We start from the raw sequence: 72089 nt of genomic DNA, 5'->3' as shown, positions 1-72089 counted from the left end.
CTCAAAGAAGCATCATCAAGTCTTTTAGAAGAGAGGGCGAGTGTGGAGTTCAGTACGTTTCTGACAGTTCTTATCTGCCCCTCCCACACTCCGCCGGCATGACTTGTATGAGGTGCATTGAAGACAAAATCACATTGTTTTTCAGCAAGGAAAGTTGTTAGTTTCTCAGTGTCAACTTCTGTCAGAGCTGCGTTCAACTCGTTTTTGGCACCAACAAAATTAGTGCCTTGGTCACAGTTAATTTGCCTTACTGAACCTCTCAAGGCAATAAAGCAGCGCAGACCATTTATAAAGGCATCTGTGGATAGATCATCTAACATTTCCACATGAACTGCATGACAGCTGAAAGCATGTGAAGAGTAGTCCATACCTTTTGTTCTCCTTTCGTCCATGTTTTGTCAAAAAAGGGCCAAAGCAATCCATGCCACAGTATGTGAATGAGGGAGAGGGCTCTGTTCGTTCTGTAGGAAGATCACTCATTTTCTGTCCTTCTGCATGTCTCCTCAGTCGTCGACAGATTACACACTGACGAATGTATGATGCAACAGACTGACTCAGGCCAGGGATCCAGTACCCACTGGAACGAATTTCATTGACTGTAAAGTTCTTGCCCTGATGTTTAACCCTTTCATGGAAATGTAAAATTATCCATTTTGTGACATGATGTTGTCTGGGAATGACTGCTGGATGTTTGAATGAGTTAGGAAGGGTTGACCTCTGTAGTCTTCCTCCCACCCCAAGCACACCATCACTGTCTAAAAAGACATCCAAATGAAACAGCTTGTTGTTATCTGGAAGAGGATCTCCTTTACTCAGTTTCCTTATTTCTTCCTGATATGTCTTTGCTTGAAGATCTTTGATGATCAGGAGCTCTGCCTTTTGACGTTCATTTACAGTAGAGTGCATGTTCGATTTGTTCTTTAGGAGCCGTCGCTGAAGACGTGCAGTAGCACTGATGGCTCGGGACCAAGATGAAAACTTTGCCAAGCGGTCTGTGAGGTTTACCTGTTCGGCAGCATTAGTCTGGAATGACTGAATCCTTTTAACTTCAGGGTCTCCGACTGGGAGTTCCAGATTTTCATTCACTGGAGGACAGATTTCCTTTTCCCACAAGAAACGGGGGCCTGTAAACCAGTTGGACGACAGCAGTTCATTTACTGTTGCTCCTCTCGGTGCAGTGTCGGCAGGGTTTTCTTCTGTGGATACATAAAGCCACTGCCAGGGTTTTGTGCTATTGCGTATCTTCTGCACCCTATTTGCCACAAAGGTGTGAAAACGCTTTGCTTCATTATTTATGTATCCTAAAACAATTTTAGAGTCTGTCCAGAAAAACTCTTCCACATTGTCATAGGTTAGCTCTTCTTTGAGCATGTTACTTACTGCAACTGAGACTGTTGCTGCTGTCAGCTCCAGCCTCGGAATAGTGGTGACCTTTGTAGGAGACACACGTGATTTGCCCATAATTAGAGCACAATTAATGTCTCCATTTTCACTCATGAGTCTCAGATAAGAGCATTGTCCATATCCAGCAGTGCTAGCATCTGAAAAATGGTGTATTTCTCGTTTCACCACCTTTCCAAAGTTGGCAGGCACATAACATTTGCTTATCTGTATTTTCTCCAGACTGAGAAGATCTCCTTTCCATTGCTCCCACTGTGGTCTCAGATGTTGGGGCAGCTGGTCATCCCAGCCTGAGCCTTGACGGCACGTTTCTTGAAGGATTCCCTTTCCCTTGAGGAGAAAGGGGGCGATGAATCCCAGGGGATCGTACATAGATGCAACGGTGGATAATATCCCGCGCCGTGTGAAAGGTTGCTCTTTCAGAGAGGTGTTAAAGGTGAAACAATCTCTTTCTATGCACCAGTGGATCCCTAACGCTCGTTCTGTCTGCATTTCACTTAGAGCAATGTCCTTTTTTTGACGTCCTTTGCATGTTCTGATGCTGGTATGCTGCTTAGAACAGCAGGGCTGTTTGATACAAACTTGTGCAGTCTCAGACCACCTTTTGCACATAATGCACGTGCTTCCTGTACCACTTGTATGCCCTTTTCTACTGTCTCAACACTTGTAACTCCATCATCCACATAAAAGTCTCTGGAGATAAACTGTGCACCTAGTGGATATGCAAGACTGTTCTCATTGGCGAGATGTTTTAACCCATAATTGGCACATCCTGGTGAAGACACAGCACCAAAGAGATGTACTGTCATCCTGTAGTCTTGTGGTTGTTTGTACAGGTCTCCATTTTTCCACCATAAGAAGCGGAGGTAGTCACGATCATTTTCTTTCACTTGAAACTGGTGGAACATTTTTTCTACGTCGCACATTAAGGCAATTTCATGTTGCCTGAAGCGTGTTAGAACACCTACCAGATTGTTTGTCATATCTGGTCCAGACAGGAGGTGCTCGTTAAGACTGGTTCTTTTGTGCTTTGCTGAACAGTCAAAGACAACACAAAGTTTTTCTGGTTTCTTTGGGTGATAGATGCCGTGATGTGGTATATACCATATTTCACCAGAAAGAGCATCATCTTGAGCTTCCTCTGCCTCGCCGCTTTCAATGATATCATTCATGTACCTGATATAATCTTCCTTGTATTTCTCATCTCTTGAGAATTTTCCTTTGAGATGGTTTAGCCTGACCTCTGCAAGCTTTCTGTTATCAGGTAAGCATGGCCTTTTTTTAAAGGGCAATGGCAGTTCATAATGTCCATAGTCATTCTTTTTTATGGTTTCTTTAAGTTTTTCAAGGAAAATTATATCTTCTTGAGACACTGTTTTTTCAGTTACACTGAGGTCTTTAAAGTCTCTCTCTAATGCACGAACTGCATCAAAGGGTGTCACTGGAGGGATCTCTTTTACGGAGACACGATGAGAAAGCGTGCTCAACATACCTGTTTCTGGATGAGGTTCTGAGGTGCCAACTATGCTCCAGCCTAAAATGGTCTGGACAGCATAAGGTTCATCTTCTTTACCTAGGATCACCTGTCTAGGTGCCAAAGCTCTTGAACAGTTGTAACCTATCAGGAGGCCCACTTCACAATTAAGAAGTGGGGGAACTTCATTTACAATTGGTGACAGGTGACTCCAGCATTTTGCAGTTTCACAGGTTGGTATATGTTCACAATATGCAGGTATGTGGTCCTTTGTGTATGCAGGAGGTAGGTGGATGTGTGTTGCAGAGTTGTAACCTCTCACCAGAAGACCAGATACTCTGTTGCTATTAACAACTGCATTGTCTCCTATCATGGTGGTCAGTCTCAGTTTTACTGGACAAACTTCCGTTTGTAGTTCACGACTCACATCCTGATCTATGAAGGCAGTGTCACTTTGAGTGTCTAATAGGGCATAGACAAGTTTTTCTCTGTGTGGGTTTGAAACAGATGACAACCACACTGGAACAATCATTGAAGTAGCACAATGCCCTTCTCTGGTAACATTAAGTGACACAGCATTTGTTGTCTCTGGTGTGACACTCTGTACTGCATTTTCAATACTAACAGGTCTTTCAGCTGTCACATCTCGGTTGTAGTTGTAATCATGGAGGCAAGTTGGATGTTTTTTCTAGCAAATCTCACAAGTGAGACGGCGTCGACAGTTCTTTGACCTTCTTTCAGACAGCCATAACACAGTCTGTTTTCCTTAATATATGTCCTTCTATCCTCTAGTGACCCTTTCATGAGTTGTGGACACTTGTGGAGCTGGTGTGTGTTTTGGCACAGCAAGCATGAAGCTCCTACATTTGTTTTGGTGGAAGTTTTCTCACACTGCACAACTGTCTTTGTACTAAAGACGCTCGCCTTATTTCTCTTGTTGTCTTTTGGATTTCTCTTATCATCTGATATCTCTGAAGAACGAAGAGCATGGATGGATGTGACTGGGTTGCAAGAAACTTCAGCCTCCAATGACAGAAATGAAGCAAAATCACTGAAGTTGGGAAAATCCTCTCCTTCCATCAGGGCCTTCGTAACACGACGGTTCCACCTAGCAGCTGCCCAGTCAGGCAGTTTCTGCGTCAGCTTTTGATTTTCTTGACAATCATTAAGTATTTCTAGACCTTTTACATGAGGCATAGCTTGCAAGCAAGCATTTATGAAATCAGCAAAGTTCCTTAAGCCTTCAGCATCCTTTGACTGTATTTTGGGCCAGTTTGATAGCTTCTCCCTAAATGCTCTTTGAATTACAAATGCCTGACCGTATCACTGATTAAGTTTGTTCCAGGCATCCTTGTAAGCTTCTTCATCGTTTCTAAAGAACGTGCCTTCTAGACATTTGCGTGCTGGACCACTAATATACCTTTTTAAATAATGAAGCTTGTCAGCAGGAGAAATGCCCTTTCGATCTATCAGTGACATAAAGGATGCTTTCCATTCGATGAAATGTATTGGTTCACCACTGAACACTGATGGTTCTGATGTAGGGAGTCTGTTCATAGTTATGCTGTCTTGCATAGCTCGTGCAAGTTCAGCAACAGCAAGGGGGGTAGCTAATGTAGCTGTGCAAAATGGCAGTGCACCATGGGCTGATTGTGCTGCATGAGCCTGAGAGGTGTGATTTTGGCTCACCTGTGCACTCCTGAATGGCTGGATGTCACTAATCTGTGTGATCTCTTTGTCATAAGCTTGTAGTCTGGCATGAGCTGTCTCCACTTCCTTTTCAGCCTGCAGACGTTCTAACTCAGATCTTTGAATTTCAAGTTCTTTCTTTTGTTTCTCTTCAAGAGCCTTTATTATTTCCCTTTGTTTCCTTTCTTCTCGGACAATCCTATATGCAGCTTCCTTTGCTGCCAGTTCAGCTGCTGCATCAGCTCGTTTTGATGTGAGGTATGAAGATGAAGAGCGATGGGTCGCATTTGACTGAGCAGCAGTAGAGCCATATATTGAGAGTGCATAATCACGATCTAGCAACTCACGAAGACGACTTTGTTCATGTTCTGCATCAAAATCTCCATCAATGCCCGTTAGTCTTTGGTATATGATTTTGACAATGTCACCAGTTACAGCTTCACAAGCATCAACCTTTCGTCTTAGATCAGCTGATGGGGCTGTGTGACTTCTTATATCTGTGTAGAGCTTCATAATGTCATTCTTTACTTTTTCCAAAAGATCTGCAAGTGATGACATCTGTGTTTCAGGAATATCTGACTTAAGTTCTTGTCTTGCCTTACGGGCTTGAGACTTCCACAAATTAGCCTTTTTTCTTTCCTGTTTACTTCTTCTTTATGATAAGCAAGCATTTTTTCTGTTGGAACTTTGTTACGTTCAGAGCGGCGAGGTTCCTCCGCTGTACTCAGGTGCTTGTGCTGCGTATCAGCCAGCTCCTTTTCTTTATGTATAACAGAGTCTGATACATCTTTTGCAGTATTTTCACTCATACTCTGATGTGACGCCTTATCATCTTGATTTTCCTTATGTAGATTAGCAGCCTCTTCATCAATGCTCTCCAAGTTTTTATGCACTTGTGGTTCCTCCATTTTCAAGAGATTCCTTGTTTTCCTTTTCTGACTAACCTTGGCCGTCTGCTGTCCATTGTGGGTTTGCACGATGAAGCCTTGAGACCACGTTGTGACGCATGGCGGCGGATGCTAGCCAAGCTCTTACTGTAGCGTCCCAGTCGAAAAAACAGTCTTAACTGATGGTCTGTAGTGGTTTTTATTCCATCCAAACTTTCTTGAACCAATAATAAACCAACGTAAGAGCTAAACAAAATAAAGAACACAAAAGGGTACATTACATTTCAGTATGCCGTTACTTCCAATACCTCAATTAGCTTACAGCATCAGTTTAGCAATGTTTACACAAAAAACAACTGGTTTTTTACATGCCTTAATGTAGTCATTAAATTTACCTTGTTGCCACTTTCGACTGGCGCTAAGGCTGGTACTGTGCTTTTTACTGCATCTCATTACCGTATTAGCTCCGTGAAATACGTTTACGTTTCGTTTGCCGTCATTTTTTACACCATCAATTGCTGTTGTTAACCTGCGATACGACCCTTTCAAAATAAGACTGTTCCGAGTTTACAGGAAGTTGCAGAATAAAATATATGAATGCTATAACCACAATTTAGGATTAAATTCTTTAAATTATGAACTCATGTTAGCCACCTTTACACTCCCACCAAATTATTTGTGTTAACATTTAAACAAACTTAAGAACACTAATAATTTCTTCAAGTAGACCTTTAAACAGAACACTAGGTTATGTCAAACCTCCTCGTGCTTAAGAGGCCTCTAACAACAGAACTAATTTATGAACTGGCCGTTCCACTTCAGTGGTTTTTGTTCTGCGTTCAGAGTTTTTGATCAGAGGCCTTTCTGACAGAACAACTTTTACTCTTCTCACAAGTCCATCCTTGTCTGGCACAGCCTCTGAGACTCGTCCAAGTCTCCATACAGATCTTGGCTGTGTTTCATCTTTGTCCATCACAATGTCACCCACTTGAATATTTCTCTTTGGTGAATGCCATCGCTGTCTGATCATAATGTTATGAAGGTATTCCTTTTTCCAGCGGCTCCAAAATGGATACTATGAAAAAAAAGTGTTCATTTGTCGCTAGAAAAGCTATCAAAACGAGGCGAAAGCCACAATCGATCTTAAAATATAGCATTTTCCTACAAAATTAGAAGGGATGTCCGCCATGTTTTTAGTTCACGCCGGGTAGAAACTCGGCAGTCACGTGACCCAAAGTACGCCTATAGAAATGACTAAGAAAATGAAACGTAACCATGCTACAATTTCAGAGCCCTTTTTGTGAAATGGCTACGTTTTGCCCTGTGGACAAACGTAGGTATTACACGATTTAGAGTGAGACTGGGTTGTGAATGGTAGCAATATTATACTGTGTAATATTTATGCACCAACTATTGGCCACCCCAATTTCTTTCATTAGGTAAATAAAATACTGGGGGACATGGAGGGGGATATTATCCTTGCAGGAGACTTTAATCAGGTCTGGGACGCCTTTATTGATCGAAGCGTGTTTACCAGCCCATTAGTGCCTAAAGACAGGGCTGCAATCCATATGTTAAGTGAGGATAACGGTCTTGTAGATATCTGGCGGCTAACAAATCCACGCGAAAGAGAGTATACTTTTTTCTCACACTGTCATAAATCCTACTCGAGAATTGACATGTTCTTGATATCAAACAACATTACTAAACAAGTTGCGTATTGCAAAATTAATGCAATAGCTCTGTCTGACCATGCCGCTATAGAGCTGGGGATCGATATAAATAACGACACAGAGAAGAGAGGGAGATGGAGACTAAACACGTCATTGTTGCATGATGAGACATTTACAGCATCTAGAAAAGAAGATCTTTTGTCCTTTTTTAGACATAAATACGGGCAGTGTCGACAGAAGGTCGACTGAATGGGAAGCGTCAAAAGCATACATTAGGGGAAAAATCATATGCATCTAAAAAGAAGAAGGAGGATATAGGCAAAATCAAAGAATTAGAGACTCAAATTAGAGTGCGCGAAAGGGAACTGGCACAACATTTTTCGGATCAGTCATATCAGAACATTTGTGAACTCAAATTTGAACTTCAGGAAAAATATAACAAGAAGGTAGAATACGATGGGGACATCCTTTTATGAAGAAGGGGAAAAAACGGGCAAACTGCTGGCCAGGCAATTAAAACAACAGAATTCCAGCAACTTCATCGCAGCCATTAGAAAAGGGTGACGACAACCAAAGAAATTAATTAAGTTTTACAACAATATTATGAGGCATTGTACACCTCAGACATAAATCCCAAACAGGAAGAAATGACAGTTTTTTTTTTTTACCAATTTGAATCTACCTAAATTGACTCCTGAACAGGCGGACCTATTAGGTGGTCCTATGACAGAGACTGAAATTAGGAAATCCATATCTAGTATGAAAAATTGGAAATTGCCCAGGTTAGACGGGCTTCCCGTTGAGTATTATAAGCAATTCTTGGACATCCTGGTTCCAGTGCTAAAGGAGGTATATAATGAAGTGTATACTTTACAGTCCCTACCCCCTACTTTTGGCGAAGCCCTGATATCTGTTCTGCCAAAGAAGGATAAGGACCCTTTGCAACCCTCTAATTACAGACCCATTAGCTTACTCAATGTAGACTGCAAGATTTTAACTAAGATCTTAGCAACTCGCTTAGAGAAAGTATTACCGGTTATCACACACCCAGACCAAGTGGGCTTTATGAAAAATAGATCATGGACAGACAACATGAGGAGATTGATACACCTAATTAGCATTAACAGGGAAAAAAATGGTCCAATGGTTGCTCTTTCCCTCGATGCGGAGAAGGCTTTTGACCGTGTTCAGTGGGATTTTCTTTTTGCGGCACTGTCAAATTTTGGGTTTAATAACCACTTTATTACATGGGTTAAAACACTATATAACAGCCCCAGGGCGTCAGTCATAACCAACGGTGTAATATCGCCCTTCTTCAGTCTTAAAAGGGGCACGAGGCAGGGTTGCCCTCTTTCGCCTCTGCTTTTTAACATCTCGCTGGAACCGCTGGCTGTTGCTATAAGGGCGAACGCAGACATAAGGGGCGTAGAGGGGGGTGGCAAACAACATAAATTGCTACTGTATGCGGATGACATATTGGTCCTGTTAAAAGACCCAGATTACTCAACACCACATTTAATGGAAACAATACAATCATACTCAAATGTTTCAGGTTACAAAATTAACTGGACGAAATCTGAGGCCATGCCAATCACAGGCTTTTGTAATGGAAATACAATGACAAAATTCGGCTTTAAATGGATTCCTCGGGGAATGAAATATTTAGGAATTTCAATAAGCAGGGAAATAGAAGAAATGCCTGTGTTAAATTTTGAACCGATTCTACAAAAAATAAAGACTAACCTGGACAAGTGGGAAAAGATCAAACTTACACTGTGGGGGAAGGTGAATGTAATTAAAATTGTTGTGTCTCCACAGTTCTATTATACCTTAATGACGCTACCTGTCATTGTTCCCCCTGCAATATTTAGTCAATATGACACATTGATTAAGGAGTTTCTGTGGGAAAGGAAAAGACCCGGCTTTATTCTGGGTCTTTTCCTTTCCCACATAACATAGGAACATGTTATGTGGGAAAGGAATCTTAACATCAGGATGTTAGCATTAGCATGTTAGCATTAGCATGTTAGCATTAGCATAGCATTAGCATGTTAGCATTAGCATGTTAGCATTAATATGTTAGCATAGCATTAGCATGTTAGCATAGCATTAGCATAGCATTAGCATGTTAGCATAAGCATGTTAGCATAGCATAGCATTAGCATGTTAGCATTAGCATGTTAGCATTAATATGTTAGCATAGCATTAGCATGTTAGCATAGCATTAGCATAGCATAAGCATGTTAGCATAGCATAGCATTAGCATGTTAGCATTAGCATGTTAGCATTAATGTTAGCATAGCATTAGCATGTTAGCATAGCATTAGCATAGCATTAGCATGTTAGCATTAGCATGTTAGCATAAGCATGTTAGCATAGCATAGCATTAGCATGTTAGCATTAGTATGTTAGCATTAGCATGTTAGCATTAGCATAGCATTAGCATGTTAGCATAGCATTAGCATAGCATTAGCATTAGCATTCCTTCTAGAATGCGCCGCTAGGTGGCAGCAGCAATTGTAGTAGCTCTGTTTTTAACTTGTGATTTTTTGCAATATAGCCGTCTTTTTTAAGACATCAGCTGTCAATCTGTGTCTGTTCGGGTAGATTTTTTCGCGCTGGTCAGAGGCTGTGCTATACGGGAGATTTTTCTGAATATTTTTTCTTTTTTGCAAGACTTGTTATTGTGAGTCTCCATGGCAACGAGACTTGTTTACCATCGGGATCAACTGATAAAACTCTCCAAACTCAAGATTATCAGTGAAACAACACTTCAAATCCCAACGGAGTTGAAAAGAAAGAGAAGAGGATGCAGGGCAGGAGCGAGGCAGAGAGAAAAACGGTGGCGATTCAAACCGTTTCTTCCAACGGTTGTTATGGGAAACGTGAGATTGCTAGTTAACAAAATTGATGAACTTCAGGTGCTAACCAGGTCTCTTAAAGAATACAGAGAGTGCAGTATTATGTGCTTCACCGAGACATGGCTGCATGAACACATCCCAGACTGTAATGCGTCTGTACACGGCTTCAGGACGGTCCGTGCAGACCGCAATAAACAACTCAGCGGGAAGCTGAAGGGAGGTGGAATTGCGGTGCTGGTAAACCAGCGCTGGTGTCATCCTGAACATGTCACTGTTAAAGAGAAGATCTGCAAAAGAGACATTGAACTGCTAGCTGTGAGTCTCCGCCCATATTATTTACCCAGAGAGTTCACATGCGTTATTCTGGTAGCGGTATATATATTACCTGGTACCGCTCCAGACGCAGCCTGTGATGTCATTAACTCTGTAGTGGCCAGGCTTCAAACACAACATCCAAACGCATTTGTGGCGATCTCTGGAGATTTTAACAACATCTCCCTCTCTGCAACTCTACCAACTTTCCAACAGTTTGTCAGCTGCTCCACCAGAGAAAACAAAACGTTGGACTTATTTTATGCAAATATTAAAAATGCATACAGCTCCTTTGCCCTGCCACCTTTAGGAAGATCAGACCATAACCTAGTTCTTCTCTCCTCCTCCTACAAGCCCATCGTTCAGCAACAACCAGTCATTAGAAAGGCTATTAGAACCTGGTCTAATGAAGCTGAAGATGCTCTGAGAGGATGCTTCGAGGCTACAGACTGGAACGTCCTTTGTGAACCTCATGGAGATGACATCAATGCCTTGACTGAGTGTGTGACAGATTATATTAACTTCTGTGTGGACAGCACCGTTCCAACAAGAACAGTGAGGTGCTTCCCCAATAACAAACCCTGGATCACCAGTGACCTGAAAAAGCTGCTGAACATCAAAAAGAAAGCTTTTAGGGATGGAGACAGGGAGTTATTGAAGTCCACACAAAAACAACTTAAAACACAAATGAAGAAGTGCAAGGAGGACTACAGGAAGAAGTTGGAAAGTAAGCTTCAGAAAAACAATGTGAGGGATGTGTGGTCAGGAATGAAGAAGATCACTGGCTTCGGGATAAAGGAGGATCAGACTGATGGAGGTCTGGACAGAGCGAATGAACTGAACATGTTCTTCAATAGGTTTAGCTCACCTCCTGCTCTAACCCCAACTAGCCACACACCCTCCATGAGCCCACAGCTTTCCTGTCACACCTCCACTCTGTCACCCTGCAGCTCAGTCAAGGACCTGGACACAACCTCATCTCCCTCCACATCAGGACTTCCTGAAACCTCCTCTGCCTCCACCTCCACTCTGTCTGTCTCCTGTAACCAAGTCATGCAACAACTGGTGAAACTGAACCAGAACAAGGCTGCAGGTCCAGATGGTGTCAGTCCCAGAGTTCTCAAGACCTGCTCAAAACAGCTATGTCCGATTCTCCAGCACCTGTTCAACACCAGCCTGAGCCAGAAAAGAATCCCGGTGCTGTGGAAAACATCCTGCCTTGTTCCAGTGCCTAAAAAACCACAACCAGCTGAACCAAAAGACTACAGACCAGTCGCCCTGACATCTCACGTCATGAAAGTCCTGGAGAGACTCTTACTGGCTCACCTCAGCAAGCAGGTGAACACCTTTCAGGACCCATTACAGTTTGCATACCGTAATGGGCTTGGGGTTGAAGATGCCATCATATACCTGCTTCAGAGAGCCCACTCTCATCTGGACCAGTCAGGCAGCACTTTGAGGGTCATGTTCTTTGATTTCTCAAGTGCTTTTAATACGATTCAGCCTGCTCTGCTGTGTGAGAAGCTGCAGAAATTCCAGGTGGATCCCTCCACAACCACCTGGATTTACGACTACCTCACAAACAGACCACAGTTTGTGAGACTGAAAGGTTGTGTGTCTGAGATGGTGGTCAGCTGCACTGGAACACCACAAGGGACTGTACTTTCACCATTTCTATTCACGCTGTACACCTCAGACTTCCAGTACAACTCTGAGTTCTGTCATCTGCAGAAATACTCTGATGACTCAGCAGTTGTTGGGTGTATCAGTGATGGACAAGAAGCAGAGTACAGAGAACTGGTCGGTCAGTTTGTGAAATGGTGCGGTGACAATCATCTCATCTTGAATACCAAGAAAACAAAGGAGATGATTGTTGACTTCAGGAGGAACAAGAACACACATAGAAGTGTTTCCATCATGGGAGAGGAGGTGGAGGTGGTGGAGGAATACAAGTACCTTGGAGTTCAGCTGGACAACAGACTTGAGTGGAAAAGCAACACTGAGTACATTTACAAGAAAGGTCAGAGCAGACTCTACTTCTTAAGGAAGCTGAGATCTTTTAACGTCTTCACCAAAATGTTGCAAATGTTCTACAGGTCTGTTGTTGAAAGTGCAATCAGCTTTGCAGCAATCTGCTGGGGCAGCGGCATCAGAACCAGAGACTTGAAAAGAATTAACAAACTGATCAAGAAAGCCGGTTCTGTGCTTGGAGTAACTCTGGAGCCGCTGGAGTTGATCATCAAAAAAAGAATTCTGTACAAGCTGACGAGGATAATGGAAGATCCTTCACACCCTCTACACAACGCCGTGACGAAACAACAGAGTGTGTTCAGTGGGAGGCTTGTTCAAGTCCGATGCAAGACAGAGAGATACAGAAGATCCTTCCTTCCAGCAGCTATCAGGCTGAAGAACAAAGCCCTTAATTAATTAATGTGATTGTTTTACTAAAAAATTACTACTACTACAATATTGAATTTCCCTTTGGGATTAATAAAGTATTTTTCATTTCATTCATTTCATTTCATTCATTTCATTCATTTCATTCATTTCATTTCATTCATTCATTTCATTTCATTCATGTTAGCATTAGCATGTTAGCATAGCATTAACATAGCATTAGCATGTTAACATTAGCATGTTAGCATGTTAGCATTAGCACGTTAGCATTAGCATGTTAGCATTAATGTTAGCATAGCATTAGCATGTTAGCATAGCATTAGCATAGCATTAGCATGTTAGCATTAGCATGTTAGCATTAGCATGTTAGCATTAGCATGTTAGCATTAATGTTAGCATAGCATTAGCATGTTAGCATAGCATTAGCATAGCATTAGCATGTTAGCATTAGCATGTTAGCATAAGCATGTTAGCATAGCATAGCATTAGCATGTTAGCATAAGTATGTTAGCATAGCATAGCATTAACATGTTAGCATTAGCATGTTAGCATTAGCATGTTAGCATAGCATTAGCATAGCATTAGCATGTTAGCATTAGCAGTAACATAGCATTAGCATGTTAACATTAGCATGTTAGCATTGGCATGTTAGCATTAGCATGTTAGCATAGCATTAGCATGTTAGCATTAGCATGTTAGCATAGCATTAGCATGTTAGCATTAGCTTGTTAGCATATTAGCATTAGCATGTTAGCATAGCATGTTAGCATTAAAATGTTAGCATAGCATGAGCATGTTAGCATTAGCATGTTAGCATAGCATTAGCATATTGTTAGCATAGCATTAGCATTTTAGCATGTTATTAGCATAGCATTAGCATATTAGCATGTTATTAACATAGAATTAGTATGTAATTAGCATAGCTTTAGCATATTAGCATGTAATTAGCATAGCATTAGCATATTAGCATGTTATTAGCATAGCATTAGCATGTAATTAGCATAGCATTAGCATATTAGCATGTAATTAGTATAGCATTAGCATATTAGAATGTAATTAGCATTGCATTAGCATATAAGCATTTAATTAGCATAGCATTAGCATATTAGCATGTTATTAGCATAGCATTATGAAGTTTTAAAATATTATTTGTTGGTTTTAAAAGATTTGTTCACCACCTGTAAATATAAATCATCAGAAGGAAGAGTGTTCAGAAAATCCACATTTTTAAAAGAAGGCAAAAACACCAGAGATTGAGTACAATTGACAATTCTTTGTTGAGCCAGTAATAAGAAGCAATACATATCTCTGTCAGAGGAGGCCTGTTAGCTTAGCTTCTGGTCCACTAATACATGAAGTGTCGGGACCCTTCGGTTCAGCCAAAAGACCCGCCTACCTAAGTTATCCTTCTCATTTATAGTGATACAATGCATTGTGGCGATGTGCGTGCATGTAGTGCGCATTCATGTGAATGTGTATTTTGCAAGGTGGTCCCTCTTTCTTCCGTCACTTTTTCTTCCCAGGCTGTTTTCTTCTTTCCCACAGTCAGTTGGGTGAGATCTGCAAAACAAGTTTTATCCTCCCTATTTCTGCTTATTTGTTATCTTCTCAGTAGCTTTCTCTTGCTGGGCACCAGAACAATTTTCAAGGTCCCTTGCCACTTTCCTAGCATTGTAAATGCCGGACTCAGTAGCCCTGTCTCCTGTTAATGTGAATACACTATTTGTAACCTGCAAAGCAATGATAACAATTAAGCTGTAGTTCTATTAATTAAAAGGAGAGCCTAATGCATGTTACTAAAATCTAAGTATAAAATGTAAATGAATAAATGACTAAGAATGCGTATAACATATTAGCAACACATAAGCATATTAGCATGTTATTAGCATAGCATTAGCATGTAATTAGCATAGCATTAGCAAATTAGTATGTTATTAGCATAGAATTAGCATGTTATTAGCATAGCATTAGCATATTGTCATAGCATTTGCATATTAGCATGTAATTAGCATAGCATTAGCATATTAGCATGTTATTAGCATGGCATTGGCATGTTAATAGCATTGCATTGGCATATTAGCATTTAATTACTATAGCATTAGCATATTAGCATGTAATTAGCATAGCATTAGCATGTAATTAGCATAGCATTAGCAAATTAGCATGTTATTAGCATAGAATTAGCATGTTATTAGCATAGCATTAGCATGTTATTAGCATAGCATTAGCATATTGTCATAGCATTTGCATATTAGCATGTAATTAGCATAGCATTAGCATATTAGCATGTAAACAGCATAACATTAGCATATTAGCATGTAATTAGCATAGCATTAGCAAATTAGCATGTTATTAGCATAGAATTAGCATGTTATTAGTATAGCATTAGCATGTTATTAGCATAGCATTAGCATATTGTCATAGCATTTGCATATTAGCATGTAATTAGCATAGCATTAGCATATTAGCATGTAAACAGCATAACATTAGTATATTAGCATGTTATTAGCATGGCATTAGCATGTTATTAGCATGGCATTAGCATGTTAGTATGTAATTAGCATAGCATTAGCATGTTAATAGCATTGCATTGGCATATTAGCATTTAATTACTATAGTATTGCCATATTAGCATGTAATTAGCATAGCATTAGCATATTAGCATGTCATTAGCATATAGTTAGCATATTAGCATATAATTAGGATATCATTAGTTGCCGTTCGTGCCGCTGTCCTACATTCAGGGACTGTCCCATCGCAACCTGCTGGGGGAGGACTACACCGACTGCTCCTTCATCTTCCTCTACATCCTCTGCCCCATGTCTATCCGACAGGTAACCTCTAAACACCTTTCTGACGTGAGGGGAGGCTGGAAACCATAGGTCCAACTTATTCTGGTTCAGGGTCCTTATTCACATCAATCTGCTGGAAGGAGGGAGGGAAGGAGGGATGGATGGATGGACGCCGGTGGACAGAGAAATATAAACGCTACTAAGTTATTTTCATTTACACTATATTTTATTTATTCTTACTTGATTTAATTTTACTAGGGGTGGGACTTGATTAATGATAATTACCAGCTTTGTAATTAATTAATCTTGATTAATCTAATTTTAATAATAATCTTTGTCTCAAAAAGCAACATTTTTTTATTTAAATGTATTTTAGTGGACGACTGAATCAAATGACAGACGCAGACATTAATATTGTAAACTCAGCTCTAGTCATGTCTGATTAAATGCAATTAATTAATTTCAATTCCAAACAGTAGAAACAGAAATAAAAAATATTCCTGGACCAAATGGAACAGATCTGAAGTTAAAGAGTCATTTTAAATCCTTTAACCAGCAGCTCCAGCTGTTCTCTGATTAAGAGTCTGCAACATGTTACAGAACTTTAACTTTCCAAATTTTTCCTCCACCCTCTTTATTAATTGCCATTATTATGTGACGGTAAGCCTGGACGGGATCAACCAGCAGCAGCTTCCAGCCTGGTCCTGGAGCAGAGGGAACGTCTGCCGGATCTGGGGCCTTATTTCTAAAGCTGGCGTAGGTACAAAAACTGGCGTACACCGATTCTAGTCAACTTTTGGAATTTATAAAAGCCAGACTTGGTGGGAGAATGTTCCTACTTCACAGCAACTCTGACCATGGTGATCACACAAAATCTTTGAAAACTGGAAACTGCGAAACCAACGGTCCAGAGTAAAATCAAGGAGATGATGAGGTGGAGAGTCTGCTGCCAACATTTATGGCAGGGTTGGGTCTGGTGGTCTGTTCGAAGTTAGGGTTCATGAGTTTCATCCGCTCAGATCTGCATCTTTCAAGCCGAGCTGCAGATCTGAGCAGCAGTGTTCCTCACTCGTCTCGAACTGCCTTTAGACACAAGGAACATGTGAGTTGATGTGGCTGGTTTCATCTGTAGATGGAACGGAAGCTCTGTAACCTCTCAGAGGATGCCGGCAGCTGAAACTGATTTACGGTTGTGAATTAAATGAATTTTGAGATGAATGTCTTCTTCTACCAGAACATCCAGAAGATGCTTGGCTTGGCGCCCTCCAGAGCTGCAACCAAACAGGCTGGAGGCTTCCTGGGACCTCCTCCTCAGACGGCCAAGTTTTCCTGATCGGCCAGAGGTCACGGCCCCCTCTGCACGGCGCAGACAAGACCTACATGCTGGAGCAAACATCAAGTGCAGCTGCTGCACTGCTCATTCACGTCCTCTAACTTAACCCTGGTCTTCATTAGAAATTAGGAGAAGTTCTTAAAATTCTGTTAATTATCAAAAGTAATAAACATCTAGAGTGTGGAAAACAATGATTGTGGAAGCGTTTCTGGGTCCTTTGTAGTCATCTCACAAGGTTCTCTCTCCATCCTTCTGGTGCAGACTTCGTTTTTACTTAACGTAGGACTGAAAAACTTTATAAGGGCAAATAGCCTAAAAAAATTATCAGTCACTCTCCAGAGTGATTATCAGACTTTTTAAAAGCCATTTATTTTTACCTGGCAAAAAGATTTTTAAAGAAGACCAACTCGGTCTTCATCAGGGTTGGTGTCTGCCATGACTCACACTTCTGTGATAAATCCCACAAATGAGCCAACCTACACCCACATGCATGCTTACCAGCCGACAAACAAGTACGTGTGTGTGCCATTGATTGGCTGAAGCGCAATGATGAGATATCATTGTCAGGAATGCTGACAGGAGGGGTAGTTGGCATCTGGTGAATCATATATTCCAGAAGACACCTGAATGATAAACACTACTATTCCCCCATTACAAATAATCCACTGTAGAGCTGATGGAAATGCCAGATGAAGCCAGCAGTAGATTGCAGAGACAGAAAATTATTTCTTATTGAGCAAAAATCCATAAAACCCTGTCAAATCCACCAGGCAGGCCCATCATCGGTGGTAACAGTTTAGTCCTAGCATCCTGGAACCACTTTCAAAACTTACTGACCACCAAATTTTCCTCTGTGACAAATGTGCAGTCCTACATCCAGGGCACCACTGAAGTGTTAAATTGTAGCTCCACCCCCTACTTTCCGCGTAACTCCACCATTTTGACAAATGCCTGATACTGCAAGGCTTGTGGTGGGAGGTGCCGGGTGATTAGGGGGCGGAGAGTGGGTGGGTCAGGATGTACAGGAAGAAATGATTGACAGACAGCAGTTCAGCTCACTGGCAAAATGGAAAACCAGATTCACAAAGCAGCGTCTTTGAGATGGAAGACTCCAAGTTAAGAAGGTGAGTATTCAGTCATATTGCAGCGTGGTATACGCTTCCCAGGAAGGACGGTAAAACTAAGCCGACCGTTATTGTTGATTCCTGTGATTAACTCTCTAGGTGCTTCTCCTCCTGTTAGGTGGTAACCTCCTCCAGCCAATCAATGCCTGGGAGTGTCTTATAAAAAGGACTGAGGATCGAACATTCCACCTTGTTTGCAGGGCCAGCTCGTGTCCTAGACGCTGTCTGTGTCTCCGGGTGGCTGGAAGGACATGAGGGAATTTTAATAACTAAACCACTTTGTTCTACAACATGCTTTGAAAGTTTAATTTGATTGCTTGATTTTTTGTTTTACACAGTAGCTTATTTTGTTTTAATTATTATAATTGTAGCAGTTTTTATAGTTTAATGTGTTTTGATTGCATCATTTTACATTGTTTCAGGATTTGCACTTGTGCCATTTCTTGCTCTGGACTTTCGCACTAAACATTATGTATTTTTAACTAAATGTTATTTATTTTGTGCTATTTGTCATTTTTGTAGCAATTTGTCTAGTTTAGAGTGTTTCAGTGTGACTTTGTTTTGATTGTTAGTAAAGAGAAAAGAATTTGTACATTTGTTACAAAATGTGTGCGACTGAGTTATGTAACTTCCGCTTAGGTAAGCATTTTGCCTTGAAGGGTGGGGAGCAAAACTTGCATTGCCTAGGGCTCCTACTGGCTTAGAGCCGGCCCTGGGCTTTGGTCATGTCTGGTTGCAGGTCTAGGTTTGATTACATTTTTATTTTATTATTTATGTTTACATTGAACTTTCAAAGGCTTGGTACATGGCAAATTTAATATATTTCACCATCCAGTGTTGTGAACATGTGTGTGGGGGGGAAGCAGCAAATACAAAAGAAAGTGGATATTGTACCAACTAATATACACATCTATATACACACACAACTGTACACGCACATGTGCTTGCATACACGTAACTAACTTGCTTCCTCATACCTCACGTAGGGGTGTTGCTGGTTATTTCCAGGGGCAGACTTATGATTAGGCAAAACTAGGTGGTTGCCTAGGGCCCCAAGTTCCTGAGGGCCCCATTAAACTCCTCATACACTTATGGTTAATAAAGTTATTACTTATTTGCCCACATTATTTATGTTTTTGAATAAAATCCTTTCGCTAAAATGGCAGCAGAATGCTAATTGTATTATGTGCGTCTCTGGCCCCAGTCTGTCACCACTACATTGGTTCAGTTCATTTTACTGCACATGTGCAGAAAGGATCCAGGAAGACAGCGGCAAAACATATAAAAGCAAATGGCGGGAAGAGAAGAGAAGAGGAAAAAAATGAGGATGAAGAGAAGATACCCCAGTGGTGCTGGAAAAGAGGAGAAGGAATGAGGAAAGCAGAAAGCTGCTCTCAAAGTAAGCTAAAGCAACTTTCTTCACTGCGGCATTGGCTAGCAGCAGCAGCAGCAACGACTTCGACACCTGTCGAGGAAGGTCATACGTGTGCAGATGAACAGCTAGTGAGTATCAAAACTGTCAAAGGGGTGACCCCCCATATTGATAAGTATTTCTTTATCCCATTGAAGACAGGAAAGCTTATGGGTCATTTAGAAGTAAGCTTTGAATTTCGTTTCTATTTGCTACAGAGGGTGAGGAATCAGTTATTTAGTAGGCGGTTTTTTTTTTGTGTGTTATATTTTCCAGGAAAACTTCAGGCTTTGGGGTGGGTGGGGTCTTTCTAAAAATCACTCATAGGTTTTACAGGTAATTCTGGCATATGTTTTTAGTCCTTAATGTGTTAAGTTATGCATTCAAAACAATATAAACTATGTAATATGGAAGTTATTAACAACTACTCACTCTGTATTAAAATGATTCCGGTCAGTGTTGTATTAATATTGCTTTAATGTGTGTTATCATTTACTGCTGCAGATGTTTAAGGTTGAGCTAATTTTAAATTAATTAATTTACTGTTGGGCAGTTTAAGCAATTGTCATATATTTGTAGCATTGCTAGTCTTTCCTGTGACATGCAGCCTGTTTTCAGCCTTATCATGATGCATTTTCCAGCTGGCCCAAGATGATTTTTAAAGTTTTGGCTTAAGAAGTCACCCCTCAAAGGAAGACAAAATCAGATAAATTAATATTATAATATAAAATTAGCATTAAATCATCATTTTTGGGGTATATGGTTTCCACTGAGCAGGAAGGATTTGAAATATGTAACTAATGTAAATAATCTACAGTAGTGGATTAGTGGGATATTTGCTCCTAAGATAAAGAAAAGATTGAGAAAAGGGGACAAAAGAACACATGGAGAGGAAGACAACAAGAAAAAAAAGAGAGAAAGAAAAAAGACAAGGACAAAAAAGAGAAATACAAAAGCTACAAGAAAAAGGCAGGAAGAGAAAATAAAGAAGAAAGAAAAAAGGGAGAGAAAGGGACAGAAGTAAAAAGGGAGAGGGACAACATTAAAAAGGGACAGGAAAAGAGGGATCAAAGGTAAACCCCTTTCCTCCCGTTTCGACATTTATTCATAAAACTAAAATGAGGGGGTGCTGTTTCATTAAGAACTGTAGCACTTGTGTCTTCTGTTAACCATGTTTCTGTCAGAAAAAGAAAATCTAAACTGTGAGAAATGATGAAGTCATTAGCTAACAGTGATTGTTGGACAGAGATCTAACATTTAGTACAGCTAGTTTTATGAAGTTTACACTAGTCTCTGTTGTATTCTGAGTTATACAAGGTACAGTTAACAGATTAGATCAATTCACCCCACAAGCTGACCGTGTTTGATTCCTTATTTTACTAACACAGGAATCCTACTGGGTCCAGGCTTGATCTCTGAACAGCTGTCAGTAGTAGCAAAACTACAGCAAGGACCCTGAACGCATCATGGCATGTTATCTTTGTTGTGAATTCTGCTGCTGCTTTGTGAACCTCCTGCACATCCTCCAGTTCCCTGCTCTGCCAGGACAGATGATCTAAGAGGAGGATGAGGAGGGGGAGCCCTGTATTTCTTGGTAGATGGTGGTCGCTGGGGTTCAGACCTGGATAGAGACATCCTTTTAAGACCTTGGGTGATGTGGAGAAGAGGGTCTGGTGAGGGGGGAGAGCTGGGAGTTGATCTCCTCTCTGCTGTGTCCTTCGCTCTTATCTGTACACTCATGTTTGGGTTTGCCGTCTCAACAGCATGACGCAAGTGTGCACCAAGTAATCTGCATCCAGTTAGATTTGGATGCACACCATCAGGTCTGAATCGCTCCTTACAGTTCCAAAAGATATTGAAGTTATCAATGAACTTTATCCCATGGGTGATACATGCGTTTGATAACCATGTGTTCAGGCCAAGAAGCCTACTGAAAAGTTCAGTTCCTTTACCCGCTGTAGGAATGGGTCCTGAAATGTAAACATGGTGCTCCAAACTGACACAGTCTCTCCAACAGCAGAGAAAAGTCTTTCTTCAGGATCTCAGAGCCAGTTTTCCTCCTCAGAATATCAAAAGACCCTGTGTGGACAATAATCTTCATACCATCTGGATGTGTAGACAGAATGGTCTAAAGATCTCTGTCAGTTCCCTGACTGATGTATCAAAAAGTGTTAGATTTTCCGTCTTCGCCATCCTCACATGCTGTTATAGAGTCTCCAATTAGAATTGTGTCTATTTGTTTTTGTGTGGAGGCGCCAAGAGATCAGTCTGATGGTCCGGTTTGGGATTTTCCTCAGCTATTCCAGTGTCATTTGAACACATCCAGGGAAGTGTATCAGCCAGGTCTGTAGCAGGAAGCTCCACATTCGACACGCCTTCTCGTATGAAGATTTGACTCAATCTATTTGACAACTCAGTAGCTTGTACAGAAGCTACAACAGTCAAGAAATTCTTCATTCACACGAATGTCTAGCAGTGTTTCAATCCTCCTCTCCAGCTGTGTTATCCTCAAAGAAAGTTGCTCACACTCAGTGCAGCTTACTGATACTGCAGGGTTAGGAGACATTATTCCACTAGTTCTCCGATGGCAATCAACTAAATTTATCAAAAAATATATTCGTCCCAGTGATTTATAAGTGACCAGGAGTTCTTGTTCCTAAGTTTCTTGCTGGTAAAGATAAGAAAAAAGAAGAAAAAAAAGAAGAAAAATGCAAGCAGAAAGGAGAGCAAAGCAGGAAGTAAAAGCAGAGGCTGCTCTCTATGTTGTGGTGCTGAAATGAGAAAACAACACACAAAACAACAGGTCTATTATACAGATATGGACGTTTTAACAGAATACACATGCATTATTTGTTTTACCTTTGATCCCTCTTTTCCTGTCCCTTTTTAATGTTGTCCCTCTCCCTTTTTACTTCTGTCCCTTTCTCTCCCTTTTTTCTTTCTTCTTTATTTTCTCTTCCTGCCTTTTTCTTGTAGCTTTTGTATTTCTCTTTTTTGTCCTTGTCTTTTTTCTTTCTCTCTTTTTTTTCTTGTTGTCTTCCTCTCCATGTGTTCTTTTGTCCCCTTTTCTCAATCTTTTCTTTATCTTAGGAGCAAATATCCCACTAATCCACTACTGTAGATTATTTACATTAGTTACATATTTCAAATCCTTCCTGCTCAGTGGAAACCATATACCCCAAAAATGATGATTTAATGCTAATTTTATATTATAATATTAATTTATCTGATTTTGTCTTCCTTTGAGGGGTGACTTCTTAAGCCAAAACTTTAAAAATCATCTTGGGCCAGCTGGAAAATGCATCATGATAAGGCTGAAAACAGGCTGCATGTCACAGGAAAGACTAGCAATGCTACAAATATATGACAATTGCTTAAACTGCCCAACAGTAAATTAATTAATTTAAAATTAGCTCAACCTTAAACATCTGCAGCAGTAAATGATAACACACATTAAAGCAATATTAATACAACACTGACCGGAATCATTTTAATACAGAGTGAGTAGTTGTTAATAACTTCCATATTACATAGTTTATATTGTTTTGAATGCATAACTTAACACATTAAGGACTAAAAACATATGCCAGAATTACCTGTAAAACCTATGAGTGATTTTTAGAAAGACCCCACCCACCCCAAAGCCTGAAGTTTTCCTGGAAAATATAACACACAAAAAAAAAACCGCCTACTAAATAACTGATTCCTCACCCTCTGTAGCAAATAGAAACGAAATTCAAAGCTTACTTCTAAATGACCCATAAGCTTTCCTGTCTTCAATGGGATAAAGAAATACTTATCAATATGGGGGGTCACCCCTTTGACAGTTTTGATACTCACTAGCTGTTCATCTGCACACGTATGACCTTCCTCGACAGGTGTCGAAGTCGTTGCTGCTGCTGCTGCTAGCCAATGCCGCAGTGAAGAAAGTTGCTTTAGCTTACTTTGAGAGCAGCTTTCTGCTTTCCTCATTCCTTCTCCTCTTTTCCAGCACCACTGGGGTATCTTCTCTTCATCCTCATTTTTTTCCTCTTCTCTTCTCTTCCCGCCATTTGCTTTTATATGTTTTGCCGCTGTCTTCCTGGATCCTTTCTGCACATGTGCAGTAAAATGAACTGAACCAATGTAGTGGTGACAGACTGGGGCCAGAGACGCACATAATACAATTAGCATTCTGCTGCCATTTTAGCGAAAGGATTTTATTCAAAAACATAAATAATGTGGGCAAATAAGTAATAACTTTATTAACCATAAGTGTATGAGGAGTTTAATGGGGCCCTCAGGAACTTGGGGCCCTAGGCAACCACCTAGTTTTGCCTAATCATAAGTCTGCCCCTGGAAATAACCAGCAACACCCCTACGTGAGGTATGAGGAAGCAAGTTAGTTACGTGTATGCAAGCACATGTGCGTGTACAGTTGTGTGTGTATATAGATGTGTATATTAGTTGGTACAATATCCACTTTCTTTTGTATTTGCTGCTTCCCCCCCACACACATGTTCACAACACTGGATGGTGAAATATATTAAATTTGCCATGTACCAAGCCTTTGAAAGTTCAATGTAAACATAAATAATAAAATAAAAATGTAATCAAACCTAGACCTGCAACCAGACATGACCAAAGCCCAGGGCCGGCTCTAAGCCAGTAGGAGCCCTAGGCAATGCAAGTTTTGCTCCCCACCCTTCAAGGCAAAATGCTTACCTAAGCGGAAGTTACATAACTCAGTCGCACACATTTTGTAACAAATGTACAAATTCTTTTCTCTTTACTAACAATCAAAACAAAGTCACACTGAAACACTCTAAACTAGACAAATTGCTACAAAAATGACAAATAGCACAAAATAAATAACATTTAGTTAAAAATACATAATGTTTAGTGCGAAAGTCCAGAGCAAGAAATGGCACAAGTGCAAATCCTGAAACAATGTAAAATGATGCAATCAAAACACATTAAACTATAAAAACTGCTACAATTATAATAATTAAAACAAAATAAGCTACTGTGTAAAACAAAAAATCAAGCAATCAAATTAAACTTTCAAAGCATGTTGTAGAACAAAGTGGTTTAGTTATTAAAATTCCCTCATGTCCTTCCAGCCACCCGGAGACACAGACAGCGTCTAGGACACGAGCTGGCCCTGCAAACAAGGTGGAATGTTCGATCCTCAGTCCTTTTTATAAGACACTCCCAGGCATTGATTGGCTGGAGGAGGTTACCACCTAACAGGAGGAGAAGCACCTAGAGAGTTAATCACAGGAATCAACAATAACGGTCGGCTTAGTTTTACCGTCCTTCCTGGGAAGCGTATACCACGCTGCAATATGACTGAATACTCACCTTCTTAACTTGGAGTCTTCCATCTCAAAGACGCTGCTTTGTGAATCTGGTTTTCCATTTTGCCAGTGAGCTGAACTGCTGTCTGTCAATCATTTCTTCCTGTACATCCTGACCCACCCACTCTCCGCCCCCTAATCACCCGGCACCTCCCACCACAAGCCTTGCAGTATCAGGCATTTGTCAAAATGGTGGAGTTACGCGGAAAGTAGGGGGTGGAGCTACAATTTAACACTTCAGTGGTGCCCTGGATGTAGGACTGCACATTTGTCACAGAGGAAAATTTGGTGGTCAGTAAGTTTTGAAAGTGGTTCCAGGATGCTAGGACTAAACTGTTACCACCGATGATGGGCCTGCCTGGTGGATTTGACAGGGTTTTATGGATTTTTGCTCAATAAGAAATAATTTTCTGTCTCTGCAATCTACTGCTGGCTTCATCTGGCATTTCCATCAGCTCTACAGTGGATTATTTGTAATGGGGGAATAGTAGTGTTTATCATTCAGGTGTCTTCTGGAATATATGATTCACCAGATGCCAACTACCCCTCCTGTCAGCATTCCTGACAATGATATCTCATCATTGCGCTTCAGCCAATCAATGGCACACACACGTACTTGTTTGTCGGCTGGTAAGCATGCATGTGGGTGTAGGTTGGCTCATTTGTGGGATTTATCACAGAAGTGTGAGTCATGGCAGACACCAACCCTGATGAAGACCGAGTTGGTCTTCTTTAAAAATCTTTTTGCCAGGTAAAAATAAATGGCTTTTAAAAAGTCTGATAATCACTCTGGAGAGTGACTGATAATTTTTTTAGGCTATTTGCCCTTATAAAGTTTTTCAGTCCTACGTTAAGTAAAAACGAAGTCTGCACCAGAAGGATGGAGAGAGAACCTTGTGAGATGACTACAAAGGACCCAGAAACGCTTCCACAATCATTGTTTTCCACACTCTAGATGTTTATTACTTTTGATAATTAACAGAATTTTAAGAACTTCTCCTAATTTCTAATGAAGACCAGGGTTAAGTTAGAGGACGTGAATGAGCAGTGCAGCAGCTGCACTTGATGTTTGCTCCAGCATGTAGGTCTTGTCTGCGCCGTGCAGAGGGGGCCGTGACCTCTGGCCGATCAGGAAAACTTGGCCGTCTGAGGAGGAGGTCCCAGGAAGCCTCCAGCCTGTTTGGTTGCAGCTCTGGAGGGCGCCAAGCCAAGCATCTTCTGGATGTTCTGGTAGAAGAAGACATTCATCTCAAAATTCATTTAATTCACAACCGTAAATCAGTTTCAGCTGCCGGCATCCTCTGAGAGGTTACAGAGCTTCCGTTCCATCTACAGATGAAACCAGCCACATCAACTCACATGTTCCTTGTGTCTAAAGGCAGTTCGAGACGAGTGAGGAACACTGCTGCTCAGATCTGCAGCTCGGCTTGAAAGATGCAGATCTGAGCGGATGAAACTCATGAACCCTAACTTCGAACAGACCACCAGACCCAACCCTGCCATAAATGTTGGCAGCAGACTCTCCACCTCATCATCTCCTTGATTTTACTCTGGACCGTTGGTTTCGCAGTTTCCAGTTTTCAAAGATTTTGTGTGATCACCATGGTCAGAGTTGCTGTGAAGTAGGAACATTCTCCCACCAAGTCTGGCTTTTATAAATTCCAAAAGTTGACTAGAATCGGTGTACGCCAGTTTTTGTACCTACGCCAGCTTTAGAAATAAGGCCCCAGATCCGGCAGACGTTCCCTCTGCTCCAGGACCAGGCTGGAAGCTGCTGCTGGTTGATCCCGTCCAGGCTTACCGTCACATAATAATGGCAATTAATAAAGAGGGTGGAGGAAAAATTTGGAAAGTTAAAGTTCTGTAACATGTTGCAGACTCTTAATCAGAGAACAGCTGGAGCTGCTGGTTAAAGGATTTAAAATGACTCTTTAACTTCAGATCTGTTCCATTTGGTCCAGGAATATTTTTTATTTCTGTTTCTACTGTTTGGAATTGAAATTAATTAATTGCATTTAATCAGACATGACTAGAGCTGAGTTTACAATATTAATGTCTGCGTCTGTCATTTGATTCAGTCGTCCACTAAAATACATTTAAATAAAAAAATGTTGCTTTTTGAGACAAAGATTATTATTAAAATTAGATTAATCAAGATTAATTAATTACAAAGCTGGTAATTATCATTAATCAAGTCCCACCCCTAGTAAAATTAAATCAAGTAAGAATAAATAAAATATAGTGTAAATGAAAATAACTTAGTAGCGTTTATATTTCTCTGTCCACCGGCGTCCATCCATCCATCCCTCCTTCCCTCCCTCCTTCCAGCAGATTGATGTGAATAAGGACCCTGAACCAGAATAAGTTGGACCTATGGTTTCCAGCCTCCCCTCACGTCAGAAAGGTGTTTAGAGGTTACCTGTCGGATAGACATGGTGCAGAGGATGTAGAGGAAGATGAAGGAGCAGTCGGTGTAGTCCTCCCCCAGCAGGTTGCGATGGGACAGTCCCTGAATGTAGGACAGCGGCACGAACGGCAGCTTCGCCACAACTCTGCCATCAAATCTGGGCATGAAGAAGAAAAGGAACTGGAGAAGGCTGGTTTACAGAGAGGACAGACCCGCCTCCACTTCCACCTTCATCTTCCTTTCTATATGAAATCTCAAATGTTTCAACAAAATGTGAACTTACATGGAGTTGAACATGCCCATCAGAGCTGTGAAGCAGAAGCCGATAGCAAACATGGACTTCATTCGCACCTACAAACGGCCAAGTTCAAGGTTAGAAATCCCCCAGCACTGTGTGGTAGGTTCGATGTCCCAGGAAATAAACCCATCCTTCCTACACAACACTGTACGGAGTCTCACCATGGAGAGGTCTCTGTTGTTGTTCTTCAGCTTCTCTTCCTGTCTCTCTGGAAACAAACACACATCATTGTACTGGCAATCCAGGAAAGTGGGGAAAGAAGGACCCGGAAAGCTTCTTATCCTGGGTTCTTACCAATCTTCTTCTTCTGCTGGCGTCCAGCTGATTCAGTGATGGTTTCTTTTTTCTTCTCAACTGAAACCAGAAACGAGACAACTGTCCAGGAGAAGTCGGAGCTACAGTCAGAGTAAACTTCAGCTCATCACTCACGTTTTTTACTCTGTTTTTCCACCTCAGCCTTCAGCCTCTTGTACTTCTCAGTCCGGTAAACTAAAACCCAGGTGATGCCTGCAGAGAGGAGAAGCTGATCAGAGAAAGCTAGACCAGCAATAAACAACCTCACCTGCTCGTACTTTTACACATCTCTTTTCTCATTTCTACATCCAGGTCGGATTTATTGAAGGAAGGATCTCTACAAAAAGGAAAAAAGACAAAAAAGGATTGTCCTGAAATCTAAAATGACATCGGATAAATATGTTGGGTTAGTGGATGTGGAGCACAGAAAACCGTGATGATGCCCCACCGCTGCGCCGCGTCCACTGGCTGGGCTGGGTCCACCAGCTGGGCCATGTTCTAGCAGGTACTTTCAAGACTATTTTTAATAGGACATCCTTTTGACTTCTACTGGAGTGAATTTATGAAGCAGGAACATTGCTTCTGCTCCGTTGCCATGGCACACATTCCCATCATCACTGTTTTACGGTCATGTGCGCCATAATGCCTGAACCATTTGTTTGTTTTGTTAGAAAGACGTCCGCGTGTGGTGGCTATGTCAAACCTTACTAGCTACGCTTGACTCAGTTCCACCAATCAGAGGTAAGCAGGCCTGGACTGGCAACATAAGCAGAAAGCGCCGAAGACCAGCTAAGAAACACACTGGAGACAGGTACTACTGGTACTACTGCTGTAGTACTGACCCTGGTACTACTGCTGTAATAATAACCCTGGTACATCTGCTGTAGTACTAACCCTTGTACTACTGCCGTAATATTGACCCTGGTACATCTGCTGTAGTACTGACCCTTGTACTACTGCTGTAATACCGACCCTGGTACTACCGCTGTAGTACTGACCCTGGTACTACTGCTGTAGTACTGACCCTGGTACTACTTCTGTATTACTGACCCTGGTACGAATGCTGTAATAATGACCCTGGTACTACTGCTGTAATAATGACCCTGGTACGACTGCTGTAATAATGACCCTGGTACTACTGCTGTAATAATGACCCTGGTACGACTGCTGTAATAATGACCCTGGTACGACTGCTGTAATAATGACCCTGGTACGACTGCTGTAATAATGACCCTGGTACGACTGCTGTAGTACCGACCCTGGTACGACTGCTGTAATAATGACCCTGGTACTACTGCTGTATTACTGACCCTGGTACGAATGCTGTAATAATGACCCTGGTACTACTGCTGTAATAATGACCCTGGTACGACTGCTGTAGTACCGACCCTGGTACGACTGCTGTAATAATGACCCTGGTACGACTGCTGTAATAATGACCCTGGTACGACTGCTGTAGTACCGACCCTGGTACTACTGCTGTAATAATGACCCTGGTACGACTGCTGTAGTACCGACCCTGTTACTACTGCTGTAGTACTGACCCTGGTACTACTGCTGTATTACTGACCCTGGTACGAATGCTGTAATAATGACCCTGGTACTACTGCTGTAATAATGACCCTGGTACGACTGCTGTAATAATGACCCTGGTACGACTGCTGTAGTACCGACCCTGGTACTACTGCTGTAATAATGACCCTGGTACGACTGCTGTAGTACCGACCCTGTTACTACTGCTGTAGTACTGACCCTGGTACTACTGCTGTATTACTGACCCTGGTACTACTGCTGTAATAATGACCCTGGTACTACTGCTGTAATAATGACCCTGGTACGACTGCTGTAATAATGACCCTGGTACGACTGCTGTAGTACTGACCCTGGTACTACTGCTGTATTACTGACCCTGGTACGAATGCTGTAATAATGACCCTGGTACTACTGCTGTAATAATGACCCTGGTACGACTGCTGTAATAATGACCCTGGTACGACTGCTGTAGTACCGACCCTGTTACTACTGCTGTAGTACTGACCCTGGTACGAATGCTGTATTACTGACCCTGGTACGAATGCTGTAATAATGACCCTGGTACTATTGCTGTAATAATGACTCTGGTACTACTGCTGTAGTACTGACCCTGGTACTACTTCTGTATTACTGACCCTGGTACGAATGCTGTAATAATGACCCTGGTACTAATGCTGTAATAATGACCCTGGTACGACTGCTGTAGTACCGACCCTGTTACTACTGCTGTAATAATGACCCTGGTACATCTGCTGTAGTACTGACCCTGGTACTACTGCTTTAGTAGTGACCCTGGTACTACTGCTTTAGTAGTGATCCTGGTACTACTGCTGTAGTACTGATCCTGGTACTACTTCTGTAGTACTGATCCTGGTACTACTGCTGTAATAATGACCCTGGTACTACTTCTGTAGTACTGATCCTGGTACTACTGCTGTAATAATGACCCTGGTACTACTGCTGTAGTACTGATCCTGGTACTAGGGCTGCAGGATAAATCGTTAGAAAATCGCGATCTTGATTCAAACATAAACATACACACTCATTTCTACACACATCAATTCTAAAGTATTTTATATTACAAACAAATGCTCCAAATTTTCTCCAATTTTTCCAGCGTCCCTAAATGCAGCACTGACTCCTCCTTCAACCAATGGTAAAGCGTCTTCGAAACATGTGATTCAGTGGCAGCCGCCTGCAGTCCTGTTTGGAAAGAGTGAGGGAGAGTTAACGCAGAGGAAAGTCTGCGGTAAGGAGGTCTGAATGGATGAAAACCCAAGTGGTAGTGGCGAGAGTCACCCACTCGAGCCAAACCCTAACCCAAAAAAGGTTCGCATTCGGCAGTGTGGAAGTTTTTTGGATTCAAGCAAGACGATGACAAACTGTGCGAGTTGCACTGTAAAGTATGTTTTGCTATGGTTGCAGCACCGCAAGGCAACATCGCAAATCTGTGTAATCACCTTAAACGCCTCCACAAAGTACAGCACGATGAAGCCATTCAAGGCAAGAAAGAAAGAAAGACACCAATAACCGGAACCTTGTATAATGCATTGCCATACCCACCAAACTCCAGTCGGCATAAGGAGATCACAGCAACTATCACGTATCATCTGGCCAAAGATATGGCCCCAGTAAACACTGTACAACATCAGGGATTTTTAAAGATTAACACTCTCGAAAACAATTTTTCAAACGTTGCGCTCCCTGACATGTACAATAAGCAGCGGACAGTGGTCGAGGCAGAATTGCGGGAAATTGATCATTTTCCTGCTACGTCTGACTTATGGTCCACTCGGACCATGGAGTCGTATTTGAGTCTGACAGTTCATGTTATAGCACCTTATTTCAGTATCAAAAGCCGGTGCTTACAGACAGCTTTTTTCCCTGAAGACCATACAGGCGAGATTATTTATGTATTTTTAAATTTAAAAGAACAATAAGTCTGACGTTATTCTTGAAGTACTCCGTACTTGAGTAGTTTTTTTCATTAAGTACTTTCTTAATTTTACGTGATTATAATTTTTAGCTACTCTACCCACCTCAGGTTGTTTACAGTCTGATAAAATTTGTTTGCCATACAGACATAAATAAAGATACATTTAACTTCCGGTATGTCAATCTGATCGGTATACCAAACTCCTTAACACCAGAAGCTGTGTTAGCCTGGTCAGCTAAACTACATTCATTCAGTTCTTCACGAGTAACCGTGTATCCAAGAGAAGAAAAAACACTCACAGTCGGTCACCACACGCACATCATTAACACAATCTTCCACCGTGTAAGAATAAAAACCTAAAAATCAAACGTGTCCCGGTGTTTGGTGGAGCACAGTAACCCGCTGCTGGTGGACAGGATTTACCCACCTTCCGCTAACAGCGCCGTACAGACCGAGATGAAGACGATCAGAATGGTGTCCGCGAACATGGTGCTCATGGTTCTGACGGTTCTAAAGGTTTCACTGGTCCGAAAACAGGCAGCGAAATCCGGATCTAATCCCAAACTAGCCTTTCAACACACTCCGCTACACAGAGCTCTGTCAGCACATCTGAAGAGGTCACACGGGTGGAAAGTACTTCCGGTTCATCACACTGACATATTGTCCATCCTACTCCCCAACCCCTCGTTCACTAGGGCTGCACTACATAGCACACTACATAGTGCACTCGTTCTCTCAGCGATTCGGACACGAAGCTCCCTATTTTTTCTTCGCCGGAAACCACGTGACTACCGCCGTCACCAAGGCAACCACAACCCTTTTTTTTTTTTTTTTTTTTTTTTTTTTTTTTTTTTATTGAACACATTATACAAATACAAATACAAGTGAGAATCTCCTCTTTCAGTTGAAACAAAACAGATTATGCAAGTGTTTTTGTAAGGCAATAATAGTAGCAAATCAACATAAAATGCATTTTTAGAAATGTGCATTCATTTTATATGTATATAAGAAACCAATAAACAATAAAACAACAGAATAGGCCTACATACAGGCATTCTTTTCTTTTCTTAAGACGATCTTGTTTATCTTATTTCATTTATGAGGGGCTGGTGTTTAAATATTCAAATATTTATGTATTTGTTGACATTTCCTTCATTCAAAATCTTAAAAATTGAGACATGCTATTACACAGGTTCTGAATTGGTCCATATTTATCTGCTATCAACTTCAGAGAAGAGTACAGCATTTTGATTTCTCTTTTAAAACATTTTAGTGCCGGGCTTTGATTTTTCCATTTACACGTATGTATATGATATTTCCCCATAATCAATATGATGTTTATCATGTCAGATATTTCTTTATCTAGATCTTCCTTATACCCTAGGATCTGGTTTTTCTCAAAGGAGGTGAGGTTAGTTATTATTGGTTTTAACCAGCTTTGTAGATTTTGCCAAAAATTATTTGTCACATTGCATGTGTAAAAAAGATGCTCAATGGTTTCTGGCTCTTCTAAGCAAAAGACACATTTTTCGACCTCAAAACCGAACCTTTTCCTAAGCGTTTCAGCTGTAGGATAGTAGCTGTTAATGATTTTGAATTGTATTTCCTTTGCTTTTGGTGGGATTGGCCATTTTAGGTATTTGAGGCCATAAGTCTTGTTACACATTTCATCGTTTAGTCTTATTTTTGCAGATCTGTTAAAATCATGAAATATCTTTCCCTTAATAGCATTCCCAATGAATTGGTTGTTGCATTTTTTGTCATTAACAAGCACTTGGTTAATTTTTAGTTCTGGTAATGCTGCTTTAATTTCTGAATGAAAGAGTGTGTTTTGTATTAATTGTATTAAGGCAGTTGGTATAGCTTTGCGTATTTTTAAGTATTCTCTATAGGAGCACTGAACATCATATTTTTCTTTTATCTCATTAAAGGGCAAGAAATTTCCCTGACTATCCATTAGATCTGTCACAAAAATCACCTTCTCATCAATCCAGTCCTGTTTGTACAAAGATTTCCTATTAATTGTGATGGTTCTATTATTCCATATCGTTGATCCATGTGGTGTAAAATTGTGGGAAAATATCAACTTCCAATAATATAGAACTTGCCTATGGAAGTTTGATAGCTTTACCGGCAGTTTGGTGGTCTCAAAGTCACATTTTAACACAAAATCTAATCCACCTACTTTCTTGAAGATATTTCTAGGAATGTGAAACCAGACTGATTCCTGCTGTGACATAAAGGCTTTTATCCAATTAATCTTGAAGACTCCTACCATTGCTTCGAAGTCTAAAGTTTTTAGTCCTCCATGTTTAGGGTCTTTCACCAGTTGGGATTTTTTAATATAGTGTGTTTTATTTCTCCAAATAAAGTTGTATATTATAGAGTTTGCTTTTTTAATGTTATTTTGGGAGACATACATCGAATAACATGGATATATTAATTTAGATATTCCTTCTGATTTGGATAACAGGTTACGGCCAAATATGGATAAATCTCTCATTAACCAGTGATTTAAGGTGGTTTTCATATTTTCTATTTTTTCATTTATGTTTTTATCTTCCATTTTTTTGATATCCTTATTTATTTTAATTCCTAAATATGTGACTTCAGTTTTGACCGGAATGGACATCATTTGTGAATCTGTACATTTATACAGAGGTAGTATTTCGCTTTTTTTGATATTAATATTTAAACCCGATGCTTTAGAGAAGGCCTTGATAACATCTAAAGCTTTACTAACTATTGATTTGTTTTTTAAAAAGAAAACCGTATCATCCGCAAATTGACTAATTCGAAATTCATGGTTTAATATGCTTATCCCTTTAAATTCTTGGTTATTTACAATCATGTATGCCAGTATTTGGGTACATAGTATAAAGAGTTTAGGTGATATCGGGCATCCTTGCCTTATTCCCCGAGTGATGTCTAGTTTGGGCGTCATACCTGGATTAAGCGAAACATAGCTTATTATATCCTTGTAAAACATTTCAATGACTTTACAGAACTTTTCACCAAAACCAAAGTTTCTTATTGTCTGTATCAGAAAAGGATGTTCTAGTGAGTCGAAAGCTTTGAAAAAATCAATGAAAAGAATAAGACATTCTGTATCAATTAGTGATTGGTAATCCATCATATCTAATATTAGCCTTATATTATTGTGAATGTGTCTACCCTTAATAAAGGCTGACTGAAATTCATCAACTAGTTTGGCCAAAACTCCTTTTAATCTGTTTGCGTATGCAAGAGCAATTAGTTTGTAGTCGTTACAAAGAAGTGTTATTGGTCTCCAGTTGTCCAATCTCAGTAAGTCCTTTCCAGGTTTAGGTATTAATGTTATCAGCCCAATTTTCATGGTGTTTGATAAGCATCCTTTGCCTATGCATTCCACAAAGGCTTTGTGTAATAAGTCTTTAATGTCTAGCCAAAAATGTTTATAGAATTCTGAAGTTATGCCATCTATTCCTGGTGATTTTCCATTTTTCATTTGTTTTAGTGCTTTTTCTAATTCTGATATTGTTAGTTCTTCATCTAGTATTTTTTTTTCATCTTCATTTAGCTTTTTAATGTCTTTTTTAATTCTATCAAATAGTTGATCACAATCCTCTTTATGGAAGTCAGTTTTGTACAGCTTATTATAGAAAAGCCATATTTCATCATTTATTTGGTTTTGGTCTTCAGAGATGGAATCCACTAGTTTCAGTTTATTTATTCTCTTTTTTCTCTGTCTATGTTTTTCTAGTCCATGGAAGTAGGCTGTGTTCTTTTCTCCCTTTTCTATCCATTTGGCTTTTGATCTTATGAACGCTCCATTGGCTTTTTCTCTGTACATATCATCTAATTTGTTTTGGAGAGCTATCATTTCTGCTTTTTCTTCATCCGTTAGTTCCTTTTTTTTACACATTTTACAAATTTTCAATATTGTTTCTTCTTGTTTATGTTTTCTTATTTGTGAAAGTCTTTTTCCCGTTGTGATTGCTAGTTGTTTTGTTTGAAATTTAAACCATTCCCATTTACTTGTATGTGACATACTAAGTTTTTTAACATTTTCCAGAAGCTTTTTAACTTGTTTACAAAAGTCATCATTAAGTAAGAGATTATTGTTGAATTTCCATATATTTTCAGATGCTTTCGGTTGTTGGATTATTTTTAGTGATAATTTTATCATGCAATGGTCTGATAGAGGCGAAGCTGAAATTTCATATTTAAGGACATCTTTACAGATTATTTGTGATAACAGCCAATAGTCTAGTCTGGAACCTTGATTCCTATCTGCTGTGCTATTCCACGTATACATAACAGAGGTAGGGTTTGACATTCTCCAGTAATCTACTGTATGAGTTGACGTACATAAATTTTTTATTATATCATCGTATTCAGGTTGTTTTCCTCTTTGAGGTCTGCGATCCAGCCAAGAATGAGGTGCTATGTTGAAATCACCTCCAATTATTACTTTTTCTGTCATAGATGTGATTTTCCAATTGTTTATGAGCTGCTCTAACTTTGTCATCATTGCTCTGTTATTTGTTCTAATGTTGTAACCATAAATACACAGTGATATATATTTTTGATCATATATCTCTAATACCATTATGATCCAATGTCCGTCTGTGTCACTTTCACGTTTTATTATTTTACCTGGAAATTTGTTAAGAAGTACCATCACCCCAGCCGAGTGAGAAGTTCCGTGTGAAAAAAGGATGTCATTGCCCCATTGTTGTTTCCAGAATTTTTCATCCTCAGTACCTGAATGTGTCTCTTGTAGAAAAAAACAATTAGCCTGTTGTTCTTTACAAAATAAAAAGATTGCCTTACGTTTAACGATATTTTTTAAACCTCTAACATTAATAGAAACAAAATTTAAGGACATTGTACTCCGAGAAAAAAAGAAATACTCTTATTACTAAGTACCTTGAAACCTTGTCCGCAGGAATGATCATATAGTCCGAAACCAAAAAACTTAAGATAGTTCTAAACCAAACTCCAATACTTTTTTTTTTTTTTTTTTATTGTTATTTATACTATAAGAAATTATGTATCCTCTTTGATACCAATCAGCTCTTGTTCGCTTCCCACAATTTCCCCCCACTGTCCGCCCCAGCAACAACCTCATTTTTATCCTTTACTTCCTTTACTATTTTGATATTTTTACAACTCCCTTAACTACTTTTTCTTTGTAATATCAAACATTCTAGACCTTGTAAGAGCCCTTTAGATACTGACATTTTTTTTTTTTTTTTATTATTATATATTTTTTTTTATTACTTCCTTACATCCTACTATTGTCAACAAAAAGAAACCTTTTCTTTGAAGCCTCATTACTTTTCTTAACTCTTCATTTACCTGTTATCATGACAGTTTATCTCTCCTTTTTTTTTTTTTTTTTTTAGGGTTCAACTCTTATGCCATCAATGATGGCATAACCTTCCTTTAGAAAGGCTTTTCTTCCCTTGCGCCTGGCTTCTTCCACTCGCGGCCATAACTTGGCTCTGGCCTCTCGATCTTCTTTGGAGAAGTCCTCTCTGAAGTAGATGTTCAGTTCTTTGCAAACTCTAGCCTCTTTCGATCTTTTCCATACGTCGTTTCTCGCCGTCCTTGTTGCAAACTGTATGATGATGGGTCTTGCCATTTTGTTGAAAGCAGCGTCATTTCTCTTACCCAGTCGATGAACTGTGTCAACCATCTCTCGAACCTTGTCCACCGCCACTGGCACCACACGAGTCAGGATCCCGATTACAACCTCCTTTACATCTTCACTTTCTTTTTCTGTTAATCCCAGTAACCTTAGGTCCCATCTCCTCTTATATCTGGCGTTTTCTTTGCATAGTTCTTTCAACGAGCTGTTTTCTTTTTTCAGAGAGGTCATTTCTTTTTTCATCTTTTCGATTTCTTCTCTGTTTTCTTTGACCGCTTTCGTGTTTGCTTCTATTTGTGTCTCGAAACTTTTCAGACGCATGTCTTGTTTGTCGAATCTTTGCAGGACTGTTTGGATGGCTTCATATATGCTATCGTTGCTAACATTAGCTTCTGTTTCTCTTGTTCGTACATTTTTATTTTTCAGTCTTTTGGGGTCTGGGCTAGGGATTGGAGTGTGGTCATTCAAAGCAGTTACCTTGTTGACTTCCAAGTCCTCTAGTTCTTGAATGTCCTCCTCATCACATGTTTCTTCGAGAACCGCTAGGTTATACTCGTGGTCTTTTCTGCTAGCTTGCTTGTTGCTTACGTACTCCATGGCTTCCGCCAGGTTTCGTCTCTTCTTTCTTTTCTTCGCCACCGCTGGCGTCTTATAGTTTGCTTGGTTTTAAGTTTTCACTTTAGCTTTCGGTTTGTTTGATTGTTAGTTCTGGAATGGCTCTTTGAGGACTATAACAAAGTTTTTCTTTCAGAACCTGCTGGAGGCGCAGCTGCTCATTCCGCCATCTTGATCCTCTCTAAGGCAACCACAACCCACGTGATTCGATGCAGTATTTTCCATCGGAGAAATGGCACAAGTTTTAAATATCTTCTTATTGATGCTAATTCAGATTTTAATCGTCCAAATAAGTAAAAAAAACGGCAGAGAAGACGAGTGATGAGGAGAATGGCACCTGTTGCGTTAGCAAGACACCACGTAAGTAAATAGTTTTTTTTTTGTATCCTGTTTATCACAATCAGACAACGCCATCTTCTGGGCAAAGTTAAATGTACTGTTGGTCCTCATCTCAAATTAAAAGCTGCTGTTACAGCTAGTTTTATGGGAGATCAGTCTCCTTTCTCTATAGAGAACACTGAAGGCCTTTATGTAGACCAAGAACAGGCCTCAACTCCAGCTTATATCACATCTTAGTTATACATGTTATAACTTGAATGTACACTGGATTTAAACTAAGAATAAATTGAGACACTAAATAAAATGACTATTTACATAGAATGAACTTTATTGGTTAAAAGAACACCACATTGGAAATTAACCAACAGAATAACATGTTTAACAACAAACAACACTGAGCTCCTTCAAACATTGAATTTTAAGTAGTTTCATTACTTGGAAAGTTGTTTTTTTTTTCTTTTTCACTTTATTCTTTTTTTTTTTCTTAAGTGTTTCACACAACCTCACAAAGTTTTATTTCTTTTAGGGACCACCACTTTACTGCCAGGTGAATAAAAACGTCCCCTCCTGACCATGTATTTTGATGGTCACTCTGACCTCCGCCCTGACTTCCGCCTGAACCGAGACGCCATCTCGGGTCTGATTGGGCAGCTTTGGGCCACAGATCACCATGGCTGGGGGAAACACCTGGACACGCTGGTGTTTCTCTTCTGGCTGGCAAGCGGCACATCATACCGTGTTGTGGCCCGGGCCTTTGACATGCCCAAGGCCACGGTCTGAGACGTTGTCCACAAGGTTGCGGAGACTCTGTGCAGAAGGGTCATCAACTTTCCCTCTTTGGATGGACTGGCAGAGGTTTCAGCTGGTTTCCAGAAGCTTGGTGGATCTGCACCATTTAGGAAGGTGGTGGGAAGCATTGATGGCTGCCACGTCAGGATCAAGCCCCCTGGTGAGAATGCGGAATGTTATTTTAACAGGAAGCTTTTTCATTCCTTTCAGTTCCAGGCAGTGTGCGACCATAGAGGCAGATTTCTGGACATTTTTGTTGGATATCCAGGATCAGTACATGATTCCCGTGTACTAAAAAACAGCCTTTTGTAGACCCAACATCTTTACCCACTGAACGGCTTCATCATGGATATCGTGGATATCCGTGCCTGTCACAGCCCATCACCCTCCTTCCTCCTGACAGGGAGCCTGTAAGGAGTCCCGTTGAAGCCGGTATAATCGACACCACTCCAGGGCACGAGCTGTAATAGAGAGAGCGTTTGGTGTTTAGAAAAGCAGGTTTTTTTTTCTTGTTTTATTCTTTTGTCTTGTTTTGTTCTGAAGTCAAACAGCAAATTAAATATGTAAAAAACATTTCAAAAGAGACAAGTGTAAATAGTTTCAGTAGATTAAGTGTGTCCCTATAAATAGGCCTTTAAAAATGTAAGTATAATTGAAATATCCCTTGTTATAAGTTATGTATAAGTTTATTGTTTGAGTTTCTATTTTTATTTTAAATAAAAAGAACTCATCATTAAATGTTCCAACATTTTATTTATTTTCTCAACTAATTTTTCTAATAGAGACAAAGATCTCTCCTCCCTTTCCTCTTCCCTTTTCTCCCTTTCCTCTTCTCTCTTTTCTCTCTCTTCTTTTCGCTCAGCCCCATTTTCTGCAGCACAGCCCTTAAACCACAAACCACACACAGTATTAAATAATTGCAGCAGCAGTAGTACTTACATTAAATAAAAATAATAAGCTTACTTCCAGCCGGCAGCCGAAGCAAACCTCCTCCCATTAAAGAGGTGGTCCTCCACCACACGGAGGCGGACCAGCCTCTCCACGTCCTCATCCGTCCCTAAAAAGACAAAAAACGGCATATATCATATACTACAACATAACCTAAACATGTACCCAACTTATTTTCTGATAAGCAGTTAATTAATAATTAGTGTTAGAAGATGTCATGAACATCGCTGAGCAGATGCACGGAAAGCTAACAGAAGATGAATGCGGTCGTTGACTATCCTCAGTTTATTTATATATATATACATAATCACAATGACCAAAAACCTTCACATCACAAGTTGTTTTTTTATTTCAATGCCTTAACAAAACTCAATTATTGAATATGATTAATAAAATACTTACATTTATAGGTCATTTCGCGCCGCTCGTTTTTTTCGCCTCCTTGCGCCATGTTGAGCTTCTGCCCGCAATGCATTTTGGTCTATATTGACGTGTCTAGTGACCATGGATGTGCACTACTTTTCAAGATGCATTGTGGGTAATTTTGAGTGCCCTACTTTTTTCGTTCTGGACATTCGGACACCCCTACAAAATGGCTTGTTCCCTATAGGCACTATGTAGGGAGTAGGGTGCACATTCGGACACAGAAAGTGACTCATTCTCTTGGCGATTCGGACACGAACCTGCCTATTTTTTCCTCACCGCAAACCACGTGACTACCGCCGTCACCACGGTAACCACAACTTCAAGATGTCATTCCAAATCCAATCCAAAGTTGTGTGTAAATATTTTTATTCCTTATGTTGTATTTTATTCTTCATTTGCTTATTGGTAATTTCGCGCAGCTCAATTTTTGCTCCTCCTTGCGCCTTGTTGAGCTTCTGCCCGCAATGCATTGTGGTCTATATTGACGTGTCTAGTGACCATGGATGTGCACTACTTTTCAAGATGCATTGTGGGTAATTTTGAGTGCCCTACCTTTCTTCTCTCTGCACATCCGGACACTCCGAGAAAATGGTAGGACCCCTATATAGGGCACTATGTAGGGAGTAGGGAGCACATTCAGACACATCTCACGATATTTTATTTTTTTGAGAACTTTATTTACATATTTAAATTGTACAAAAATAGTAATACATCTTTCGAAGCATAAAAGCTTATCTGCTAGACAAAAACACAGAGGAAGTAAACAGGAAACATGCCAGAGGGTGATAAAAAGAAAATAATAAAATTATTAAAATGAAAAGAAAAAAAAGAGGAGCCAATCAAGTGTGGCAAGACGTCACAGGAAACGATGCAGAACTGGATCAGGTGGAGGATCTATCCTGAGTGCTGAGCTCCAGAAGGGTTGTCCCAACCAGTGAAGAGCAAACTGGCAGAAGAATCTGGACCTAGAAGCAGGACCAGGAGAGTTTCTACAGACCACATAGCACATTAAGTGGATCTGTTCCAGATGAGACTCTTCATATGATACATCTGAAGGAGGACAAGGACAAGAGGAGACACAGGTCAACTCTAGACTTAGAAAGAAGTCTGGATAAACACAGGAGGAATAAACATATCAACAGGAAAAGGAAGGAGAGAGAGAGATACCAGGCTGAGGAAGTGATCAGCAGAAGCTAAAAGTAAAGGATTCCAGATTTAGTAGTGATGCTAACAATGAGTCTGCTATCATTTCTAAATGAATTAAATTAAGTAAGAGATTTCCTAACTTTAGGGTCATGTCTGATGAATAAATTAGAGGATGATTATATCATCTCCTGTGTGCTTTACGTCTGATTAAAATGCCGTAGAAAAGATCAAAGCTGAAAAGAGAGGTTTCTTTTCATCATGGAGTACTTCATTGAGCGTGTTAATGAGGAAACAAAGCGTACTCAGCGAAGCAGAAGATGCTCGGTGGATTGGAAGTGTTTGACATGAGCACATGAGCAGGAGACGCCTGAGGATCCTCAGACATGCTGAAGAGGTCTGGATAAAATGCTGAAGGTAATTCTACAGAAAGCGGAGCTTTGAGCAGTGTAGGAGCCATTGTGAGAAAATAAATGATGCAAATGATTTGACAGATACCTTTTTTATATTTCCTCTGATTATAGTTCTGATGTTTCTTTCCTACTAAGCTTTACTGTGTCGTTTGTTCCTGCCGACTTGAATGCAGGAGGCTGATAACCAGACGGATGTCATCATGTTTGAAATCTTGTCACTCACGTTATTTTGGCCAGATCCTGTCTGGTGTTTGTTCTTTTCTCAGGACGATATCAGGAGAGATCTGATTGTTGGAGCGCCCCAACGCCGTGCAGATGAGCCGTAAACATGGACGGTGAATCCTGAAGGCTGGAAATCTGAGACGCATCAGTCGGCGCTGCTGAAGAGATGCAGAGCATTTCTTCTAGTTTCACCATTTATCCATGTGTTGTATTAAGTTGATGTGATGTGTCATACTGAGGTGCATGTTGAAGTGTTAACACTGAGGATCAACTACCAGGCTGGTAGTTTAGCACTTATATTACAGCTGAGGTAAATGCATTGAGAGACTTCCAGTGTTTTAATTGTTTCCGTTTCAGAGAGAGTATTGTTTGGCAGGAGGAGGTCCACTGGGGGTCCGATGGGTCGTCCAGCCTTCTTTGGACAAAGTTTGTATTTTTTTAGGGGCTCTCATGTGTGTTGACTTACTTTCAGTTTTATATAGTTTGTTTGTTGAGGCTCAATGGAACTGGAAAAGGGGGGAATGAAGTGTCTGATCCTTTGACTATGTCTGGTTGCAGCTGCAGCAGTCTGCCTTTTGCTGAGGGTCAGTGAATTCTCGGCTCCATTCATAGCGTTTTCCAGAGCTCAGCTTAGGAACGGTCTCTGTAAAACCAGTATAAGGAGGGCTGACACAGACAGCAGGGGGAGTCTCTACAACTGGCCCAGAGACCTCACTGATGCTGCAGATGTGTTCAAAGGCTCACTTTTGTAATAAACCTTTTTTAATTGTTCATCAAGCTGGCCTCCAGAGCTCTTTTTACCTCCAACTATTTTGTCATTTCACCTGCTTCAAGTAGTTCACATCAACGTGGCATCGCAAACCAGAAAGAATGTCACTACAATTAACACTTTATTTTGTACATTTATTTCTTAAAATTTAATGTGTAAAATCATGTCCCCGATCATTTGTTTTTAAAAGTCAAATAAACATGTAGTCAATATCATTCTCATATTTATAGCTGAATATCACACCTCAAATACAGCACTTATCGATCATGTTCGGGCTGCTGCTGCACGAAGTGATCGCGCTCGCGCTCAAATGTGATGTGTTTCCACAAACCAACCACGGGCTCTGGACTGCAGCCGTTCTTCTGGGCAGCACAGTGTCAGAACCAGAGAACCGAAAGAAAACTTTCCATCCCGACATGCCGGGAATTTTCGCTCAGTATCGCAGCGAACACCAGCAGAACGGTTAGCGAACATCCCCGGTCAGCTGGCTGAAGAACAGGAGCAGCTGAAGCCGGTCAGACAGGCGGCAGTCCTCCTCGTGGATCCCCGGGACTGACGTTTCGCTGCGAAAGGTTCCGTCCTGGTTTCCGTGGTCTGCTCTGCTGGTTTCGCCTGAATGTGGAGCGCGAGTCGCAGTTCTTCCCCAGCAGCTGGTGTGAGATGTTCTGCATCTGCCATGGCACGAGCTGTGTTTCCGGGGGTGTTATGCAGAAAGCTTCTGCTGATCCAGGTAAGCCTGAAGGAAGAGCCCCGTCCCTCTAGGGAAGGATCCGTGGATGTGGGCCTCTGGCTGCTCCCACTCCGCGGGTGCTGGCTGAAATATCAAACCGTGCTGGTGATTTCTGGTTCATTTATGTTAGCATGGTGCATGTTGATCACAATTAGGAGCTAATTTGGGTGGTAATCGATCAATTTCCCAGAATGACCCATAGAGTAACACTTGATGCTAGACAGGAGGCTGGCTCGTCCTGATTATGGTTGCTATAGCAACTACTTCCATGATGAAAGCAGCTGCTGCATAATACGTTTCCAGTTTCATAAAATTTTAGTTTCTGTGTAAACTGTAAATAAACCGGAACCAATGATTTCCACATCTCATCAGCTCATAGAACGTGATCAATACAACAATCAGCTCATTTTCCATCAGAAGGCTCAGTTTCCATGTGTTCTTCATCTTCTACTGGGAAGAAAATCTGGGAAAGACTGGGTGTTAGAAAGGATGCCTTACACAGCGTGCTGATATCTGAAGAAGACAGGACAGCTGTTCAATGATCCTTCTCTCAGGAGGATTTTCCGGTTTCTCTGAACATTCAGTTCTCATGTAGGAAAGTGCTGCAGAGCACCATTATTAGATGCGACTGAGATGAGGTGGAACTAGTAAAATAAACTGGGGAAAAAGAGATGTGGGAAATGGGCCTGTTTGGAGGAGGAGACACAGCAGCTTCATCTCATCTGCTGCTTCCTGCATGAACAAGCAGCAGACACTAAACAGGTCGGCTGCTCATCTCCAGGGACCGTTTTCTAGGCCACGCAGTCTAAGGTGACAGCTAGAGTCAAGCCGTGATCCTCGAATATCTTCATCCTTTTCATGTGCAGAATCTGTCTAATATCCTTTAGATGTTACAGTCGTCTATAGAGAAGTATATTTGGCTTCATTCCCACTAAGGAGAGGTTTCCAACATGTGGCCACATCCCCATTAAAAACATGACAGGACGTTGAAATCATAGTTTTAGATTTTAGCTTCGCAGCAGATGAAATGTGCTGCAGGGCTGCTCAGCATTACATCTGAAGCTTTCTGTGTGTTCAGAGGAAGTGAGATGAGTCAGATCTGCAAAGTGAGCATGATTTCAGACCATCGACTGGCTCTTTCCAAGCCGTTTTACCTGGATCGTAGTCCATGTGAATGATGTGGAGGGACAGCTTTATGATTGAACATGACAGGATGGAGTGCAGGAGTAATGTGCTGCTGGTGATTTTCCTCCAATTCACTGAATCTCCAGCATGAGGCTCTCCACCAGCTTTACGGGAGCTGGAGCCGTTTTCCTCCTCCATGTCCGCACAAAGTTTCCAATTAATAGCTCTCACAGAGAATCAACATGGCCTCATTAGCCATGTTTGTGTAGCGCTGGTGACTCACAAAGGATCAATAAATAATCCCACAGACAGGCCTGAAAACAAAAGCCGCAAAGTTTTGATCAGACAAAGCCAAATCAACATATTTGTCCCCCCCCCCAGAGTTTTATATCCGTGATGTTTTGCTGTTGATGCATTCCACCAAAGATAACATCTCTATGAGTTCCAGCATCTCGTACTGAGTCCGCTTTGTTGTGTTCAGATCTGGAAGAACACCCGTGAGACTTTCTGGTATACTGTGGGTACAGAAAGTTTTCAGACCCCTTTAAAACTTTCACCGTTTGTTCTATTGTAGCCATTTGCTAAAATCGAAAAAGTTAATTTTTTTTCTTATTAATATACACTCAGCACCCCATCTTGACAGAAAAAAAAATGTAGAAATTTTTGCAAATTTATGAAAAAAGAACTGAAATATCACATGGTCATAAGTATTCAGACCCATTGCTGTGACACTCATATTCAACTCACTTAACTCACTTAATGAGAAAAAAATTGAACTTTTTCGATTTTAGCAAATGGCTACAATAACACAAAGAGTGAAAAATTTAAAGGGGTCTAAATACTTTCTGTACCCACTGTCTACTGGAAAAAGACTGAAACAGATTGTCCTTGTTTTGTTTTCCACTGATGATGCCCCCCCTCCTCCAAGCTACCATCACACAGGTAGGACACATCCTGGATGGAGCAGCAGGGGCGGAGCTAGACAGGTGACCAGGGTGGGACATAGACATAGCATGGACCGCCTCATCCTGTGACATGTCAACACCAGTATGTGCAGTGTCACCAGTATCAATACACCATTATGAGCAGTATCACTACACCAGTATGACCAGTATTACTACAGCTGTATGACCAGTATCACTACAACAATATGACCAGTATCACTACACCAGTATAACTAGTAAGACCAGTATTACTACACTACTATGACCAGTATCGCCAGTATCACCATACCAGTATGAACGGTATCAATACACTAGTATGACCAGAATAGCTACACCAGTATGACTAGTATAACCAGTATTAATACACCAGTATAACCCGTATCGCTACACCAGTGTATGCAGTAGCAATACACCGGTAAGACTAGTATCGCTACACCAGTATAAGCAGTATGACTACACCAGTATCAGTTTATCATGTGCATTAACTATAGCTCTGTCCTAGATGAGGTACGAGCTTCATCAAACTAGTCCATCAAACACGCAGCTGTTCCTGTTGGTCACTTGGATCTGCACACGCAAACACAGGACACGTCCACACATGCTATCAGACACTAACAGGTGCTATGATGTATTCTTAGGTCATATAATGTACTGTCAGTTACTATCAGTTACTAACGGGTGATATCAGGAGCTATCTCAGCTCCCAGCATCGGTCCCAGCTTGCAGCATCGGTCCCAGCTTCAAGCATCGGTTCCAGCTTCCAGCATCAATCCCAGCTTCCAGTAGGGCTGGACAATAATTCAATATCAATATATATCGCAATATACTTTTATTCAATAACGGTGATATGAGTTTTGAACACATTTCCGATATTTCAATATACATACAGTATATGAGTACACGCGTTTCACTGACTGGTGTTCAAGCCAGTCAGTGATTCGAGCCGAACTGAAAAAGTCACAACACATTAGCTACGTAAGTGATGACATACACCACAGCCCGACCAAGGCCAGCAGCAGTTGGCTGTGCAAAGTAGTAGTAGTAGTAGGCTAAGCTCCAGCGCTGCTAGTTTTAGCTACAAAACGAGTGCTCATGTCCGTAATGCAAACATGACTCAACAAGGTTCCACAAGAGAAGAGAACGCAGATGAAATTGTTGGTAAGAGAGAAAAGAATAACTCGATGGTACGGAAGTGGTTGGGCTCAGTGTCGTCAACGTAGCGACTTTGTCGTGTTTGTTTTCACTCCCCTCTGGCGACTTTTTTTTTTTTAAGCGACTTTTTCTGGTATTATTGGAGACTTTTGGGGACTGTAATGTAGTTTTACTTTTCTCACTTATTATCCGGTGTTACGCAGACAAAAGCACTCATATAAAACAAATTACACTTAATAAAATTAAACAAAAAAACAAGAAAATATTGACTGAAGAACTTAAGTTTTATTTTATGTTTTGCTGATCAGGCAACAGTGCATCTGAAGCATTTCCACTCATAGAATATTGCTGAGTCAGAAGATTAAGCATTAATTGTTGCTCACTCTTTTTTTCTGTTTATTGTAGCAATTCTGAGTACTTTTATTTTTAAACTTAGTTAAAACACCATTGTTAAAATCCTTAAGAATAACATAACAAGCCTGTGTTGTAGTTTAAAGACATTAAAATTGAGAAAGGTCAAAGTTTTATTTGACCTTTGATAGTGATTTAAAATTTCTTTGAAGGCAAATCTAGCCTTGCTAAATACAAATAAAAGGTGAACATTCATTTATTGTAGAGTTTTTATTTCTAAAATGTTATACTGGAGGACTATCATAGACTTGGCATAATAATTTTAAGTTGTACAGCATCTGTTGTGGCATTTTTGGCAGTTTTTCTGAGACTTTTATATTGTTTATATCGATATCGGAATTATATCGTATCAACCGAAATTAAGAAATATATCGTGATAACAGTTTTGGCCATATCGTCTGGCCCTACTATCAGGTGCAATCAGATACTAACAGGTGCAATCAGGTGCTATGATGTACTATTGGACTCACAGGGTATTCAATGAAACGGAACCACCTCAGCGTAGCTGCTTTAAAAGTGATTTCTAAAGGCCAGATTCCTCCTGCAGAAACGTCTTTGTATAAGGTTTTGGATCCATATCGTTGATACTGGCTTATTTTTTTACCTGGTATTGCATGTCAGTAGTAAAAGCCACTAGAACTTACATCTAATTTGCATAATTGACCTAGCACATATAACTTCACTGGACACTGCAGGACAGGGGTATGAGTCACGGGAGATACAAAAAAGCCAATAAAAAACTGCCCATAATATGGTTAGAATGTACACAGTGGTTCATAAACTGGTTCGGTTTTAATGGTTTACAGCAGGGGAGTCCAGCTCACTAGACCTGCTGCTGGTCACTCCTAAAGTGCCTGGATGTGTCTGAAAATTCATTAAATGCAAGACCAAGCTGGCAGCTCAGTTGGCAGCAGCACCTGGGATGGCCAATCCAATTTCAGAGGTGCTCAGTACCACCCTGGAAACCCCTCTAGCCTCGCCCTGTCACTCTGAACTGATGATTGTAGATGTAGTTTTGTCCGTGCTTATCAGGTGATACTTTTTCCTCCAGATTTTCGCATGTCCATCTAAACACATCTGAAAGAACGTCCGTGACAGAAAATGGTTGAATCTTATTTTCCACCTGCAGGACACCCGCCACCTGAAACCAGCAGACATTGCAAAAAGTGGTCTAACCTGTAAAGCATGTCTCCCAACAGGCCAGATTCTCCTACCTGCACATGAGGTACCTGTTCTTCTCCTGGCTGGTGGTGTTCGTAGGAAGCTGGATCGTGTATGTAGAGTACTCATCCTACTCGGAGCTCTGCAGAGGACACGACTGCAAACATTCCATGGTGAGTTGTGGTTTCCAGTCTTCGTACTGGTGTTTAGTGGTGTTTCTGATGATTTCTGTCAGTGTGTTAAATACAGGGAGGGCGTGATCGACGGCCCAGCCTGCAGCAGCCTCTGTGACAAACACACGCTTCATCTGGGAAAGTGTTTCACTGCCAAACCGAACTGCCAGGTAATAAAAGATGTCCTCATTCTGCTCCCATCCATCCAGCAGCTCCTCACCCTCCTCCTGTTCCCGTTAGGTTTACTCAGGGAGCTGGGGAGACTTGGAGGGAGTCATCAAATGCCAGCTGGAGGAGGCTCCGCACTATGACTTGGGAGGAGAGATAGAGGCTGCAGCCTTCAGCAAGCCCTCCAAGGGAACCTCGGTGGAGAAGTTCAGAGAGATGATCATCAACCATCTGAAGGTCTGCAAGACTCAGTTCAGGTCTGATGAGTCCAGATTCAACTCTGAAACTTCTGTTTCTCCACAGACTAAGGTGGGTGATCAGGCCAACCTAGCAGACCTGGCAACCCAGGTGTTGGCCACTGCAGATGCCAACAGGGATGGCCACATCTCTCTGCCAGAAGCCCGGTCCACGTGGGCCCTGCTGCAGCTCAACGAGTTCCTGCTGGCGCTGGTCCTGCAGGGCAGGGAGCATACCCCCCGCTTACTGGGCTTCTGTGGAGACCTGTACGTGGTGGAGAAGGTGTCCTACTCCCCCCTGTATGGCATCAGTCTGCCGTGGATCCTGGAGGTGTGGGTTCCTGCTGGGCTGCGCCGCCAGATGGACCAGTGGTTCACCCCGTCATGGCCACTCAAGGCGAAAATCTCCATCGGCCTGCTGGAGCTGGTGGAAGATGTTTTCCACGGCACTTTTGGCAGCTTCCTCATGTGCGACATGAGCGCCGCCACCTTCGGCTACAACGTCCGACACGACTTAAAGGTGATGGACGCCCAATTCATCCTTCCCGAAGCCGCGTTCCAGGACCAAATCCGGCAGAAGCGCTGCGACGTGGATGAGGATTGTCTGTACGGAGCCGACTGCCTGACTTCCTGTGACCTCACCAAGCACCGGTGCACGCCTGAGGTCACGAGGCCCAACCTGGCCAAAGCCTGCCAGATCCTGAAGGACTACATCCTGAAAGGAGCGCCGTTGGACGTGAGCGAGGAGCTGGAGAAGCAGCTGTACGACTGCATCGCCCTCCGAGGCTCCGTAGACCTGATGGAGATGGAACACTCGCTGGTCCTGAACAACCTGAAAACCCTGCTGTGGAAGAAAATCTCTCACACGAAGGACTCCCGATGAGGTCCAGCGGGCAGCCTCCCCTGAGACACTGGTCCAAGCCCGGTTAAATCCCTGCACGACTTTCACATACAAACTGGAAATGTGCCATTTGCCCAAACTAAGAAATAAAATGTAAAGAACCTGCTCCTGTCTGTTTGTGGTCCAGTTCACCATAAACCAGGTTTATTTGCAGCAAACTCAGGAACAAATTCCCCATGAATTTACTAAGACACAGCGATGCTGGACACAGCACAGATTACTTTTCAGATTTATTACAACAAATTTGAGCATCAGGAACAGAAGACTCAGTCTGCAGCCTCTTGTTCCTGAGCCCGGAGGAAGCTGGCCTTCTTCTGGGCAACCCGGTCCTTCCTCTGGGCCAGAGAGAGCTTGGCTCGGTTCCACCTACGACACAAAGACAGCATTAGCTGGTCCCCGGGGTTCAAGGGGGGCGGGATAATCAGAGATAACAAACATGGATGTTACTCACCTCTTCTTCTTCACTTCTCTGGGAGCTTTCTTCTCATGAACCGGGTTCTCACGGATAGCAGCATGAGCCTTTTTATACATTTCCTCAATCTGAAAAAGATCAGGGAAATTTAATTTTAAACTTCCTCACATGCAACTAAAGCCACTCCCAGTGTTCCCAGTCAGACCATGGTCCAAATACAGATTAATCTCATCACCACCAGAGCGGTCCCCGCTGCTCTGTTCCACTAACAATCCCAGTATTAATCATCAGGATGACTTCATCCTGAACATCCTGACTCTCCATGTGGGATCACGTGTGAACCATGTGCAGGAGAACCAGCAGGACCTGAGATCCACCCAGCATGGTCCAGGTCCTGCAGGAGAACCAGCAGGTCCTGAGATCCACCCAGCATGGTCCAGGTCCTGCAGGAGAACCAGCAGGACCTGAGATCCACCCAGCATGGTCCAGGTCCTGCAGGAGAACCAGCAGGACCTGAGATCCACCCAGCATGGTCCAGGTCCTGCAGGAGAACCAGCAGCCTGAAATCCACCCAGCATGGTCCAGGTCCTGCAGGAGAACCAGCAGCCTGAAATCCACCCAGCATGGTCCAGGTCCTGCAGGAGAACCAGCAGCCTGAAAGCCACCCAGCATGGTCCAGGTCCTGCAGGAGAACCAGCAGCCTGAAAGCCACCCAGCATGGTCCAGGTCCTGCAGGAGAACCAGCAGCCTGAAAGCCACCCAGCATGGTCCAGGTCCTGCAGGAGAACCAGCAGCCTGAAAGCCACCCAGCATGGTCCAGGTCCTGCAGGAGAACCAGCAGCACGAAGGGAACGTTCAGTAACTGCTTCCATGACGCTGATGTTTAACTGAGTTAAATCTTCTCCTGGTATAATCATTTAATTCCAGATGTGGTCTAGTTTCTTTATTTCCACTGTTCCTGGATTGTTTATTTCAAACAGCAGCTGGAAGTCAAAGCTAGCCAGCTGTATTCCTGCTTTCTAAAGAAATGTTTTTATCAAGTACTGTCCTCTCAGGTCCTGGTAGAAGTCTAGGTAGAGCCTTCCATCTGTTTCTCAGAGGTAGCATGTAGGATTTATTCATTCTGCACACAGCAAAGCAGGTTTAGATTATGGAAGCACTGATACTGATACCAGTATCCTGTGTCAGCCCGTTACCATGTTTTGCTGATCAGGCAACAGTGCATCTGAAGCATTTCCACTCATAGAATATTGCTGAGTCAGAAGATTAAGCATTAATTGTTGCTCACTCTTTTTTTCTGTTTATTGTAGCAATTCTGAGTACTTTTATTTTTAAACTTAGTTAAAACACCATTGTTAAAATCCTTAAGAATAACATAACAAGCCTGTGTTGTAGTTTAAAGATATTAAAATTGAGAAAGGTCAAAGTTTTATTTGACCTTTGATAGTGATTTAAAATTTCTTTGAAGGCAAATCTAGCCTTGCTAAATACAAATAAAAGGTGAACATTCATTTATTGTAGAGTTTTTATTTCTAAAATGTTATACTGGAGGACTATCATAGACTTGGCATAATAATTTTAAGTTGTACAGCATCTGTTGTGGCATTTTTGGCAGTTTTTCTGAGACTTTTATATTGTTTATATCGATATCGGAATTATATCGTATCAACCGAAATTAAGAAATATATCGTGATAACAGTTTTGGCCATATCGTCTGGCCCTACTATCAGGTGCAATCAGATACTAACAGGTGCAATCAGGTGCTATGATGTACTATTGGACTCACAGGGTATTCAATGAAACGGAACCACCTCAGCGTAGCATCCTCCTTGTTTATGCAGTCAGACAGTTTTCCAGCCTCAAGTGTACAGGATGATGTTATCACACATTAACTCAGTCGTCGCTTCACCAGTGAACGATAATCTGATTATTTCTGATAATAATCTGATTATTTCTGACGATAATCTGATTATTTCTGACGATAATCTGATTATTTCTGATAATAATCTGATTATTTCTGACGATAATCTGGTTATTTCTGACGATAATCTGATTATTTCTGACGATAATCTGATTATTTCTGATAATAATCTGATTATTTCTGACGATAATCTGATTATTTCTGACGATAATCTGATTATTTCTGACGATAATCTGATTATTTCTGATAATAATCTGGTTATTTCTGTTGATAATCTGATTATTTCTGATAATAATCTGATTATTTCTGACGATAATCTGATTATTTCTGACGATAATCTGATTATTTCTGACGATAATCTGATTATTTCTGACGATAATCTGATTATTTCTGACGATAATCTGATTATTTCTGATGATAATCTGATTATTTCTGACGATAATCTGATTATTTCTGTTGATAATCTGATTATTTCTGACGATAATCTGATTATTTCTGTTGATAATCTGATTATTTCTGATGATAATGGCACAGTGAACATGTGTAATGGTCACATCTCCTGGGTTCTCCTGGTTTAAACATCCAGATCCTTCGTCGACATTCAGCAGAAGCAGACAAATGCTTTATGCAAGGCTTTCAGACAGAAACTGATCACATCCGGAACAGATCAATGAGGTCCAGATGGAGGACTTACCAAATCTGGGGCCACTCCGTTCTTGATGAAGCGGGAGAACTGCTTCTTGTAGGTCTCCTCGTCCTCCTCCATCAGGTAGCTCATGTACTCGGACACGTTGATGCCCATGATGTGTTTCCGGTGGACCTCAGCGTTGAACTCTTTGCTCTCGGCATCGTACCCGGGAAAACGTTTGGTGCTGGAAGACAGAGGAGGAGGGGTCATTAAAATCCAACCGAGTTGGAGGAAAAGAAGTTGTCATTAAAACTCAGATCCTTCTAAACTGATATTGTCCATGTCAATGATTTAATGAGCAGGAAGAACATGGGCAGTGGACACCACAACCTTTTTTCAGCTGCTGGTGACCATGAAGGCTCCACACTGACCAATGAAACCACCTCAGACCTAACAGACCAACAACAAGCCAAACCCTGCACACAGACCACAGTTCACTTCCAGCTCAGACATGAAGCACCGTACCCAATCTGGAAGCAAACATCTCAACTATAAATCAGCTTGTTTCTGCATTTTAATTCACACATCTTATCAGATTTATGTCCGTCATGTCTGATTAGTTCCTCCAGATTCTGGAAATCCCAACAAGCGTCTTTTACGTGGACAATATTCCTTCTGTCCCACTAACAAGACAATGACAAAGAATTTATATAAAAAAAACTCCATAAAGTGCATAAAAAATAAATTCTGTATAGGAGACGTTCATAAATGAAGGACATTAGGGAAGCAGTCAGCGCAGGTTTGGCTCACAATAGTGCAGCTTTGATTTCAATATTGTATTAGCTTGTTCTGGCTCATGGACCTGCCAGAGGGCTACAGGTCCATGAAGTGAAAACCTCCATGATGTTCCTGGCCCTGCTGAGACAACGGGAGTTGTAGATGCCAGGCAAATAGGGCAGACCCTGATATTCTGTACTGTGTTTAGCCTCCTCTGAACCTGGTCATGTCGGCCTCATTGCAGCCGGAGACCCACACCATGGCAGCAAAGTGCAGCAGGTGGATCGATGGTCTTCCTGAGCCCCCTCACAACTGCAGCGGAGAGGTCTGCAGAGATGTGGACACCAAGGAACTTGAAGGCCTGAACTGGGCAGGAGCGGCTTTATTCTGCCCAAAATCCAGGATGAGTTCCTTGGTTTTTTGTGATATTCATTGTGAGGCTGTTCTGTGAACACCAGTCACTAAGTTTCAGGACAGTTACTTCATCCCCAGGAAGCTGCCCATCACAAACAGAGCCAGCTTGTAGGCTGTTCCCAACCAGAATGGTACTCAGAACGTACGAGTCATGCGGTGAACCAAGCCACCTTGCTAATATGCTGGTTCAGTGTGGTCAGCACCTGTATGGGTGGAGGTAGCGCAGGGCTCCTCACTGTGTTGGTGAATAAATAGTTCAGAATAAAACCAGAGAGATGATGTGGCATGTGTTCACAATCCACTATCACCTTTCACACCACGTTAAAGATATTTCCAAAAACGAATCAAGACGCATGTTTGATATTAATACTAAGAGCGCACGCTCAAAAAAAACAGAAACCAGGATTTCCAGGAAAAAGGGAGATGATGTTAATAAGAAGCTCAACCACTAAAACATGTTGTGTCATTGTGGAACAAAACTTCATGTTATAAAACCCATCCAGATAAATAAGGAGCCAGTCTGCTGCCAGCATGTAGCATCAGTGTGGAAAGTAGCTTTGGTCCTTCAGTCCAGCAGAGCGGGACCAGACTGGAGGCTGGAGGTCTAGAAGTGATGCTACGCTAACGAAACACACAAGAGGAGGATTTCCTTTATTTATTTATTCTTAAACAATGTTTTTATTGTTGTCCCAGTTTCAATCAAGATGTCTTTATCTCATGCAGCTCCCCATCCATCTGGTTTATAGTGGTGATGGCGTCCCTCTACACCTGCAGGGCTTCCTGTGCGTGTAAATATTAAGACTAAATAAACTGCTACCAGCAGGGCCGGCCCTGACATCGGCAAGCTAGGCGGTTGCCTAGGACGCCATCTGATGGAAGGGCCGCCAAATTGCCATAAAAAAAAAAAAAAAAAAAAATCATTTTATTTATTTTTTTAACTCATTTGATTTCCATTTCATTTCCTCGTAAATAATAACTAGACCAAAGAAACTATTAGAAAAGAAGCTACAACAGCAATGATTACGACCTCCTCGTCTGACTGCTGCTGGCAGATGAGAGGAGGGGAGGAGCGGCGCTTCCAGGTTCGTAATAATGAAAAGACAATCCAAGCTGCCAGGTGCTGCTTACAGAAAGGGAGGAAAAACGAGCCCAAAGTAGAGGCATGTCAGAGTTACTGAGCACTGTAACAACATTTGAGCAGCATAATTTAAGTACCGACCAAGGCCGGCTTTACGCAGGGGCAAGAGGGGGCAGTGCCCCCTCAAACAAACATTCTGCCCCCTCAATCAAATGCGCCGAAATGGGCAAATCTCTCCAAACGCTCTCTCCCCTCTGTACTGAACTCTGTGTGTCGGAGCTTCACAGGATCCATTGTACTGTCTTCAACAAGTCCTTCCCACCACCACAGAAAACAACCAATCAGTGTTTAGTATGCAAATGAGTTGACATACAGCCTGATCTTGCGGTGTCATATTTCTCCCCCTCGTAGAGAGAGCGGCTGCTGAGCTCCAGCGGTAAAACTTATAGAGTAAAGCTCTGTTAAATGTGTTGTAGCGATACTGAATAAATACTTATAATAACAGACGTATTTATTGCATCTATTCTGTCAACTGGGGTTTGTTTCTGTTCTATTTAAACGTGTCTACGCCTGTTAGTAGGAGCAGTGATCAATCACGCACGGGCCATAGATGTGACTGCCTCCTCGGTACTAGACTGAGGGAAAACGAGCTGCGCATATGAGACCCCTCAAGCTCCGCCCAGCCTTTAGTTCAGCATGCTAGTTTGAAGAAAAAAATAACAGAAAGTTTCACTCTACATTCCCGCTGCTTTCAGCAGTTCAGCTCAGAGCTTCATGTATGCCTTGTTGGTTCTTAAAATTTTGATGAAGGATCATTTAGTTTTTACTCATTTTCATTTATTATTATCATTATTTCCCCCTGAAGGTTCACTGCCTTATTTTGGTAGGGGGTTTAATTTTTTGCTCTGTTATTGTTGTGCTTGATAGTTATGATTCTTTAATCATTATGGTCTATATACAGACAGAAACAAACACACAGATAGTTGAGTTTATTGTTATTAGTTTCAAATTTATTCAAAATGCTTAGACATCTAATGGCTGTCCAATAGGGCAATTGTTATTTTGTTGGTTGTTAAAGCTTTGATAATGGATCATTCTTTTCTTTTTTCTTACTTCATTTTGTTATTGATATTTTCTGTTCCCCCCCTGAGGGATTGCCACCTTATTGTGGTCAGGGGGTTTGCGTGCCTCAGTGACTCTAAGAGCTATACCAGCAGGAGCTTTGGTTTCAGGTGGGACACCCAAGCTGGACAGGTCTTAGAGTAGAGGCCTGACAAAGTGCAATCCATTTCTTTGAAGTTGGACTCCACTAACAGCACAGTTCCGTTAAAGAAACACTTAAAAAACAACAACAAGAAAATGCTGAAGTATGTACTCATAATGCCCCCTTCAAATTTATGCCTGCCCCCTCATGTATGCATTCCTAGAACCGGCCCTGGTACCGACTATTCTATGCAAAAAAACATGCAGGTCATGATGTCAAAATGACAAAGGTTTGATACGACAACTTTTTCTAATATTTGCGAAGCAGTATTAATGGAAGTGTTTGTTGTAGGGTAGGCTACAGCTATCTAATGTTACTGCTATAAATTTAAAATAATGCGTTAAATTTGAATTAGTCCAGATGAGCTGGACAGAACGGGCCTGTAGAAGCTGCTGGAGAGGAGGCCTCAGTCTTCAACACAGGCTCCCAGAGAGGAATGTAGGTTAATCCAGCAAAGAATGACTGCAGGAGTATTACTTTTGTTTCTTAACAACTATTAAATATTATTTGGATGTGTAGCAGCAGATCTACATGAAGAACACTGGATGCAGAAGCGTCATAAACATGATTGAATCCAGACAGACTGGGTCTCTGGTGGCTGGAAGGACACGAGGGATTATCTAATAACTAAACTTTGTGTTACAACTTACATGAAACATGCTTCAAAAATTCAATTTGAATGCTTGATTGATCTTTTGTTTACACAGTGGCATGGTTTTGTTTATGTAGCAGTTGTTAGTTTGTGTGTTTTGCAGCGTTTTACGTTGTTTTGTTCGGTTCTTGCCCCAGACTTTTGCACTAAACGTTATTTTTCTTCATTTTGTGCTAGTTATCATCGTGGTTTCTTTACAGTGTTTCAGTGTGACTTTGTTTTGATTGTTAATAAAGACAAGGATTTGTACAGTAGTTATTAAATGTGTGCGACTGAGCATTTTGCCATGTGGGGTGGGGGGCAGAACTGCTGTGTGGCCTAGGGCACCTGCCGGCCTAGAGCCGGCCCTGGCTACCAGTCTCAGATGTATCTGTACATGTTCATTTCATACATTAAAACAAAGGCCTAAATTACCGGCATCAGTGGTGAGCGTTTAAACAAGGACAACCACCGCTTCACTCTGGATTTCCTCTCCGTCCTCAAAGTCACGGAACTACAATCACGACGAGTATATGAAGAGATGTTCCTCACCGGAAAACAGCATAGCTAAGATCAGCAGATCAGTGGAGGAGAGTCCGGGACCTCCTCAGTGGGGTCCTGAGGCTTCGAACAATAAAAGCCATTCTGAATAATGTCCACACATTGTCCCTATTTTAAGAAAAAAATGGTCAGGTTTTATGTGAATTTAACTTTGGCTGTATGGAAGGACAGGACTCAGCCAGGATACAGCATTTATGGTGAGAATCTGACTTAAAGCACAAAACCAAGCATGGTTTCAGCACGGGGCGGGACAGGGGTCCACGGCTTTGTAGCATGAAGGGGGTCACCAAGGAAAACAGGTTAGGAACCGCTGGCTTAGATCGTCATAATCATCATATGGTCAGGTCCCATTTGGCAGACGGAAGCAGCCCAGACCAGACAACTTCTTCTGGATGAGGTCCACGGCCTGATAAACACCTGAAAGCCACATTTTCTACATCACCTGAACGCACCTAAAACATCAAATTAGGTTTGAACTGCAGTAGCAGACGACTCAGCAGCCACGCTTCCATGGAAACCAGAATTCAGGTTTAGTCCTGATCAGTACAAAAATAAATCAGAAGATCCTGATCTGATCATACTCAGTCCGATCAGATTTATATCCGATCCAGAAGGATCATTGTTCCCATCAGAAAGGTAGAAACGATCGCTACTGAGCGTGTCCGTTACGCCAACAAGACGTCCTCCTACAATGTGCTGTACCGTTAGTTCTACTCTACTAGGTTTATTTAGAGCAAACGACAGGACCCAAACAGAACTGATCATATGAGAAGCAAAACATGACGTGTTTATGTGCATCATGTCTGATCGACAAGGGCTGGACACACGGGAGGCGACGTTGCTCCTCCTCCATCATTTTCTATGGAACCTGCGTGATGAGGTGAAAATCGCTGCCCTCCTCCCGCCAAGCGACAGGCGACATTCGTGCATGTGAAATGTTGCGCTTGTTCATGCAGACGTGCACACGGGCGACGCGACACAAGAAAATAGGAAAATGTTAAATTTTTGTTGCTGTCACCTGGAACTACAGCCAACCAGCGAGGGTCTTCATTGACGGACCAATGAGAGCAGGCTGGACGGCGCCGCCTGCAAACACTCTGAACATGGAAGAATATTTTAGCTGAATAAAAAGCAGCCGTGTGGCACCAGAGGGAATTAGTCCAAACGGAGGTTTTGGATTTATCTGGATCAGCCTTGAGGTCCATCAAATGATGATATTCATGATGCTGTTTCCTATTTTGTAAACTCAGATGAACCCGGGGTTGTCTCTCTTTTATACAGTAAACAGCAAGATTTCTGTCAGTTCCTGCAAAATCTTCTGACTCTCCATCCATCAAACTTTGTCACGTCAGGGACTGGTCTGAAAAAGTCAAAATCCCCACCGATTTCATAACCAATCAAATTTCTTGGAGAAAAGCGATCTTAGAGCCGCCGCACGACGCTGCCGTCGCGGTCGCCTCCCGTGTGTCGAGCCCATTAGCATGCAAGATTTTGTACTGATGTAATTTATAAATATTCAGCAGGAGAAACTGAAATTAGAATAATCACACACGGCATCATCACCTTTTTCTGATCAGACACAATGCACGTAAACACGTCACGGACACGATGTGTTTACGGACACGTAAACACATCTGATCAGAGCTGAGAGCAGAAGAAAGAAATTCTGAACATGTAAACATGTGTAGAGCGACAGAACCTCTGTGTGTGTGACGAGGGTCATCCTCCGTCAGGTCTGTGGGAGGTTACCTGTGTGGGATGGACAAGCCTCCGTCCACAGCCCCCTTCAGGGCACCGAACACCTTGTTTCCGGTGGTGGTTCTAGCCAGCCCAGCATCCAGGTAGCAGGTGAAAGCACCTGGTTGACCATCAATGCTCTCCACGTTGAATTCATCACCCGTCACCTCCACCTGGCCCTCGTACACCTTATCCAGGCCAAACTTGTTCAGGAGCTGAGAACAGAGAGGAATATTTATTGAAACTAGGTAACCATCCTTTGTTCCTATTAACCTGTTAAACTCGAGGGGTTTCTGGAGCTGTGGTTCACCTGAACAGACTTACCCAAATTAAATCAACTATCAGGTAAAAATCTTGGGGTCAGTGTGTAGCAAAGAGCTGACAGTGTCAAACATTGTGAATGTTCATATGCCATCAAAACGCGATCAACGTGGTGCAACCTCACATGCTGGCTGTGAAATGCAAAGGTTGGCATTGTGTTTGTTTTCAGACTGACGTGAGGTGGTCGGTCCTGGTACCGGCTCCAGCGGAAGGAAGGGGTTAAAAACAAACCAGTGGAAACCAGCAGGACCTGAGACGAACTGTGATGAAAGTCCAGAACAGCTCTTTTGTTTGAGGAAACTTGCTAAATTGCAGACACATGAGAGTCTGATGAAAATGTTTCATAGCGCTTATATTGATCACCATCAGGGTGAAGAAAGTGTAAAAGAAGCCACCCTCTGAACCAAGAACACCAGCTACTTCCTCCTCCTAAACCAGATCCAGGTTTTCCTTCGTGCCTCTCCGACCAGACTGAGCGCCACAGGGACGAAGAGGCAGCAGCAGATACTTTGCACCTCTATTTGCTGTTTAGTGATTTTTTTATTGTGTACCTTGTATAAAATGACTGGACTGAGCCCATGGCACGCCGTTTAACTTCGCTCCTCATCATTTCTTTTTTTTTATGTTTTATACTTTTATTTCTTATGTCTTAGATGTGACTGATGATTGCACGTCTATTGAAAACCAAACGGCCCTCTCAAGGGACAAATTGATGAAGAGAAGACCAGCATGTTCATACGTACTCTGCGGGCCAGCAGCAGACCAGTGCAGTAGGCTGCTGCGTAGTTCGTCAAACCCACAGCGACTCCGTATTTTGGCAGCTCGTGTGAATATGCAGCACACACGATCATATCCCCCTCGATCTTAGCATAGGCAATCTGCAACACAAACACATGTTCACAGTTACAGCAAACCGGGAAAAACTTCCAGATATGACAGCTGCCTGGCAGAGTCCGACCACGACCCTGCAGACCAGGATTTCACTGGAAAATGACCATCAACCTTGGATCATCCTCTTAGAAGTGATTGATCCACACCTGCTCCAAAGTCCTGCTGGATGGGTGCAGTCAGGTGACCGGAAGCTTACCTGGCAGATGATGTCACGGTTGGAGAACCGTACAATCATGCGGTACTTGGGTGTGTTGTACTTGTTCTTATCCTGAACAACCAGGCGCTTGCGGGCAAAGAAGTCAGTTTTCCCCTCTGGACAGGACAGAAACACCAGTAACTCACTGAATGACAGTCATGACCCAAACATGAGATGCTCATCAGGGATCTACAGCGGCTGTCTTACCTCTCCTCCTTCTGAATTTCACCTGGTACCTCTTAAAGTAAGCCTTGTTCTTTACCACCTTTACAAAACCCTGCGGAAAGATGCACCAACCATCAGTTTAAAGACACGTGTTAACATCATTGCTGCCCTCCAGCAGAATAACTGTCAGAAAGCCATTAACAGGCTAAAGTTAGCATGTCCCCAATGGGAGTTAGCACATCTGCTAACATGAGCTAACGTAAACGAGCCTCACGGTTCAGGATGGAATTATACGGGATCTGGCTTTAGTGGTTTACCATGTGATTTAATACCACCGTGAAACAATTTTCTTACAACAGGAAGCCAAAAGTGTGGGAAAGCATCGGGTAGGCCACGTTAAGCAGACCGGATAGGAAGCAGCAGGACGCAATCTATCCTCATCTGAACACAATCGGTGTGTTCCCGCCCAGCAATCCCCTCACGTGGATTAAAACAGGCCTTTGGTGTGTATTCAGACACATATTAGGAGAATTTACGAACCATTTTGCAGTCTTTTTAGTCTCCTAAAGAAGGAGCCCGGAGCCAAAGACTGGGGATTGACTCCGCTGCACTGGAAAAAGGAAGATCGTCGTGCGCATGCTCAATAAGTACGGCCTAGGAGACGCCATAACTTCAGAGGATTTCCTACACTGCCCCCTACCGAGCTGGGGCCGCAATTTCCCCACAGAGCTTCCATCAGATGTGCCACCTAGTACTCGTTTTATTGGTTTTATCTGTTTATATCACCACATAAACCTTAGCTTACTGATATATTTCACCTTCAGACTAACGCAGCTTTTAATATGTCTGATAAAGACTTTGTGAAATATTAAAATGTAAAACTAGCACACATGTCCAATTTGTAAGTGGGTCCTGAAATAAAATTACTAAAGGCTACTGAACTCAGTTTCTCAGTGAGCCCTGAGTGTTCTCTTTTTATGGCTTTGCTCAATCTTCTCTTTTCCAATTTTACCAGATCTCGCGATGCAGACACACACACACACGCACACACACACACACACACACACATATATATATATATATATATATATATAGCTATATATACATACACACACACACACACTTTCAAAGCACTGCGTTCAGCCGTTAGATGTTTTTGCTCTCGCCCATTTGCTCTCCTCCTGGTTGCTTAGCAACACGCGTGAGTTTGACAGGTGTCACAATGTGACTCGGTAGTTTTTATTCTCATATAGCCTGGCGCTAACTTTTAGAAAATGAACAAATGAAAAAGGTGGGTGAATGTTGAAGAAGCTTGGTCGCTGGACCAAGACATGATGGAGAGTCGGAGGGAGGAGAGGTGACGGATGTGGGTGAGGAGGATTCTGATGGGACAGAGGAGCAGTCGCTGGGGGAGAGAGCGATAACCCGTCAGTTTTACCATCAACTGATGATGAGCTAACTGAGGCTAACTGCTAACAGCTGACTGGACACAAACAGCTGTTTGAGCTGCATTGCTGGCGTAGTGGGACCAAAGAAACAAGAGAAATGTCTGATGAAGTCAAGGACATCAAAAAGTCGCTCGATTTCCTCACTGAGGAAATATCATTAACACAAAGCAACATCCTCGAGCTGGTTGAGGAGATGACGATACTACGGATTCAAAATGAAGAGAAGGATAAGAAGCTGGAGTTTTTGGAGACCTGAATGGCGGAGCTGGAGCAATACACCAGGCTGAATGACGTGATCGTTCCTGGGCAACGGCTAATGGGCTCGACACACGGGAGGCGACCGCGACGGCAGCGTCGTGCGGCGGCTCTAAGATCGCTTTTCTCCGAGAAATTTGATTGGTTATGATATCGGTGGGGATTTTGACTTTTTCAGACCAGTCCCTGACGTGACAAAGTTTGATGGATGGAGAGTCAGAAGATTTTGCAGGAACTGACAGAAATCTTGCTGTTTACTCTACAGGGTGTGCAGAATTATTAGGCAAGTTGTATTTTTGAGGATTCATTTTATTATAGAACAACAACTATGTTCGCAATGAACACAAAAGTCTCATAAATATCAAAGCTGAATATTTTTTGAAGTTGGAGTGGGGCTTTTTTAGTTTTAGTATCTTAGGAGGATATTTCTGTGTGCAGGTGACTATTACTGTGCATAATTATTGGGCAACTTAATGAAAACCAAATACACTACTGTTCAAAATTTTGGGGTTGCTTTGCCATGGGATTCAATAGGGAAGTGACTCCAAACTTTTGAACGATAGTGTATATACCCATTTCACTTATTTATTTTCACCAGGGAAACCTATTTAACAACTCAAAATTTACAAATATACATTTCTGGCATTCAAAAACAAAACAAAAACAAATCAGTGACCAATATAACCACCTTTCTTTGCGAGGACACTTAAAAGCCTGCCATCCATAGATTCTGTCAGTGTCTTGATCTGTTCACGATCAACATTGCGTGCAGCAGCAACCACAGCCTCCCAGACCCTGTTCAGAGAGGTGTACTGTTTTCCCTCCCTGTAGATCTCACATTTGATGAGGGACCACAGGTTCTCTATGGGGTTAAGATCAGGTGAACAAGGAGGCCATGTCATTATTTTTTCTTCTTTTAGACCTTTTCTGGCCAGCCACACAGTGGAGTACTTGGATGCGTGTGATGGAGCATTGTCCTGCATGAAAATCATGTTTTTCTTGAACGATGCTGACTTCTTCCTGTACCACTGCTTGAAGAAGGTGTCTTCCAGAAACTGGCAGTAGGACTGTGAGTTGAGCTTGACTCCATCCTCAACCCGAAAAGGTCCCACAAGCTGATCTTTGAAGATACCAGCCCATACCAGTATCCCACCTCCACCTTGCTGGCGTCTGAGTCGGAGTGGAGCTCTCTGCCCTGTACTGATCCAGCCACGGGCCCATCCATCTGGCCCATCAAGACTCACTCTCATTTCATCAGTCCATAAAACCTTAGAAAAATCAGTCTTATGATATTTCTTGGCCCAGTCTTGACGTTTTATCTTGTGTGTCTTGTTCAGTGGTGGTCGTTTTTCAGCCTTCCTTACCTTGGCCATGTCCCTGAGTATTGCACACCTTGTGCTTCTTGGCACTCCAGTGATGTTGCAGCTCTGAAATATGACAGAACTGGTGGCCAATGGCATCTTGGCAGCTTCACGCTTGATTTTCCTCAGTTCATGGGCAGTTATTTTGCGCCTTGTTTTTTCAACACGCTTCTTGCGACCCTGTTGACTATTTTAAATGAAACGCTTGATTGTTCGATGATCACGCCTCAAAAGCTTGGCAATTTTAAGAGTGCTGCATCCCTCTGCAAGACATCTCACTATTTTTGACTTTCCAGAGTCCGTCAAATCTCTCTTCTGACCCATTTTGCCAAAGGAATGGAAGTTGCCTAATAATTATGCACACCTGATACAGGATGTTGATGTCATTAGACCACACCCCTTCTCATTACAGAGATGCACATCACCTGATATGCTTAATTGGTAGTAGGCTTTCAAGCCTTTACCGGTTGGAGTAGAACAACATGCATAAAGAGGATGTGATCAAAATACTCATTTGCCTAAAAATTCTGCACACACTGTATAAAAGAGAGACAACCCAGAGTTCATCCAAGTTTACAAAATAGGAAACAGCATCGTGAATATCATCATTTGATGGACCTCAAGGCTGATCCAGATAAATCCAAAACCTCCGTTTGGACTAATTCCCTCTGGTGCCACACGGCTGCTTTTTATTCAGCTAAAATATTCTTCCATGTTCAGAGTGTTTGCAGACTACTGAAGCGTGGAGCTGTCACCCAAATAAAAAAAAAATCGGACCTTATCACATTATAACGTGATAAGTTTATTATAAAAACGTGAAACGTATCACGTTATAACGTGATAAGTTTATTATAAGAACATAGCCTGTACTGTATGCAGATGTTGTTACGACCTATATTGGAGCAAAATACATTTTATGGAAAATATACTCATCAAGCAGAAACATTTCAGTTCTTTTTGAAAATGATTAATTGTTCTACTCTGGTTTATTGTTGTACAGAAATGTGGGACAGTTATGAGAAACACAAAGGTCACCTGCCTGCGCACAGTGACACGGTGTGTGTGTGTGTGTCTGAATTGCCACAGAGCAGGCATCCCCAACCTGGGACCTCCTGAAACAGAGTCATGCAGGTTTTCAGTATGTCCATACTGCAGCACACCTGACTCAAATAATGGGTCGTTAAGAGGCTGGTGCAGACCTGGTTTATTATTGTACACAAGACCGTTATAAGCAACGCGGTGCGTCACCTGCCTGCACGCAGTGAGACGGTGCGTGCATGTGTCTGAGTGGCAACAGAGTGTGTGCGCTGCTTTCAGTTAATAATATGTTGTCTCCTGACAATAAAAATGAAAATTATAAAGGCTATATGCACCGCTGGGACTGGGAGAAATAAGTTGCACAAAGACACAAAGACGTGGTCCTGTCTACTTAAAGGGTGCAACGTCAACAAGTGTCCTCCAAGCTTCATCAAATCTCTCCAATGAAGTCAAACTTAATCCCATGTAGTAAATTAGGAATTTCTCTGGAAATAATAAACCAGGTCTGCACCAACCTCTTATAATAAACGTATCACGTTATGACGTGATACGTTTCACGTTTTTACAATAAACTTATCACGTTATAACGTGACAAGGTCCGTTTTTTTTTTATTTGGGTGACAGCTCCACGCTTCCGTAGCAGACGGCGCCGTCCAGCCTGCTCTCATTGGTCCTTCCATGCAGACCCTCGCTGGTTGGCTGTAGTTCCAGGCGACAGCCACAAAAATTTAACATTTTCCTATTTTCTTGTGTCGCGTCGCCCCGTTTTAGCCAGAAACGTCCGTCCAAATGCGCCTTCTGAGCGCGTTCACTGTGGAAAGCCAAAGTGGTCAAAATTCGCCACTTTATTGGCGCGTTTGTAATAAAACGGCGTTAAAAGCGTCGTTTCTTAAAGCTTCGATAAAAGCCGAAAAATACGACGTTTTTGGTGGTCATTAAACGCCGCTTTTTGCGGCGTTCAATGAACGCGCGTAAAAAGCGCCGTTTTGTCGCACTTTAACGCGCGTTAAAAACGGCGTTTTGTTGTATTATAATTATCCCAGCCCCTTTTTTGTACAGCCAGTAAAACTGAACCATGATCATCCAATCAGTAAAGAATAAGAGCAGACCCTCCAGTTCATCACTGGTCTCTGCTGAAGGATTGTCTGCATTGATCCAGTAACCATGTGGTCTGCTTGTGTGCTTACATCTCCAGTCATATTCAAATGCACTGCCAGGATATAGATTCAGATATAGATCAAATCTGTTTTATCTTTTCTAAAGAAAAAGAAAGAAAGAAAGAAAGAAAGAAAGAAAGAAAGAAAGAAAGAAAGAAAGAGAATTCTTTCTTCACAGATGTTGACACATATACACTATTGTCTGAAACCACACTGAGCACCAACCTATTGATTGCAATGAGGCAGACTAAATTAATAACATCTAAATTTAATACTATAGATAATAAAGTGTATTTTCTACTATATTTACTATAGTATATTGTACTTAAAGAAGAACAGCATAAAATATAATATAAAACCTTATTAATCCCACAACAGGTAAATTTGTGTGTTACTATAACTCAACTACAGAAAAAAAAGAGGGAGAAAAGCAGATTATTAAAAAAATATATAAATATTAAATACAAATGCAATAGAATGAAAACTATTTACCCCAGTAACTGGTGTTCTATGTACAAGCACACACAGTATGCACTAAGGAGGAAGGGTTTTGGAAATATGCAATTAATATCTGTAGGTATGGACATATATATGTACACACATATACACATATCTACCCATACACATACATATACTTTATGTTCATATATGTGAACAATCATTGTGAAATGTAAATAGTTTGTGTGTTTACATGAATATGTTATACTATACTATACATATAGTATAGTATAGTATAAATGACTAAATTAACTATAGCACATAGTGCCTAAAGAACAGCATAATAAGATGTAGCACATGAAACTTGCTGTTGACTTGAGTAGTTTTTGATTTCAATCTTCACCATGCTTATGTCTCTTGTTACGGCCCCTGGCCTGTCAGCATGGTGCTGGAAGTGGATCCAGCTGAGCCTCGTTGGGAACTGATGACTACCACCGGGAGCTGCTCCTCTGCTCCCCTCTCCCCCGCCGGGATTGGTCACCTGCAGTGCTGGGACTTCCTGAAAGGGGTGGAGCCTCGTGGATAAAAGCCGCAGTTCGCCGGCTTTGGCTTTAAGACTCTTCTGTGTGGTATCTAGGGATGGTGAAACCGAGGCCTCATGAATCATCGAGCCAACTTTGAACCAAATGCTTGAAAATGGCTTAGTGTTCTGAATCATTTGACCAAACCAAAGAGCTCCATCTGCTGGCTGTGGGAGTCTGATGTATTAGAAGGACAGCGTTGACACCTCACATCTGTCATTCCTACAGTATCTGAACTTTGAATACGTGTTCAATAAACGATACGTAATCTACCATCCAAGTGAATATTTATTTTCTGTTGTTCATATAAATAACAAGGAGGAGTGTTAGGTAACATTTGTTTAGGTAACAGAATTGTGGTGTAACTTAAGTAAACCAATCTGTAATGATAGTAGTTACTCAGTGGGAAGGCATGAGGGAAGGAGTGTTTGTGCAACGGGTATAGTGACTGTGTTAGTTATTTTATACAGTTGTAATAAAATTGTTTACTGTTTTATGTGTCTTATTATTTATAATAGATATTGCAAATGCGTGTTTTTATCTACCTCCTGAGTTGTTTTCTTTTGCATAGCTGATCGTTGTTAAATGTGGAACAATTGGTACCACACTGCACATTTATGTACATAGATTATTTACTCAGTTTTTTTTATCGTCTATCTAGTTTTTTTTTTTCAAATTGTTTATTTTTATTTTATAATGTTTTATGGCATTCAGGTTGGACGGCAAAGTAAGATTTTCATTGTTCAGGGAAGCTTGTTTCCTTACTTTGCAAATGACAAAGACACTTTGAATCTTGAAATGTATGATGAGAAAAAAAAAACTTTGGCAACATTGTGATGTCATAGATTTTTATTTAAAAACGTATTTTCTGTTAGGCTTCAATCTGCTCCTCTTCTGGCACACTACCTCTCCAGCTTTGGAGAGGTTGCACCTGAAAGAAACACAAGAACAAAATTGTAATTAACCAAGTTTAAAATCATTAAATTCTCTGCTGATGGTGATCAGAAACCAGCTTGGTGTCTAAGGTCCTGCAGGTTGTGGTTTTTCTCTGCAGCTGCAGACTGAGACGTTTCCTCTGATGCTTCTGGTTGAAGTTTATGATTAACTTTAAAGTCTGCTCTTTGCAAGGCTATTTAAAAAACATCTATATAAAGAAAGGGGAATTAAGCTTACCTGTGATGTTGAAGGCACCGCCTGCTCCGTCCTTCTCTCATACTCCGAGCTCAGCAGTTACTCTGGCAACGGCGTCTCGCGCAGACGTTTGTTTCCCCAAATCGCTAAAAGCTAAATGTGATTCAATATAAGCTCATGCTGATGTGATGCTTTTCCTAAATTTGTTTTCAAAATGCAATGTCGCACAATCGCTACAGAATCTCCTCTCAAAAACCCGCGATCTCCTCAGTGTTTGGAATCTAAGAGATTGACAAGCCCGGTCCCTTCAAAGATCCCGCTTGCTGCTCGATACGCGCTGATGACGTAACGAGGCCTCGTTTGGTCTATCACGTGACATTTGGCATGCTGAATCAATGCTCAGAGACGATGCTCGCAACACTTCCGTGTCACATGCTTGACACGTGATAGAGCAGACCGCTCGAGCATAACATCCCTAGTGGTATCCCTGTGTGGGTTTGTTGTTTAACTGGCTGTAGAATTTGTAAGAGCTTTTCCTTTTGACAGACATTGTGGTTTACAGAAAAGACTATTCCTAATTTCAGTTTGCGTTTGTAGAGGATATTTGGTTTATAGGAGGTTTTTGTGTTATGGTTTACATTGTTAAAGTAAATTGGTACCTTCAATAGGAGGAGGTTTAAGTTAGTTATTAATATTCGGTTGTTTTGTATATTTGTACGGTTAACCTGAAAAAGGACACTTTATGTTATTTTTGTAACCGGACATGGTATATTTTTGTGTATAGGAATTCTTTCTTTGTTTAGTGGAACCCGGTATTTGTATTTTGTTTGTAGGAAATTGTATTTATTTAATAAATACTTTTATTTATACCATTTTGAGGATGTCCGGTCAGTTTTGTTATTGACCCTTATCCCCTGGACTAAAAGGGGGGTCATAACACTCTGGAGTAAAAACTGTATAGAAATTGTGTGGTGCCTCTTCTTAATGGATCTGTATCATTTAGCAACTGTATTTAGAAAGATTTATCTTCCATTCTTCATGCTTTTTTCCCCAGCTTGTTGGTATTGACAGAACATGAAGGTCCTCTGTGATGTAGAGATTCTCACTGTTGAAATACAGTGTTGTTATTCTTTTTTATTAAAGGCAATAATGACTTATTTGTTTTTATTTTGTTAGATTTTTTTACATAGTGTGTCAGGTTATTTTCTTTTCATGACACTGTCAGCCCTCGTCCTTCCTCCCTGTACTCAGACTCATCGCTCTTACAGATCAACCCCATTGTTGTCACATCATTTGCGGATGGAATTGGTGTAACATGACGGAGTACAGTCATGTGTGTACAGCCAGAGAAGGAAGTAGCTCAGCACACAACCCTGTGGGGTTCCTGTGGTCAGGATCAGGGTGGAGTAATGAAAGGGCCCCATCCTGACAGACTGACTGTGGCCTATTTGGTGAAAAGGACCTTTATCCACAGGCAGATGTTTTGTTGTAACTAGCTTGGACATCTTGCAGTGCAGTGTGCTGATATGGTATCATCCTGTCCTGTCTGCAGACTGATGAGGATCCAGGATGGTTGGAAAGCCGCCTTGATCAGACTTTACTCTTCATGTTCTTTTCACATTGTACTGTCATTTGACCTGCTTTAACAAGTTGTTTTCCCTACTGTGGGATCAATAAAAATTTTTGTTAGTCTTTTTTTGCATCAGTCTCATGAAACATTTTGTGATGTTTAAAGCCTCTGAACTGGAATCATTTAGGGATGCCAGAATGACAGGTCTTCAGACAGGTGAGAACAGTACAAGATATCGCTAAATATCCTCAGCTAACTGAAACACAGTTCCTAGGAACCATCCTGGGACTTATCTAGGCCAGCTGCTTTCTGCATGCAGATGTTCTGGAAGGTACATCTCACATGAGCAGGGTGCAGGATGGGTGGCTGGAACTGGTGTGATGTCGTCGCTGCTGCTCCTGTCTTATAGTGGCCGAAAAACTCATCGAGTCACTGAGTCAATGTCCAGCTTTCAACATGGTGTCCATGGTGATTAGTAAAAACACTTCTTATTTTTGTATTACTAAAAATTTCAGAGTGCGTACTTAACTTCTGTCAGCTAGGAGAAAACATTAGTAGTGAAATAAATTCACAGCCCCATCTGGAATTCAATATACAGCAAAAAAAAAAAAAAAAACAAAAAAACAAAAACGAAGGCGATAAATATAATGCATGACATGATAACGTTTAATAAACTGTTTACAATATAAGCAGGGTTACAAACATTTATATTTTTAAATGGTAAAAAATGGTAAATGGTCTGTATTTATACAGCGCTTTACTGTACCTGGGATGATACCCAAAGCGCTTTACATCATACATCACATTCACACACTGATGGCGGAAGCTGCCATGCAAGGCATTCAACCAAGACCCATCAGGAGCAATTAGGGGTTCGGTGTCTTGCCCAAGGACACCTCGACATGAACTTGACTTGGCCGAGAATTGAACCAGCAACCCTTGGGTTACAAGACGACCGCTCTACCTTGCTGAGCCACGCCGGCCCAAATAAGAAAAAAGAAGTCTAAACAATTTAACTGTTTACATTTCACAAAAATTGTTGCTGTTCATGACTCACTGTCACCAAGAAAGTTATAAGATCACACAACATTTCCAACCATCACTGCACCTGTGTGTCCCTGTTCAAAATGGAATGAAAGGCAGGAACAGTCATTTTCTCTGGCCAGTCTAATATCAGCCCTGGACTGTTAACACCACCACCACCAGCAGGTGGTGTATGTATGGATATACATAGATGCTTGTACATAGAACACCAGTTACTGGGGTAAATAGTTTTCATTCTATTGCATTTGTATTTAATATTTGTATTTTTTATTTTTATAATCTGCTTTTCTCCCTCTTTTTTTTTTCTGTAGTTGAGTTATAGTAACACACAAATTTACCTGTTGTGGGATTAATAAGGTTTTATCTTATATTTTATGCTGTTCTTCTTTAAGTACAATACACTATAGTAAATATAGTAGAAAATACACTTTATTATCTATAGTATTAAATTTAGATGTTATTAATTTAGTCTGCCTCATTGCAATCAATAGGTTGGTGCTCAGTGTGGTTTCAGACAATAGTGTATATGTGTCAACATCTGTGAAGAAAGAATTCTCTTTCTTTCTTTCTTTCTTTTTCTTTAGAAAAGATAAAACAGATTTGTTCTATATCTGAATCTATATCCTGGCAGTACATTTGAATATGACTGGAGATGTAAGCACACAAGCAGACCACATGGTTACTGGATCAATGCAGACAATCCTTCAGCAGAGACCAGTGATGAACTGGAGGGTCTGCTCTTATTCTTTACTGATTGGATGATCATGGTTCAGTTTTACTGGCTGTACAAAAAAGGGGCTGGGATAATTATAATACAACAAAACGCCGTTTTTAACGCGCGTTAAAGTGCGACAAAACGGCGCTTTTTACGCGCGTTCATTGAACGCCGCAAAAAGCGGCGTTTTAATGACCACCAAAAACGTCGTATTTTTCGGCGTTTTTGCCACATAAAACAACGCTTTTAACGCCGTTTTTTCTTTTTACCGCAAAATGGCGTATTTAACGGCGTTTTATTACAAACGCGCCAATAAAGTGGCGAATTTTGACCACTTTGGCTTGCCACAGTTCACGACGCGTTCTGAGCGCGTTCTGAACGCCTTAACTTAGAAAACGTGTTAATTCGTGGTGAATCTTTGCTGAATCGCTCCCATTGGCTGAGGACTCTGGGTTAAGCCATTTCATTGACAATCGTGGGGACAGGTTGCAGATGTTGGAAAGATGTTATACATCTAATAACTGTGAAACAATGTCAGAAAAAAGGTTACTTAATATAAAATTTGCAAGAGTTTGCAGGTTAACGTTTTGTCATGCACCAAAAAAGCCACGTCCAAAGAGAAATCTAGAAACACCACCATCTTCTCTGGACCAAAAAATGGTCTGAGGCAAAGTGGAAAACCTTTCTGTGGAGCAGAACAGTTTCACCACAGAGTTTGAACTTAATAATTCATTATTTCAGAACGCGTCATGAACGCGCTCAGAACACGTCGTGAACGCGCTCAGAAGGAGCATTTGGACGCACATTTTTGGCTAAAACGGCTTTCCATACCCGTGTGCACGTCTATGAGCGCAACATTTCACATGCACGAATGTCGCCTGTTGCTTTTTCACC

The 72089-nt window shown here is 41.4% G+C and overlaps 3 protein-coding genes and 2 long non-coding RNA genes across 5 annotated transcripts; 3 read left to right on the top strand and 2 right to left on the bottom strand.

The window, feature by feature from the left end:
- Positions 1-15415: 15415 nt before the first annotated feature.
- On the top strand, positions 15416-17002 carry LOC121652629. Its single transcript, XR_006012641.1, has 2 exons — positions 15416-15528; positions 16721-17002. It is a non-coding gene; the product is annotated as an uncharacterized LOC121652629 (long non-coding RNA).
- An 8625-nt stretch (positions 17003-25627) lies between these two features.
- On the bottom strand, positions 25628-31904 carry tmco1 (transmembrane and coiled-coil domains 1). The gene is made up of 7 exons (XM_042005510.1): positions 31589-31904; positions 27828-27905; positions 27693-27752; positions 27560-27606; positions 27384-27451; positions 27113-27257; positions 25628-25920 (listed from the first exon to the last, which is right to left on the bottom strand). The coding sequence occupies exons 1-7, from the start codon at positions 31656-31658 to the stop codon at positions 25822-25824; spliced, it is 567 nt and encodes a 188-aa protein (XP_041861444.1). The 5' UTR covers positions 31659-31904; the 3' UTR covers positions 25628-25821.
- A 9054-nt stretch (positions 31905-40958) lies between these two features.
- On the top strand, positions 40959-42464 carry LOC121652641. The gene is made up of 3 exons (XR_006012654.1): positions 40959-41473; positions 41643-41804; positions 42049-42464. It is a non-coding gene; the product is annotated as an uncharacterized LOC121652641 (long non-coding RNA).
- Positions 42465-43031: 567 nt separating this feature from the next.
- On the top strand, positions 43032-49767 carry LOC121652628 (divergent protein kinase domain 1A-like). The gene is made up of 5 exons (XM_042005512.1): positions 43032-43190; positions 48022-48156; positions 48219-48326; positions 48397-48561; positions 48628-49767. The coding sequence occupies exons 1-5, from the start codon at positions 43077-43079 to the stop codon at positions 49441-49443; spliced, it is 1338 nt and encodes a 445-aa protein (XP_041861446.1). The 5' UTR covers positions 43032-43076; the 3' UTR covers positions 49444-49767.
- LOC121652624 (60S ribosomal protein L5) lies at positions 49679-61117 on the bottom strand. The gene is made up of 8 exons (XM_042005508.1): positions 60998-61117; positions 60500-60569; positions 60293-60408; positions 59949-60083; positions 58897-59099; positions 52489-52666; positions 49913-50001; positions 49679-49827 (listed from the first exon to the last, which is right to left on the bottom strand). The coding sequence occupies exons 1-8, from the start codon at positions 60998-61000 to the stop codon at positions 49728-49730; spliced, it is 894 nt and encodes a 297-aa protein (XP_041861442.1). The 5' UTR covers positions 61001-61117; the 3' UTR covers positions 49679-49727.
- Between the last annotated feature and the right edge of the window lie 10972 nt (positions 61118-72089).

Source organism: Melanotaenia boesemani, chromosome 14 (assembly GCF_017639745.1).
Source record: "Melanotaenia boesemani isolate fMelBoe1 chromosome 14, fMelBoe1.pri, whole genome shotgun sequence".
NCBI lineage: Eukaryota > Metazoa > Chordata > Actinopteri > Atheriniformes > Melanotaeniidae > Melanotaenia > Melanotaenia boesemani.
The sequence above is the reverse complement of the archived record's forward strand: the minus strand, read 5'-3'. Positions and strand labels throughout refer to the sequence as shown.

Coding starts and splice junctions, on each gene's coding strand:
- tmco1 (XM_042005510.1), bottom strand. CDS start 31,658: ATGAGCACCATGTTCGCGGACACCATTCTGATCGTCTTCATCTCGGTC. Junction 27,258..27,383: donor ATGGGCATGTTCAACTCCAT/GTAAGTTCACAT, acceptor CTTCATGCCCAG/ATTTGATGGCAGAGTTGTGG. Junction 25,921..27,112: donor GCACCATGTCTATCCGACAG/GTAACCTCTAAA, acceptor TTCTTCTACCAG/AACATCCAGAAGATGCTTGG.
- LOC121652628 (XM_042005512.1), top strand. CDS start 43,077: ATGTGGAGCGCGAGTCGCAGTTCTTCCCCAGCAGCTGGTGTGAGATGT. Junction 43,191..48,021: donor GAAAGCTTCTGCTGATCCAG/GTAAGCCTGAAG, acceptor GTCTCCCAACAG/GCCAGATTCTCCTACCTGCA. Junction 48,157..48,218: donor ACGACTGCAAACATTCCATG/GTGAGTTGTGGT, acceptor GATTTCTGTCAG/TGTGTTAAATACAGGGAGGG.
- LOC121652624 (XM_042005508.1), bottom strand. Junction 60,409..60,499: donor GAAATTCAGAAGGAGGAGAG/GTAAGACAGCCG, acceptor TGTCCTGTCCAG/AGGGGAAAACTGACTTCTTT. Junction 60,084..60,292: donor ACCGTGACATCATCTGCCAG/GTAAGCTTCCGG, acceptor TTTGTGTTGCAG/ATTGCCTATGCTAAGATCGA.